Below are 72,089 nucleotides of genomic sequence, written 5' to 3' on the forward strand. Positions count from 1 at the left end.
GGAGTGTTAAAACACCCAAACGTATCTTATTCTAGTAGAGATTAGAGGACAAGGTCTAATGTTGTGAACAAAATTATCAAGTCAAAGTTACTTTATTTATTCTATGTTATGTACCACATTTAATTTAATAATTAATCTTGAATTACTAATAACTTTAAAGAAGGCAACAATTTACAATTTGGATAAGGTGAATACTTATCCTGTGTGTGTGGTGTGTGTGGTGTGTGTGTGTGTGTGTGTGTGTGTGTGTGTGTGTGTGTGTGTGTGTGTGTGTGTGTGTGTGTGTGTGTGGTGTGTGTGTGTGTGTGTGTGTGTGTGTGTGTGTGTGTGTGTGTGTGTGTGTGTGTGTGTGTGTGTGTGTGTGTGTGTGTGTGTGTGTGTGTGTGGTGTGTGTGTGTGTGTGTGGTGTGTGTGTGTGTGGTGTGTGTGTGTGTGTGTGTGTGTGGTGTGTGTGTGTGTGTGTGTGTGTGTGTGTGTGTGTGTGTGTGTGTGTGTGGTGTGTGTGTGTGTGTGTGTGTGTGTGTGTGTGTGTGTGTGTGTGTGTGTGTGTGTTTGTGTGTGTGTGTGTGTGTTGTGTGTGTGTGTGTGTGTGTGTGTGTGTGTGAGTTATATTTGTATTTATTCATGTTAGCAAACTATGGATAAGCTTAAAATGAGAATAATTTGGGTAAAACTGTGAGCTGCATTTGGGGCCTGTTGACATGTGTTTTTGAGGACAAAGGAAGATGGGGGAAGGTGAGAGCATGTCCTGATTTGCATTCAACTTAGAACGAGCTACAGTGGTTGTGATATTAAGAGAGGTCCCTTGGGTTTCTCTGGTGGTTATCAATAGTAGCAGTTAAGTGAATACTGTTCAAACAATACCTGTGTTTGTGTTTTATATTGATTTCTCTGTTTTATCCTTTCGCTCGGGCAGCATGTACCCGAGAAGCACGAGGCCGACAGCAGAGTTCGTCTGGCTGAAAGTCATCAGGACAAAGTGGCTCAACCCCAGGCTCTCCGACCCCGACCGAGTGACCCAGCGGACCTCTTATGCCGTCTGCCTGGGAGAAAAGGGGGACAGCTCGTACCACGGGAGCCAGTGTGCGGCGGGGAAACCACCTACTAGGACCAGGGGACGACATCAGGACGGACGTGGCCCTGGCAGACGTGGACTACTCGGAAGCAGCAGACTGGAGGAGCAGGACCCTGGAGACATCTCTACAGCATCGACCCGGAAGCCGCCATCAGCGGGCCGGAGGACGAGGAGGAGGAAGACATCTCTCTAGCAGGCAGCCCAGAAGCTGCTGTCAGCGGATTGGGGGGACAAAGACACGGCAAGCCAGGACGGCACAGGGGACTTGTCGAGGCAGCAGAGGAGTCTACTTCGCTCTGATCAGTTCTACCCGTGAAGGGAAAGCTGCATCTCCCCCTCCCTATTAGCTGTCCTTGTGGGCTATTCCTCCGAGGGGGGGGGGGGGGGGGGGGGGCTGATGATTCTAGCACTCAGCTACCCCCTCATGGTTCCTTCACTGCCATGGAAAGTGGTGTTCTGTTTCCATGAAGGTTTCAAGTACTCTAAATACCAGCTTCGGATGGATTTACGGACACAGTAGAAAAGAATGACCGTGGGTATATTTCAAAATGCCTTGTCTAAGTTTATCTCTGGAGAAGGAGATAAAAAGGGGGATTTGTAGAGTTATATTTGTATTTATTCATGTTAGCAAACTATGGATAAGCTTAAAATGAGAATAATTTGGGTAAAACTGTGAGCTGCATTTGGGGCCTGTTGACATGTGTTTTTGAGGACAAAGGAAGATGGGGGAAGGTGAGAGCATGTCCTGATTTGCATTCAACTTAGAACGAGCTACAGTGGTTGTGATATTAAGAGAGGTCCCTTGGGTTTCTCTGGTGGTTATCAATAGTAGCAGTTAAGTGAATACTGTTCAAACAATACCTGTGTTTGTGTTTTATATTGATTTCTCTGTTTTATCCTTTCATAAATGTAAGGACTACAAATGGCTATAAACATTCTGGGCTGGTTGGAGTAAACAGGGTTTTATTGCTCTGTGGGGGAGGTGTAGGTATGCAGGCCTTGAGACCTTTTGTTGTAAAGTGAGCCTGTTTGGTTTCCTGCTGGCCAGCGTTGCGTCTCCCAATGAGATGACCTGAAAAGATGACCAGCTGACCTAACACCAAACCCCTCCTTCTTACTCTGGTATATATCCGGTGGATCCCTGGCGTTCGGCCTCTTCTTCACATGCTGCCCCCGAGCGAAAGAATCTCCGCAGCACGCGAACCAGGGCAGGAGTAAGCCGGCATTACTCCTTAAGCATTACAATATAACTGTAATATATCATGTTGTATTGTAATGATTGTATTGCATTGTCATATTGCCATTAAAGTAGATTATTGTTAACGGTTACTTTGTAGATATGGATTCCTTCCTGTATTATAACCAGCTTCATAGGAACGCGCGGAGATTTGAAAAGCGGACCAGTTATCCCTCCAAATCTCCAACAAAATGGTGACCCGACGTCTAGATATAACGAAGCTGGGGAAGAATTCAGACGCTTTCAAACATCTCAGACAATCAGCAGGATTCTGCAACTCTGCAAATAAGGTAAGCAGACGATGAAAATCGCCTGTCTGTAATTGGATACGCTAAAACTTTAGGATTGTCTGTAGGCGTTTCACAGTGTTTTTAAAGTTTAAATGGAATATACAATGCATATTTTACTATGTTAGGAAAGTTATATACAAAACGTAAACGTTGATCGACAGGTAGACGAAAGTCCTGCGTGACGTAAAATAGAGCAGTTTGGCGTGGATCTACAGGTAGTTTATTCCTGAGTGGCGTGGAGATGGTGCAGTTTGTTTGGATGCGAGGTTTGATTCCTGCACGACAAAACCTGGAAACTCGATATATCAGATCGAGTCGCCGTTTAAAACTGGGGTTTAAATAACAGACCAATGCTGAAAGCTTAAAGCCAGGGCTCTGTTATATATTAAATCGAGGGAGAGCGTTTCCCTTTGTCTGTAAACTTCTGCTGCTGCCATCTAGTGGCGGAAAGGGGGTATCACACCCTTGAAACTTCTGCTGCTGCCATCTAGTGGCTGAAAGGGGGTATCACACCCTTGAAACTTCTGCTGCTGCCATCTAGTGGCTGAAAGGGGGGTATCACACCCTTGAAACTTCTGCGAGCTTAGAGTTTAATCATTACATTGCTGGCCGGTATTGAAGACGGGAAGCACGTTCCCAGTATATTAATTATAACTGATTTTGGTAAACTGGTACAAAACAATAAGGGATTGAACATTTTTTACAACGACAGCACCAGGAGATGAGTAAACTCAAGAATCTGTAGAGTGTAAATACATTGTGCAAAACACATTTTACACTCGAACTGTTTGCACATCATAGACAAGGAATTTAGACAATATAAATAAATGTTCAGAAAGAAGACATAGGCCGACACTTGATTCAAATTTCATTACTGTGATCCGATTGGTGTGCTCTGCAGGTTTACTATTGTTCGAAGTAACAGTGGGATTTTAAATGAGAGAAGATATGGAGATGTTCTTTCATAGTGTGTGGAATATGTGATGATGGAAACATGTAAGTATTTCAGAGTTGTGTTGGGTAAATATGTAACAATGGATGAGACAATTTTTGGAGTGAGTTTTTGTAATATCATTAGTAGACATTAATTATGTTGTTTAGATGGCATTTAACAACTAAGACAGATAGTATGATTAGAAAGAGACAGAGTGGAAAGGGTTGGATTTATTTGACATCAGTGTGCAAGACTTCTTATAGGTTAGGTGTCCCGAGACCTGGACTCCCCCTCTGAGTTAGAAAGGCTTTGATCCCGACCCTCCAAGCAGACAAAAAGACCTAACCCAACAGGAGACTCCTCCTTCTCCATCGTACAGACAGAGAACCAGAGCTGAACCAACAACGACCTGAGGCATCCAGAACCATCTCCACCTGAGGCATCCAGAACCAAACCAGCATGCTGACAAAGAGGCAAACTCTCATCGGTCCCTCAAACAGGACATGAAGTTCCAAACTGCGCCGCGAGATTTGGCACAATAGACATGAGAGCAGAATCCGCCCTCCATAAAAACAGCAGAGAGACTGTAAAGGAGGAGTGCAACAACAGTGGCATGATGGGGCTGTAGATGTAACTGGGCCAATGGCTGCCTACAAAAGTTACAGTGGATGGATTCAACAGCTGATGGACTGAAGAGAAGACAGAATCAGAGGAGTTGGCATGGTCGATTAGAAGTGAGGAGGCCGGGGTCACGGCTTGAGAAAACCAGGGGAGGAGAAAAGGAGAACGGGAATGAGTGAGTTACACATAAACACACTTATTCACAAAACGCACATTTAAATAACTTGAATTAACTTCATAAATACGTAAAGACAGAAAGATTTATTAATCATTTGGTAAATTAAAAATAGCAGTAAAGAGGAAACTATTAAAGTGAAATGATAATCATCCTAAAACACACTGACAGAGTAGAACCATATTCTTCAATATTTTCATCATGTTAACAAATCATTCTTTAAGACATTTTTATTCACGTGTGAATAAAGTAGTGATCTCATTGGTTACAATATTGATCACCATTAAAAGGATAGTTTTAGGAACCACTCTATAAGACAAATCTTTATTTGTATTAATAATGTTAAAGAGGGAGCTGGTGCCAAGTCACATATTAAATTCCAATCTAAAGTGTTGATTTCACCATTGTGGCATAGTTATTACCATAGGACTTCGGTTTTAAATCCTTGATAAAGGAGGGAGTAATTGTTGCATGTTCGGACACCCAAGGTTCCACACACTGCTAAAAGACTTTAACATTGTTTTTTAAGTAGACCAGAATTATAATGAGCTATGAAATGCAGAGCGACACAGATCCTAGTAATGTTTTGACTCAAGATAATAGTTATGTACACAAGTTTCTGAAATAGATCATTAGACATTTTAATACTAATTAGGTGTAATTGGATTGCAGTAGTAGTGGTACTCGAAGGAAGTGAGTTTTGTACCAAGTTTCAGGAAAGGTGGGAGGCAGAAGTCCCAATGACAAGTGAGAATCATCTTGAAAATCATAGTTGAAATCGTGACATATTTTTGTAGACAAAGGATACTGGCCTATGCTGAAATGTCAAAGTCTCTGCAGAGCACGACACATGGCCAAAAAAGACGGAGACCAACTGACCTTTGACCCTGACCGACAGTGTAACTTGACAAGGCACTGTGGATGACTGACTCTGGGGTGAACCTGACCAAACTTGACATGACAACCAGACAGTGTGAGTGTGAATGAATGCCGGCATGTGATCAGTGTAACTGCATGATTCTAAAACAATAACTAACCAAGCATGTTTTTGGACTAACATATTATTTTGGAGCTCCAAGGGAAACGAGAGGTTTCCTAAAAATTCCACAAAAAGGGGAAACCGCACATGTGATATTTTCCTCTCACATGAGTTGGCGGTTTGCAAATTTAAAACTAAAATCTGAAGATTCTGTTTCTTTTAGGCCGGAAGGACGGAGAGGAACCCTTCTTTTCACTAAAGTGTTCACTGTGGAAATAATGATAATGATGTCAAATTTAAAATAATGTTCGTTATGTCCCTAACCAATTACCTGACAGTTTTTGTTCCCCTCCCATTACAGGCTTTTGTTACACATGATTTCATGTGTAAAAGGGGGGAGTGAGTATAATGTATAAATGTCAACATGGCTGTAAAATTCACAATTTAAATTTTTCTTTTAAGGATTGACAGAAACCTTCCGCCCCAACCCAGATGTTCAAACTGAGCATTGAATGTAATTAACCTGCTCCATATCTGGGGATAAGATACTGTTTGATGAATGTTGAGATGTTTCTAAATATTGATTTGAATTATAACAGGTAACAAAGAAGTAGTGGCCAAGGGGCTACTGTGAAACCGAAGAAGTTGACCTGTGATAATGAAACAATTTTTTAATATTTTAACAGACATTAGAGTAACTGAGGTTTGAAATGTAGAAAGAACATATTACAGTTAAAGCTAAAACATAGTAGTGTATTGAGACAGAATTTAATTTAGACAACATCATGTAACTAGCCTGGTAAAGGAGTAAAAGCCATAGACTTTATTATTTAGGTCATTATGGGGATATACATTTCATCTAAATTTAGAATAGAAAGACATTTGATGACAGTTTGTTGGAATTCTGTATTCATTTTTTCAGCGTGATAATATCTAAGCACTGACAGGTAAGAGCAGTATCACCAGGAAATCATTCACTTTGTTAGCATCGTGATTTTGGTTGTTTTTGAATCCATAACATTAGTGTGTTTCCTTACCAGAAACATTAGCAGTTCATATTATATTTGGATTTTAAATAGGATTTCATTTAAAAATAAATACGAATGCTTGTCAGAAATTCAGAGCTATTGAAATATGTTATTTAGTTTACCTAAAGATGTTGAGGTTCTTATTTAGTTGGCACAATCCAAGTATTAAGATTCTGAAGCTGCACTGGCAGATAGGAGGTCTACAATTAATTTGGAAAACCTGTTCACAGACGGCTGTTGTTTCAAGACACCCCACCAACAGGCTCCAAGTGGGTCAAAACAGCTGAGCGTAGGCTTGAGGGAGTTGTATCAGATTTCTCCACACAGGTCGCTGGCGCCAAAAGGGGGACCCGAGAAGCACGAGGCCGACAGCAGAGTTCGTCTGGCTGAAAGTCATCAGGACAAAGTGGCTCAACCCCAGGCTCTCCGACCCCGACCGAGTGACCCAGCGGACCTCTTATGCCGTCTGCCTGGGAGAAAAGGGGGACAGCTCGTACCACGGGAGCCAGTGTGCGGCGGGGAAACCACCTACTAGGACCAGGGGACGACATCAGGACGGACGTGGCCCTGGCAGACGTGGACTACTCGGAAGCAGCAGACTGGAGGAGCAGGACCCTGGAGACATCTCTACAGCATCGACCCGGAAGCCGCCATCAGCGGGCCGGAGGACGAGGAGGAGGAAGACATCTCTCTAGCAGGCAGCCCAGAAGCTGCTGTCAGCGGATTGGGGGGACAAAGACACGGCAAGCCAGGACGGCACAGGGGACTTGTCGAGGGCAGCAGAGGAGTCTACTTCGCTCTGATCAGTTCTACCCGTGAAGGGAAAGCTGCATCTCCCCCTCCCTATTAGCTGTCCTTGTGGGCTATTCCTCCGAGGGGGGGGGGGGGGGGGGGGGGGCTGATGATTCTAGCACTCAGCTACCCCCTCATGGTTCCTTCACTGCCATGGAAAGTGGTGTTCTGTCTCCATGAAGGTTTCAAGTACTCTAAATACCAGCTTCGGATGGATTTACGGACACAGTAGAAAAGAATGACCGTGGGTATATTTCAAAATGCCTTGTCTAAGTTTATCTCTGGAGAAGGAGATAAAAAGGGGGATTTGTAGAGTTATATTTGTATTTATTCATGTTAGCAAACTATGGATAAGCTTAAAATGAGAATAATTTGGGTAAAACTGTGAGCTGCATTTGGGGCCTGTTGACATGTGTTTTTGAGGACAAAGGAAGATGGGGGAAGGTGAGAGCATGTCCTGATTTGCATTCAACTTAGAACGAGCTACAGTGGTTGTGATATTAAGAGAGGTCCCTTGGGTTTCTCTGGTGGTTATCAATAGTAGCAGTTAAGTGAATACTGTTCAAACAATACCTGTGTTTGTGTTTTATATTGATTTCTCTGTTTTATCCTTTCATAAATGTAAGGACTACAAATGGCTATAAACATTCTGGGCTGGTTGGAGTAAACAGGGTTTTATTGCTCTGTGGGGGAGGTGTAGGTATGCAGGCCTTGAGACCTTTTGTTGTAAAGTGAGCCTGTTTGGTTTCCTGCTGGCCAGCGTTGCGTCTCCCAATGAGATGACCTGAAAAGATGACCAGCTGACCTAACACCAAACCCCTCCTTCTTACTCTGGTATATATCCGGTGGATCCCTGGCGTTCGGTCTCTCTTCACATGCTGCCCCCGAGCGAAAGAATCTCCGCATCACGCGAACCAGGGCAGGAGTAAGCCGGCATTACTCCTTAAGCATTACAATATAACTGTAATATATCATGTTGTATTGTAATGATTGTATTGCATTGTCATATTGCCATTAAAGTAGATTATTGTTAACGGTTACTTTGTAGATATGGATTCCTTCCTGTATTATAACCAGCTTCATAGGAACGCGCGGAGATTTGAAAAGCGGATCAGATATCCCTCAAATTCTCTAACTGTGTGTGTGTGTGTGTGTGTGTGTGTGTGTGTGTGTGTGTGTGGGTGTGTGTGTGTGTGTGTGTGTGTGTGTGTGTGTGTGTGTGTGTGTGTGTGTGTGTGTGTGTGTGTGTGTGTGTGTGTGTGTGTGTGTGTGTGTGTGTGTGTGTGTGTGTGTGTGTGTGGTGTGTGTGTGTGTGTGTGTGTGTGTGTGTGTGTGTGTGTGTGTGGTGTGTGTGTGATTGTGTGTGTGTGTGTGTGTGTTGTGTTGTGTGTGTGTGTTGTGTGTGTGTGTGTGTGTGTGTGTGTGTGTGTGTGTGTGTGTGTGTGTGTGTGTGTGTGTGTGTGTGTGTGTGTGTGTGTGTGTGTGTGTGTGTGGTTTAAAACATTTGGGACAGCAGTGAAAATGTTATGAGATTAAATCAAAACACGTGCACATTAATTAAATACATTTGACATTTAGCTCGAGCTGGGTTCAATACTTTTCTTTATGGTATTTAAAATTGGGCTCGAGTAGAACCCCTGGATTTGGCTTGCAACACAAAAGTGATACTGAGTTTCTGTAGGACTTGGAAGTCATGATTCAAAGTGTGGGCCTATGAAAGAGAGGCCCTTGGAAAACATCCATTTTTTAACTGTAATTACTTATTTTAAAGAGATTGCAACATTATACTTTTTAAAGAATTGCTCAATAATTTAACACATTTATTATGCACACAATAAAAAAACTTCAAATATATTGATCCTGGCTTAACCAGCGACCTTTACTCTGTTGTTCATAAGCTCGGTTTCAGAAAACTTGTCAGTAGTTTAACAACTATTTTAATTTTAGTATTGTCTATGGAGACCAATTGGTTGATACGAGAAATAATTTGAATCAGTTTAATAAAGAATGCTAAACTATTTTTAAAACTGTAATTGAACTTCAACTTATATTAATTACCTGATTCCAGTGGCCAGTTGGAACAGACAATCAACAAAGTTTCCATTTTGCAGAAACAGCGCAAAAGGTTTCAACAACAATTATTATTATGTCTAATTCTGTTTTATCTGCTTTGTTTCGGAATGTGTTCAATACACTACGTTTTTATTCATTATTACCATACAATATATAGATTTAAGAATAAATTAAACAAATACAACATTGACCAAACAAAAACAGATTTTGCAACCCTGATCTCCTCAGGCAGGTCTTTACGACCAGCAGTGATGCCTCTGAGGATCTCGGGGCGCAGGACGGGGCATAGGGTTTATACAAGGTCACAAACATATCTTAACATACCAGCAATACCATTTAAGAATGGATTCTTAAAGCAATATAATCTTATTTTCTTCTTACACCTAGTGCACACCCTGAACAGTGGGCTTGTTGTTTACATTTTCCCTTGCACACTCAGAGGCAGGACATAAAAACACTCTTTTGCTATTTATTTTCATTTTGCAGCACATTTATACTACCAGAATTTTGCTTTACATCTTTATATTATTTATTTTTCTCAAGTCATTTACTTTTGGTGAGATAACTAAAGTTTAGTTCATTTTACCCTGTCTATGGACTGATTCATTATTAGTTGTGTAGTGCCGAGAGATAGGGAGTCGGAGGCGGTGCAATGGAGGTACAAAGCTTGCTTTAATGAGCAGCAGAAATATAGATGTTGTTGGGTCGCAGCCCGGGTCGACAAGAGAGTGAAGTCAGGAGGGCACACAACATATATAGTAAACACATAACATGTCCGTGTGGGAACAATAGCCCCAACTGTAGTTCCATGTATGAATTATGTCCCAGTGTATTAATAGGTGGTCACCACACAAGCCCCCCCAGAATTGAAACATGGCAACAAAAAACAAAAAATCCCTGCGTCCGGGACGAAGCACCACAGGGGCCGAGGAGGGTGAGGTTGCAGGTGAGGGCCGGGCCATGGAACGGGCCGTCGGAAGGGGGCCGCAGGAGAGGGTAGGGGCCCTAACGAGGGCGAGGGCACCCACACCGGGGGCGGGCCGTCGTAAGGGGGCCGCAGTAAGTGTCGCGGAGAACCCAGCAGGAAAGAGCGCAACCCGGCCGCAGGCAGACGCACAACGGCGGCGGGCACGAAGTCCTCGGCAGGCGTTGAGGTATCCCCGGAAGAGAGGAGCAGTCCCCCCGGGAGGAAGGAGCGCAACCCGGCCGCAGGCAGACGTGCAACGGCGGCGGGCACGAAGTCCTCGGCAGGTGTCGAGGTATCCCCGGGAAGCAGGAGAGCAATCCGGCCGCAGGCAGACGTGCCGCGGCGGCGGGCATGAAGTCCTCAGCAGGCGCTGAGGCATCCCCGGGAAGCAGGAGAGGCCAGACAGGGTCCCGGAGCGCGCCACCCATGAACCGATGGAGCATGGGCGACGTCCGGAACTGTCGAGGCGAGAGGGGGTCCAGGAGTGCGCCACCCAGGCGCCGATGAACGTGAGTGGCGTCTGGATATCCCCGGAAGGCAGGAGAGGCCAGACAGGCTCCGGAGCGCGCCACCCACGGGCCGATGGCAGCATGGGCGACGTCCAAAACCGTCGAGGCGAGACGGGGTCCAGGAGTGCACCACCCAGGCGTCGATGAAAACGTGCGTGGCGTCTGGAACCGCCGTGGAGGTGGTGAAAAATGTGAGAGTGTCCACATGAGGTCAACCGGCTGGTCGAACCTCCTCTCCGGCACCAGAAAAAAACTCAAAAAGGATCGATAGCCGTTAGCAGCTAGCTGGCAGCCATCGGTAGCTGCTAGCCGTAGCCGTTAGCTAACGTGGTTAGCTTCTAGTTGTCGATAGCTAGCGCAGCCTGGACTTGCAGCCGCACGCCCCGAAGAAACAACCCCACGTGGAAGGAGTCTGGTTCTCTCCCCTACCCAGCAGGTCGTGCATCGTCTCCGTGTAGATGGAAGGCCCGCTGTCCTCCAGTGTCGAGACGATGCGGGAATGGCGAGTGACGTCCTCAGCCATTCCGCGGGGGGCGCACCGAGCCTCAGTCCGTGTGCCCATGGCAGCCACGGACGTCTCCAACAATCTCTGGCATAACGAGAAAAACAGCGCTTTTCGCCATGTTCGGGTCCGTCCCGGAAACTTCACGAGACGTTGTCAGGATCACCAATGTAGTGCCGAGAGATAGGGAGTCGGAGGCGGTGCAATGGAGGTACAAAGCTTGCTTTAATGAGCAGCAGAAATGTAGATGTTGTTGGGTCGCAGCCCGGGTCGACAAGAGAGTGAAGTCAGGAGGGCACACAACATATATAGTAAACACATAACATGTCCGTGTGGGAACAATAGCCCCAACTGTAGTTCCATGTATGAATTATGTCCCAGTGTATTAATAGGTGGTCACCACAGTTGTTACAAAACATACACAAGACGGCGGGACAAACCAATATAGACCCCCGTACAAACAATCAGACAAACAAAACATGAACTCGTAATAAACACCAGCGCGACAGCAAAGCTCATCCAGCTCAATTTAGTCCGAATTAGGAGGTTTCAGAAGGGGTGGGGAATTATAGATGGGGCGCCTTGACTCACGCACCCACCCTTGTATACAAGTCATAGGCTGCTTCTCAGGTCGACTATTTTCATTTCCTCGCTCCTCGGTCTCACCGGAAGTTGATTTGTCTGCGCCATCTTGAGTACCGTCCCATGGCTCTTATTTCTGCCGGAGGACCGAGGAGCGATAATGGAGGAGCGATAATCGAGGAACCACCAGACCATCCTCCGATGAAATACTCAGATACTCGCCCCGCCCCCTTACTGTGTATCGTTCACTGATTGGACGATGCAGTGCATGCACTGATCTCATGCTTCTTGACATGAGAGCAGAGTGAAGAAAATACATGAACCTCACGGGAGTGATGTGATATATCTGAACAATAAAGTGGTCAAAAATCATTTTATTCATTTGTTGGAAACATTTTCATGATCGCTTTTTTCGTTTTACATTTTCATTTATTGTCATTTCCATTCAGTCAGTCATTAAGTGCTATTACAATGTTAATGTGCTACATATCCAAACGAACAAACAAACAAAGTGTGCAATCCAATGAATGTTAATCTAACTGGGTTTTGATAGATAACATATCTCTTTTTCTTCTCTCAATTATTTGTATTTATTTTGTGCACTCTAATCAATATTAATCAAACTATTGTTCGTTTATACATTTTAAGAATGGCGTTTATCTTTTTTGAGAATGAGTTCTTATTTTATTTTATTTATTGGGATCTACAACAGATGATACAAATGTTTGTGTCAGTAAATGTGTACTAACAGAGGCGGGGGGGTGTGGAAATAACGGGGACAGAGCTGGCTGCTGTCAGACGATCAGCTGTGCAGCGTCATCACAAACGGACGTCGCTTCACGTGACGCTCCGGAGGAAAGGACGTCCCATTGCTCTTAAAACTCATTTCCCTGCTTCTCGTGGTTTCCTTGCGTCCCTCCATGCTTCCCTGGTGGGAGGGACTAAACGCAGGGAAACGACGCAAGTGAGGGAAGCAAGGATTTCATTTAATCGACCTGAGAAGCAGCCATAGATCGGTGTCCAAAGCCGTCCAAGAGCAATAACTAGCTTATCCTCTTGCGACACCACTACTCTTTTTCTAGTGGCGCTGTGCCCCCCCGATCGGAGCCCACAGACTTTTCCTCTACCCTTTCTCTCAAACAACAGCCCAGTTGACTGTAGTCCGACACGACCAGCTTGCTATCTTGCTATCACTTGCTATCGAGTTCATCACAACGATGAAACACAGTTTGCTCTATGCTTGCTTGCCACTACCCACCTGTGATCAATTAGCCTATAATGTTATGTATGCACCCCTGACCGCCACCTGCTCCTCAATGTGTAGGGAACTGTGGCGCATCGGGTGATGGACGCACCTCGCGCTGGCCCGTCTTACCATGAGAAAGCGGTCGCAAACAACGAGTGCTTTTTAGACCATCTCGTTTTTAATAGAGACGGCGGTGTTGTGAGTTAAAGATTATAGACAAAAGGCTGTGACTTTCTCCCTCTCAGCTGCACTTCTCCAGCCCCACAAACACGGGGAGGTTTTACACACACACACACACACACACACACACACACAAACACACACGGCTGCAGCTGGAGCCGTGTTTTACAGAGAGGCGATAGCAGTAATATCTCCGGTTGCTTATTTTCAACTGCTGTGTTTGGCCGCTAAAACCCCCAGAATTCGGCGATTTGTCCAATACAAATCTTTTACATTGCTTTCACACAGAAGCTCCACTTTACTGATGCCTTTCTTTAAGGTCTCTCTAAACATGAGCTGTATATGTTTGTATGGCACTTCTGTCCCGAGCAGCACACACAGAGGAAATCAGCCAGGACTGAGTCCCCAGACACTGATTCCCTGGGTTTATTATCCCCAAATGTTCATTAACCAAAAACGAAACACAGCTGCTCAGTTTCACAGGTAATTTTTAGGATACCGTCAATCACAGATTCTGGTAAGGCAATATCCAAATGTAGATTTGAAAATCACACTTACCAGCTCTGAAGATTTGTTGGTATCCTGCCGACAACGCCAATTTGTAAGGGAAACTTCTGTGTAGCTATGCAGTGGGAGTCACCGACTCAGGAAAGAGACACGGTAGAGCAGGAGCTTTGATGTCAAACACTGGAGGTTTATTTGGAGTTTCGGCCGGAGGATTCACATCACAAGTCACAGCAGTCACGGTCTGACTGCACGGGTGGGTTGCCACGTCAATTCTGAAGAACTCTACCTCAGACCCATGTATTTAGCTAGTTCTGAGAGCATCATCAACATGCTGCATAACAAGATAAAATCATAACACCTCTATCAGCTGACGTCAACAGGCAGGAACAGGGAGACAGAACACTGAGAGCACAGCAGCCAAGGTTACGAGGTGCGTGTGCTCAGTCAGGACAGTTTGAACTGATAAACTGGGTCAAAGTTATGGGCCTTGGAAAAATATTTCCACAACACTTGGCATAGCAGTGCTCAAAGCAGAGTCCTGCACGGGTCTGATTTTCAAGACCCGCTCCCGCCCCGCACCCGCGACGTGCAATACCGAACCCGCCCCGCTACCCGCACATATTGCCAATTAGTTCCGCAACCCGACCCGACCCGTCGGCACAAGATCCGCAACCCGACCCGAACCCGCATAGCCTATGAGCAGTGAAAACGTGCAATTATTAACACACGCAGTTGCATATTTGTCTCAGAAAGCGTGGGATGTTGGTTATTTCCTCCATCTAGGATGACACCAAAAGCCTCCCAGACGTTGGATTTCGCTCTTGAGGAAGTGTTATTGAAAATGCTGTATTCTCCGCTAGAGAGCTTCACCTCAGCCATTTCGAATGTGGCGCGCACAGCAGCAGATTGATGCGCTGCAGAGGTTATGATTATGCGCGGTCCCGCGGGGGAGAGGTCTGAGGATTTAAACATTAAACTAATTTATTATTATTTTAATATATTTATTATGCAATACCCGCGACCCGACCCGCATCATCTTTGTTTTACCCAGAACCGAACCCGGAAAAAAGCGTTTGAAAAAATACCACCCGCGAATCACCTTTTTTGCGGGTCACCCGTCGGGTACCCGCGGGTACCCGACCCGATGCAGGACTCTGGCTCAAAGTGAAACAAAGTACAATACAATAGCTCAACAGCAATGTCTACAGTTGCAAGAAAAAGTATGTGAACCCTTTGGATTCTCCACACATAGCGTTGTGTGTTCCTTCCAAACAACTCAACTTTGGTTTCATCTGTCCACAGAATATTTTGCCAGTAGTGCTGTGGAACATCCAGGTGCTCTTTTGCAAACTTCAAACGTGCAGCAATGTTTTTTCTGGACAGCAGTGGCTTCCTCCGTGGTGTCCTCCCATGAACTCCATTCTTGTTCAGTGTTTTACGTATCGTAGATTCGTCAACAGAGATGTTAGCATGTGCCAGAGAGTTCTTTAAGTCTCTAGCTGACACTCTGGGATTCTTCTTCACCTCATTGAGCATTCTGCGCTGTGCTCTTGCAGTCATCTTTACAGGACGGCCACTCCTAGGGAGAGTAGCAACAGTGCTGAGCTTTCTCCATTTATAGACAACTTGTCTTACCGTGGACTGATGAACATCAAGGCTTTTAGAGATACTTTTGTAACCCTTTCCAGCTTTATGCAAGTCAACAATTCTTAATCGTAGGTCTTCTGAGAGCACTTTTGTGCGAGGCATGGTTCATCATCAATGCTTCTTAAGAATAGCAAATTCAAAACTGGTGTGTATTTTTTATAGGGCAGGGCAGCTTTAACCAACACCTCCAATCTCGTCTCATTGATTGGACTCCAGGTTGGCTGACTCCTGACTCCAATTAGCTCTTGAAGAAGTCTAGGGGTTCACTTTTTCCACCCTGCACTGTGAATGTTTACATGGTGTGTTCAATAAAAACATGAAAACATATAATTTGTTGTGTGGTATTAGTTTAAGCAGACTGTGTTTGTCTATTGTTGTGACTTAGATGAAGATCAGAACACATTTTATGACCAACTTATGCAGAAATCCAGGTAATTCCAAAGGGTTCACATACTTTTTCTTGCAACTGTATTTCTAGAAATGATGACACAGAGCTTGATCTTCTTTTTTGCACTGACTGAACCACAGGCATCACACGGGAGTGAAAAATACAAAGTACATATATACAGTATACACTAGATATATATATATGTATAGCCTCAGAATACAATAAGGAATATGAAACATCTCTAACACTTAAATATATTTTTGGGATAAGCAAAATTACTACAATAATACATTGGTTAAGAGAATGTTAGATTTTTTTTGTATTCTTTTAAAGCAGATGATTGATGAATTGAGATTGTATGGGCCCAGTAGTAGTGGTGAAATAAAGTTGAATAGCAGTAGAGGCTGCAGCACAAGGTAGTATAGTCAAATAAATAATTGCAGAGGTACTAGTCAAATAGCAGTAGTGTAATATTTGCAGCCGTAGTAATAGTATCAGGAGCAGCAGTATACTATGCAATACAAACGTACATTACCCACAGCATTACTTTGTTTGAATCACATCTATTTTTTAATATTGTAATTGAAATCCTCCTGGAGCTCCGTCAGCTCGCAGGCCGACTGCTCACACTGCTGATCAAATCAAAAATCTTTCTACCGCTGCATGTTCCCCCGCAGAGACCTGCAACACATCCCCCCTCTAGAAGCAGAGATTTAAAAAATACTGAAGGCAGTCTAAACTTCTATACTCAGTGCAAAATATGCGCTGTGAACTGTATTCTTAAACAGACCGACATCACTGCATTGGCAACAGGGTCATCAATCATCTTTTGGAGAGAAACAGTTATTCAAGTACTGCACTTATCAGTAGCTTGTACTTAAAATACAACTTTCCAATAATACTGACGCAGCTATGTTTCTGGTTACTTTGCAGATTTAGAATTTATATTCAAACCTATAATATTTAAATGAATATGCAACTTTGGTTAATACGTGGTCTCACTTTAAACATGTTTCCCCTCCGATTGGAGTTGTTGATACTTTTACTTAATTAAGTACTTTGTGGGATTGCTAACATATCTGAATATCAGGGATGGAGATGTCCATTTATTGAGTTCTGTACTAAAGGAGGCCCACAATTTACTTGAAACGTTGACTTTAATTAAATGTATTATTTCAACAGATTTCACATAAATGTATTAGGTTAGATGAAAACAAAAATGTTAAGTTTAAATAGGTCCAATTATTATTATTGCTTTCAACTAACCTAATACAGTCATTTGAAATCTGTTGACATGATACATTTAATTAAAGTCAAGGTTTCAGTTTTTTCAGTGTTTAATTTCAGGTTGCTTTATTCTTCTACTAAATAATGCAGTGTTGACTTCCACAGATTTTTTGCAGAATTAGTTTAATATTATATTATGAAAAAATATATTAGGATGTATTATCATAGATTAAGTTACCCTGTGGTATATAAATAATAAAAATTAGCTCCACCATTGTAAGCGTCAACATTATGTTATGAACACAATGCATCTCTAAATATAATCCAATAACATAAAATATAGTATATAATATTATATATTAAATAAATGGGCCATTCTGCATGATGAGAACTTTTGGTTGTCAACGCACATTTTGATAAGAATACTTTTTCTACTTTTAATAGGGTAAAAGTTTGAATGTATAACTTTTACTTGCATTAAAGTGTTTTGTTTATTTAAGTAAAATATGTTTGACACATTCAGGTTAAAAAATGAATTTCTCTCTTTGTTTTGGATAAAGACGTAGGTTAAAATACAGATTCTAAATCATTTAATGCACTCAATGTGTAGAATTATTTACATTAAATATGCTCAAGTTGAGTCCTGAGGTATATGCAAATAAAATGTCCATCCCGTTTTATCCAACAGACTGGTGTTTCACCTGCAATTGTACAACTTTAAGCAGTGAATGTGCAGGGTGACTTGGCATACTTTATTCAACACAAATATCATTTTGTTGTGCTGGTCAAAAGGCTGATTCCTGCTGTGACTGTTCAACAAAGCGAGCAGCAGAGCTTCGATAAGAAGATTTGAGCGGATGGATTTAAGCTGTTGCCTTCTGATTCGTCCACTCGGCTAACTTATTCCTCCAGGAGTGGGCTGAGAGGACGGCAGGAAAACTGATCCACGCAATGCTACAGCAGCCTGGCCGCTTCCTTCGAGGTATATTTGAGATAAAGTGTGAAGTGGGTCTGTATAAACAGAGAAAAGCAGGATCTGGATACTGTGCGCACCTTGGCTTCGCGTTTGGAGAGCAGAGCGTAAAATGAGCGTCCCCACAGGAAGAAAACTCACTTGTTACTTAACCTGTACCGCCCTACATGTATCACGGCTGCAGGATACGGCTCATAGATGAAAACTACCCCGGTGAGAGTCGTTCTCTGTCGGACAAGGAGCCCGTCAGGCTGGGACCATGTCGGACATCTCCCCAGATTTTAACAACGACACGCTGCCGGCGGAGCGGATCACTCACTTCAACTTCCCTGCGCTGATATTCGGGATCTTGCTGATAGTGATCATCACTGGCGGAAATGTGCTTGTGTGCCTCAGCGTGTTCCTTGAAAAGGCTTTAAAAACCACAACAAACTACTTCATAGTCAGTTTGGCGTTCTCAGACCTGCTGCTGGCGGTGCTGGTTCTGCCGCTCTTCGTTTACGCAGAGGTAAGCCCCGACCTGCAGGTGGATTACCGGAGGTGCGCAGGGGGCACAAGGGAGAACGGGGTCCTTATTATCAGGATTTGTGTTGATGATATCTGTGTAGTGAGAGTCGAATGTGGTAGGAAGCTTTAGACAGCCTTCACCTTAAGTGGCAAATAAATAAAGTGCAGCCCTAGTTTGTCAACCAACAGCAGCTGAGAGTTCTGCAGAATATCAGTGAAACTACAAAAGACATGCAACTAGACTAGATTAGCTAAAAAGACCAACAAAGCAAAAATGACCATGAAGAGACATCAAAAGGACAACCTAGAATTGCAAAGAGACACACACTGTAAAATGTTTGGCTGTACAATTACAGTAAATTACTAGTTGCATGGATTTCACAGTAATTTACAGTAAATATTTCACAGTAATTGACTTTAAATATTTCACAGTAATTTACTGTAGATATTTTACAGTAAATTAGAATAGAAGTACAACTAAATACTGTGACTTTACAGCTGCCATGCCCATGGAATTACTGTGATATAGCAGTACAGAGCTGTGGTATTATGGTATACCTTGCTGTACATACATTACAGTAATTACCTGTATTTTCACACTATTACTGTAGAAGTAATGCAACACAGTAGCCAGTAATTTACGATAATATATTGTACATTTGACTAACTGGGATTTTACCATAGCTACACAATTCAATCAGCTCAATCAACAAAGAAAAACAAGGAAAATGTCCATTTTAACTTTTTATTACTCCATTGAAGTGCAAAGTACATTTCACAGTGTCTTAGACATGTTGTTACGGCCCCAACCTCTACTCCGCGGTAGTGGCTCGTGCTGAGACCCGCAACATGAAAGAATACACGCAATAACCGGTACTTGGTAACGAGCATTTATTGATAATCAGCCGTTTGCTCACACAAGCGAAACGGGAAACAAAAAGAGGTCTGGAGGACTGGCCAAAAGGAACAAACAGAAGGAGGGAACCAGAGCCAGCCACACCACGGCCGTAGGACTCAGAGCTCCCCCCTAACCAGAAATCAATTATAATCCCTATGGGGAACAAAATAAAGCCGTGAAAACTGGACTACCAGGTCCTCCAGGCGAAACATAAACACATCTGCAAAAATATGGCCTACAGCTCAAAATGGCAAAGAGGTATTCTAAGGACAGTGTCTCCCGGCGTTAGGACAGGCGAGACATCCTTCTCCTCCAGCTTCTCTTTATATATACACACGGCTGAGGCGGAGCCAGGGGCAGACCAGGTGCACCTGGGCAGAGGCGGAGCCAGGGGCAGACCAGGTGCACCTGGGCAGAGGTGGAGCCAGGGGCAGACCAGGTGCACCTGAGCAGAGGTGGAGCCAGGGGAAGACCAGGTGCACCTGGGCAGAGGCGGAGCCAGGGGCAGACCAGGTGCACCTGGGCAGAGGCGGAGCCAGGGGCAGACCAGGTGCACCTGGGCAGAGGCGGAGCCAGGAGCAGACCAGGTGCACCTGGGCAGAGGCGGAGCCAGGGGCAGACCAGGTGCACCTGGGCAGAGGCGGAGTCAGGGGCAGACCAGGTGCACCTGGGCAGAGGCGGAGCCAGGGGCAGACCAGGTGCACGGCAGCAGGGAGACAGAAAAGAAAACAAGGAGGGGAGCACTTAACACATGTCACAGACATCCACTCGAAGTCAACCATTTTTCTGAAGAATGTGCTGACATGAGGGTTTAAATTGCCATGCCTCTTTTTGGCTTGCGAGCCCGTCTCGGGATTAAGGCCCAGGAAGCACCTGAAAGCAATAAGCCAAGACAACAATTTAAATGTTACATAGATTTATATGTTGCATCGTTTATTTGAAGGCAGATGCAGCGGTGCCCCTTTCAATTTAAGTAAAACCTGCACAAAAGAAAGAAATTAGTATTTAAAATATTGAACACCAAAATGTGCAAAAACTACCTCAAATAGCAGCAAAATGATGTGAAAGACACATTTAAAACCACTAGAAGCTGCAATGAGATGCAATATTATGACAAACAGCCACAGAATCACCACAAAGACATGCAAAATAATAACAGAAGCACTCAGAACAAAGTCACGCACAAACAACAAGACACTGACTGTTACTTTGTGTCTCTTTCAGTGTGGATGCGTTTCACTCTAGTGAATGTACTTCATGCTGGTTATTAGGAGAGGCATCCATGAATCATTAGCCCTCATTAAAGTATTAAACACCACCTGCCTGTCTTCCTTAATAGCTGTGTGGCTCAGAGTCACCCCGTTGAGGCTTCCAACTTAAGTCCTCCTTAATTAGCTGTACTTGTGATCATGTTACCTTTGACAGTTAATCTACCGAGTGTCACGGTTTGTCGGCGTGTCTTCACTGGGTTTAGAAGAAGTCAGTGTGAAAGTTTAGACCTTTTTAATGTTCACCTAGAGAAGTCAGGCGAGGGGAACATGTTCCACAGGAGGAATGTTTGTCGCAACACTGAGCTGCGCTGGTGCAAGAGGATTACATATATTTACTCTCAGATTTAGGGCAGCTAATCGGTATGTGTATGCGTTTCTTTCTCTGTGTGTGTGTGTGTGTGTGTGTGTGTGTGTGTGTGTGTGTGTGTGTGTGTGTGTGTGTGTGTGTGTGTGTGTGTGTGTGTGTGTGTGTGTGTGTGTGTGTGTGTGTGTGTGTGTGTGTGTGTGTGTGTGTGTGTGTGTAGTTTCAGGGTGGAGTTTGGTCCTTGAACATGCTGGTGTGTGACAGCCTGATGACCATGGATGTGATGCTGTGCACCGCATCCATTTTCAACCTCTGTGCCATCAGCGTGGACAGGTATGTGTGCGTCTGGTCCGATGAAGTAACCTGCATTTACCTGACAGAGATCTTCAGTTTGTTTAGTGAAATAAGGAAACCACTTAGGGGATGGGGATGATATGTATACATTTAGAAAAAAGACTCAATTTGTATCCCAACCAATCAGACAACACCTTTCATGTTTTCGTGTTGTAAAGACTACAATTTAAAATCATGGAAAGCTGTAGTGAAGTGTTCACGACACTCGATCATAATGGGAGAGAAGTGTTCTGCTCCTACAATGAATTTATATTGCGTGCTTTGAAGAAGGCGTGAGCAGTCCATTAGTTTTAATTAAAATTCACATAAACAATAAAGGTGTAGTGATGGAGGCGATTCTATCATTCATTTCTATTTTTAACAACTTAAGTGCTGCCATTTTCCAGAATCTGTAGAAGGGAACAAACAAACTTTAAGAAAGGATTAATAAAACACTGCTATTAGTGATTACAACAGCTGAGTATGACATGCAGAACAAATGCTGACAAATGCCAGTTTACTGTGGCTCAAACCAGAGAAAATAATGAAGATTTAAGCAAATTCAATGTGTTATATATTGGCCTTATTTTATATACAGATTTGTATAAAAACAGTTGGGAGGAGCCTGAGGTCTAACAATTGTTCTGCCAGTGGCTGCTTCAAATGTGATACTCAAAACGTGTCATCTCTTTTTAAAAGCTTCTCAGAATTATTTTTAGGAAAACCTTGTCTGTCATTTAAAAAAAGGAACCACGTTTTCAAAATGTTAAAGCAGCGACCTTCAGCTCATTGTGTTGGTTTCAGGTGACTGACTCATTTTAAAACTAGCTTGATGATATAGTGGAGCGATTAGCAGCTACACACACAGATACTTCACTCGGCCAAAAACAGAGATAATAGAAAGTTAAGACTTTTAAGGGTCAGGTTGACAGAAACACTCCAAATGTTGCTCAATGCATAGGAAATACTCGCAAACACATTTACCATATCATCTTTATAAAAATGTTTTCTATCGCTTGTTACACTGCCTCAAATTGGCCCCTACATTTCTTTTAGGAATATAAGTTAGAGTATGGTCGAAGCCCATGCAACCATACAGTTTAAATATGGCTCAATTTTTATTTATTTAACAGGGTTACCAATCTTTCCTGATACAGAGTTGCTCATTGAGATTTGATAGCAGCAGAACAAAAAGTAATAAAAACAGGCTGTGCGGAATCTGCATTGTAGTTTATTACACAATTACTGTTTTAGCTGAGTTAGCCTCTAATTCTGAAGATAGAATAAAACTCAGCGTTTACGGATAAGCGGGAGAAGATGCGTGGATGGATGGTTTATAGAAACAAAGCAGATGGGAGCTGCAAAAGGTCTCTGCATGGCATATGGCTAATTTACATTTAACTCATGAAAACCCGTAAAACGCAGGAATTAAAAAAACTGCCTTGATATCTTGAGTTACAGGGATGCCCTTGTGTATCTGTTTCTTATTTCATTTTTTATGTAACTGCTTCGATAAAATGGGGACAGTATGAGTAAATTGGAGGAAATTGATTTGACATTCAGAATTGTTTTGACCTTTTTTGGGGGATATCTGGTCTAAATGGTCTGTTTAGTAAGTAAAAGGAAGTGAGTGAATATGTACATTACACATTAGAAACCCCAGGAATCATGTTATATAATAAAAGAAACATTAGACCTTTGAATGGATTTGTAATTACTGTTTGACTAAGTAATTTAAAGATTGAGAAAGAAAGATTTATTAGGTGTTTAATTAGTCTTGTTTTTGACCCTTCCTCATTTGTTTTATAGGTTCATTGCCGTGTCCATCCCACTAAACTACAACCGTAAACATGTGGACCACCGTCAGATCGTGCTGCTGTCGGCCACGTGGCTGCTGGCCCTGGCTGTGGCCTCGCCCGTCATCTTTGGCATCAACAACGTACCGGACCGCGACCCTAGCGAGTGCAAACTGGAGGACAACAACTATGTGATTTACTCCTCCGTCTGCTCCTTCTTCGTCCCCTGCCCCATCATGGTCCTGCTCTACTTTGGGGTTTTCCGTGGGTTACGACACTGGGAGGTGACTCGTAAGGTCAAGCTCCGCAGCAGCATAGAGGCTTGCAGGAGACTGCAGCATGCGGCCGTGGCCACCGCCCTCCCCCCGCTCACAGGCACCATCCCCGGACCTCTGCCCATGCCTCTGCCCAGGATCACCGAGAGGGACTTGGCCCAGTCTCGGTTGGACGACACCGGCGACTTCATGCAGCAGGAGATCCCTTATCCCCGGCAGTACAGAGAGAACTCAGTGCCCACGGTGACCTACAACCAGGTGCACCGCAAGAAGAGAGCCAAGATCAACTGCAGGGAGAGGAAAGCTATGAAGGTGCTGCCTGTCGTAGTAGGTGAGTGATCACGTTCTCCCTCTCTACCAATCAGAGGCTGGTGTGACAGCACAATCTAAATAAAACACAGCTAAAGAACCATAGCAGTATTTTTAACCTTTAATCACTACTTTCCATTAATGCCAGGTGTAGTTCAAGCTTTGTAGTATGTAGCGCTTTTACAAATAAGATATGATAAGACATCATTCACCTATTCACATTCATTCATACAGAGGCTGCCTTACAAGATGCCATCTGCTTAGGGTGACTGACATTCACACACCTACAAACTGTTGGCCATCAGGAGCAATTAGGTTAAGTGTCTTGCCTAATGCCTTTACAGACATGTTGACTGCAGGGGATGGGGATTGAACCAGCGACCTTCCAATGGGTGGACTACAGGTCTACCTCCTGAACCACAGTACACTAAAGCAATTTGTGAGCACTTCTACGCTTAAGCTAGAATAATTCATCCAAGGCTGAACGGAAGAAAATATACATGGGTGTCTATTGGACCCTTTCGGATTGAGGGCGGGGGTGTTATGTACATGTCGAGGGAGAAGCAGCTTCACGTCAAAGTAAACACAAATAAGGGTGAGACAATGACAAGATGATCAACCATATTAAATGCTTATAAGGCAAATGTATTTTCTCTGCTCTGTTACAAGAGCACTTGTGGATGACAGTGAAAATAGATGGTTTCAGGATGGTTGCTCTTGAATTGCAGATACATTTGCGAGATTTAAATTGCAGCTTGCATGCTACAAATTTGCTTAAGCTGACGCCTTAGCTGCAAAATGATTCAGCAGGTGAGTGAGAAAGTATTAGATGCAGATGACGTCCACCAGCGGGGAATGCGGACCCTCAGTGTCAGTCTCAGTGGGATCCATAAATATAGATGTTTATCCGACCCGAAGTCTCAAAATAGAATCATTATTCGTCTTCAATCTCAGCTTGTATCATATTTTGAGCAGTATTCCGGACAGAAAGCAAACCAGATTCAACTTCTTTCTGATTCTTGCTTCTCCTCAATATTTGTAAGAAATCAAAAATGTCAGACGATGACCTTTATGGTGCTTGTTTACTTGTAGAAGATCTTAGAAGTAGTGTTTTTTCAAGTTGAAATGTTGTTTCCTCAAGGGGCATTGTGCCTTAGATTATACCCATGTGTGTATTTTAGATATCCGTTTATTCACTGAAGCAGGAAATGAGAGGGGAATGGCTCATGACAGAAGGTGAAGTGTTTTAGTGCTGGACAGTCCAATATGTTAATTACGAGCCTGTTTAAAATTGGCACTGCAGCAGCTGTTTGTAGTGCCTCTTAATCAAACAGATCAGAAAATAAACTATTAACACCTTTCCAACAGCATCTCTTCTAAGTGAATAATAATAGTTTTTCTGAAATGTTTACCTGCGGCCCGTTTTGAAAAATGGACTTTGGATGACAGAACAGTCATTTCGCTTTACCTTGTCAACAGTTTAATTATCGTTGTGTTGCAGCTCAGGTACTGGAGGTTTATGCAGGGATAAAAGCCTCACCTCTGACTTTCCGTCTCTTAACGAGGAGCTGCCATCATAGCTTAAAGCCCTCAATCCAGTTATTATGCAGCACATTGTGTCACGCCGTGCCCACGTGCAATAACAGGCTGAGATCTGGCATCATACATTCACTGTTTGGACCAACCCCCCACCAAAGATTACTCAGGTTTATCTGAAAATATTACCCAGCACGTACTGTATTATTGTACAATGTACTACTACTTCTAACTGCAGTGCTCAGCAGGTGTTCAGCCAACATTAGTTTAGTGATGTATGGCAGCACCAAACCGTCCACACTAATCTATGTCAGTAGTAAAGGGTTCAACTGAGCACAGGCTGATTATTTACAATCCCCATCTGTACATCGCCATCAGTGGACTGCAGGGGTAAACATCACATGGGCATAAATAACTAACAACAACTGACAAGAATGTGGACTTTCACTTAAATAAAAATTGTAATTTACTTTCCTATTACAATTAAGAGTGGGGCATATATAAAGCATTGTATTGCCATATTTTGCGTGGCAATATCGTATTGATTCACCATTTTTTATCATTATATAAAACAATTATTTTGCGAATACAAATGTAACTTTTTGGTCACAATTGCTTTTTCTATCTATTAGATCAGTGTTTCTCAAACTTTTTCATACCAAGGACCACTTAACCAATAAAAAAACACTCGCAGACCACCTAACTCCACAAATATCCAAAATCACATCGTTTTTCTAGAACAGATTACAAATCGCTTGAAAATGGGACAAACAAGTGGCAACATGTGTGGTGAAGGTGTTGCTCAGGGCTATATCATGCAATTTAAAGTGAAACTTAAGCTCGCTCCATTGCGGAGATATTCCCGCGAGAGTGCGGAAAAACTCTAATTAATTAATTTATGTAAAATGTGAAATGTTACCAATATACTCACGGACCACTAGGGGGTGCTCACGGACAACCAGTGGTCCGCGGACCACACTTTGAGAAGCACTGTTTCTCAAACTTTTTTCAATAATGTACCCCCTTTCAAAAAAAGATTCAGCCAAGTACCCCCTGATCAGCGCAAAAACTATTTGTTAAGGAAAAAATGCCGATATAAAGAGGTACAGTCCTACAGTGCTGCACCATCATTTATTAAAACAACAACATTGTAACTGAGAAACACTTACATTCTACATTTAAAATGTTTACAATCCATCACTAAATTCATGGCAAACCAATTTTAACATCATGCAATAACACTAAGACGACATTAGTTGCATTGAACTGATCTTTTTAATAAGTTGTACTTACATAGTGAGAAACATGGGCTTGAGCTTCACTGAGGACCTTTGTTATTCTCAGTGACAGGAAGGCCACTGCAGTTATTACACTTCGCGTTTTGAAATATGTGTAACTGTTAATATAAAACCCACACTGCTCAAACTTCGTTACTTTTCCTAAAATTGGTATATCTATTTATTTATTTATTTTGGGGCGTGGGGAATGAAGAGAACAAAATATATGAGCATTTTATGAGCATGGGATTTTGACCCCTCATATGCATAATGCTGCGCTATACTTGCGGCCACACGCCGTTGATAAGCAGGCAGTCATATCATTATCTAGAACTAGCTAGATCTGATAGATTTGGACATAAACGCGAGTGAAGTATAACCGGACACGAGAGAGAGATCAGAGATCAGATGCTGCTGACGGACAACACGCAGCTCTGCACGTTGTGACGGACCGTTGAGTGGAGCAAAATTAAATACACTAAGAGTTAGACCTAACACACTTAGCTAGTTTATCTACTCTGGAACTAGCTAAACTAGTTATAAATATGTGTATTCTTTACTGTCGGGTCACTTATTACAGGTTCAGCGAGCTGCACAAAAGAGAGCACCCCGTTTATTTTTCCCATTTTATTATCCAGAATTACTGTAAAATTGAATAAAGTAGTTAATCTACTATTAGTAGTTTGTTTAAATGCATTCCTTATGTTGATTTTTTCAATAACATAAAATAAATCTCAGTACCCCCTGCAGTACTCCAACGTACCCCTAGGTGTCCGCGTACCCCCATTTGAGAACCACTGTATTAGATGACATGGTGGAGTTTTTTTTTTCTGGGTAAAGTCAGCGGGACAGGCAGGAAGTAGCTCAAAAAGGAGGCCAAAAAAAAGGTAATAAAATACTATATAGAAATATATTTTCGCAATACTCGTACTTAAATGTACTTTAAAAAATGATCTCATTCTATTTGGAATATTTAAAAAAATGCTCGCTTTTGTTCCTCTTTTCTGTCATTAGAAAATACATATTTTCTGCTTCACTGAAAAGTCCATTCTAAGTGTATGGAAACTGCTTTTCACATCACACTTACGCTGCGTTCGGGACGCTGATTGGTTTAACACCGTTTGTGATGTCATAACACCCAAAGATAGGTCAAGGTTATAAACTTAGATTAAAGGTGAGCACAGAGAAACTTCCCTCCTTTACCAAATCAATGTGAACACCACCAACATCATTCTGCAGCGAAGCAAAACAATGAAATACTCATATGTATATTAAGAAAGTTGGCATGACTTACAACAAACTAGGAAAGTAGTGTGAATATTGGAACAAAATATTATAAATATATACAAAATATACAAAATATTGAACGACAGGCGAGACAGATATGATAAACTAAAAGAAAGGGAACTGCATTTCAACCCTACTCAAACCTGTCAAGTGTGTGGTAGTATATAAAAACTGTCAGGTAAAAATCAAGTGTGCTGTTAATTGGAGTTTCTGTCATGTTAGTGTGCCTAAAATGCTACGACAGAACTAGATAACTGACACAGATCCTACTTTAACATAGTTTTATCAGAGCCGGCCTGAATTAATCTCATGAATAAGAAGTGATGCATGATGCCCTACTGACAGTACAGCTGTCGCATATTATGCAAAGTCCCCCAATCTCCTGAAAAGAGACATAAATCTCATCTATCAACCTCTCAGCACTGAGGAACGGCTCGGATCCTTTTTTATCACCAACATATAACGACATCAGAGATAAACAGCCTTAGTGCGATTGACAAAGTTATTTATGGTCCTCCTCACCGATAAAGGTGAGGAAGAGTCAGACCTCTGGTTAGTTTGAGGAGGGTCTGTAAATCAGAGGTCGGAGTGCAAGAGCAAAATAACCTTGAATGAAATCTGCCTGTCTCTGTATGGTCAGCTAAAGTAGCATTCCTTAGGGTTTCAGCCCTGGTTGATTTTGTATTTCTATTTGAGTGAAAACAAAGGAACTGTCTTAAACTTGGACTCCTTTGTTTACTTCTGTAACATGATGACATCACTATGTAATGTTGGGCGGCAGTGGCTCCGTCTGTAGGGTTCTTGGCCTTGGAACCGAAGGGTCACCGGTTCACGTCTCGATCTGAAAATAATACAAAGTGTGGACTGATTGCTGGAGAGGGGCCAGTTCACCTCCTGGGCCCTGCTGAGGTGTCATTGAGCCAGGCACTGAACCCCTAACCGCTCCTTGGCGCCGGACTAACACATCGTACGTGATAGGCTAAGGCACGGGACATCTCTAAGCGATTGACCAATCACAACAGATCCGTCCAGCTAACCAATCAGAGCAGAATGGGCTCTGGTTTCAGACAGAGGGTGAAAAGAGGTGCTGCAGGACTGGCAGTATGAGAGAAATAAAGAGCTTTTTGAACATTAAAGCATGGAGACATGTCCCAGTATGGATTCTTGTTGTGGACACATGAGCTTGTCACAGACACACAGTTAGTTATATAATACTATACAGTAATTCAGTCAGTCGGCCATAGGCTTAATCACCATTTTTTTTTTAACAGCAACAGAACATATTTAACTGGAAATCAACTTTATCTCCAGATTCAAAAGAGTTCTGCCTCTTTATCCACCCTTTAAACGGTTGCACTGAAAAAAACTGTGAGGGGAAAGAAAAAATCAAGAAGTCCAAAATGTATCAAAGTCCCCGGAGCAGTGATGACTTGAATTAAACATATGAGACATCAGAGTCATACATCTGCACTTCACCTCTAATGAAGTCAGTCTGGTGGTGAATCATTCTCAGTCACGCTGTCTGACACCTTTTTCAATAAAGCTGGATTTTAGGGTGGGGAAAAAACATGGACTACTAGAAATGAATGACATCAGTTACGAGGAGAGAGGGACTAATCTTTGAGAAGAGACGGGTGAAGGGATGGGGTTATTAATATAATAAGTTCTAATTTTTGCCTGCAGTTACAGTCTGAGGTCATACATTGGAGTAATATTCTCACATTGAGCTTGACACCTAGTGTGGAATATAAATCATTCTGAAGGACGTGTTTCAGATTAGGGTTTTGCACCTGTAGTGCTAGTCTTACATTTGGCGCTGGTACCTGCCAACCTTGTAATGCAAGCTTGTATATTTAAGTCTGTGCTTGTTTGCCTTTCAACGTTTCACAAGATTGGGGATTACATTTGATGTTCGGAAACTTCCCCGATGGTCAAACTTTGATCTCATCTCTTTTTGGGTAAATACAGATCTATTATTCGGTACAATTTAAAGTGTTAGGGTCATTTCACCTGCTTCAGTAAAGCTCGAATCTCATTTCCAGCGGTCTGTAGCAGCGCTAAAGTCTATTAGTCAGAAGTGAAATACCTTGCCCTCTCTCTCGTGTGGATTATCTGTTTTCTTTACACAGCGCTGAGTACTAAACCTCTCGATGTAGTACATTGGTAAACACTCTGATGTTTTTTAACTCATGATTTCTAAAATATGTCTTTATATGTCGTAGTTGCTACATTGTACTGCCATGTGGTTAATGCTTGTATATGGTTCTCTTGCTCTTTCTGCATCATGTATTTATTTTTGCTATGTATATAAATGTCAAATGTGAGGGACTACGGATGGAAATGTGCTAAAAGCTAAAATCCGGCATATTTACATTTTGAAGCATTAATTGTTAAAAATGTTCATCAATGTGCATTGTCCCTCTTTAAATAAACGATTAAATGAAATAAATGAAAATGAAAACGATCCAGCAGGCATGAAATTGAAAGCACTATGTTGTCAAACATTTTTTACAGGCATAAACCTATGGTATATTTAATTCATTAATATTGCATAGCCTGACACAGCAGATCCACAGATGGCCGTAAATTAGGTTATTTCATGTGACAAATGTGACTGTTTGGTTGATTCGATACGTGTTTATACTCTGGTAGTGATCATCATGTTAATAAAACTGACAGACGTTGAGCTTTTTCCATGTTATGCTCATTGTGAGGCTAATACAAAAAAAATTCTCCACTACATTTTTTTACATAAGTTAAGTTGTTAGTTACTGTAGGAACCATGATTGCTGTTGATTGGTTGGCTTGGGTCACATGGGTATGGGTGGCACTCATTATAATCCTGTTCACCTGTGTGAGGTGTGAGTGAAGAGAGGGTGACACGGGGCCGTTGTACTTTTTTGTTGACCGCAAGATTACAATTGCTTCGATTATAACAATGTATATGTCTGAGAACAGAGTTTTTTCATTAAACTACCATACTACGAAACAGAGCTTTGGATATCAGCAAGTACTTTTTTAGTGTGTCATACAACAGCAAACAGGCCCGGCCTCAGCCTCTCAGCGACTTAGTTTGTTTCCTGCTGTCGCTACATTTTGTCAACAAAAAAAACAACAAGCACAAAAGGCGTAAGGCGATCATCATCAAACAGCGCATGGATTAAGGATCTATTGGATGAGAATGGAGATATGGAAATAATTCACTGAGGTAAGCACTGGCTGTTAATAGAGACTGCAGTTTGGAAGCCGCATTCAACGCGGATCACAGCCAGGTAAGCCTTACCGCTGAATGTGCACATATTCACAGCTGTGTGTCTCCACTGTATAACTCCGCTCTGTTGATGTGGCCATATGGAAATGTGATGCTTTGAAGGAATTGTCTTCCGATCTTTGAGTGTGTTGCAATCAGACGAATGCACTGAGGAAGCTTGAATAAACTGACGGAGAAAATGAGTCAAATAAATGTTGACGTTGAAGGTGTTGAAATGGACTATGGGAAAAGAGAACGCACACTCACTGCGAAGGCATTGGTAAATAACATCGAAAAACTTCAACGGGAACGTAAAACCAGTGTGAACAAAATAAAAGCACTCATACCAGAAATAAAAGGACACATGAGAGAAAGGGGAAATGCCTCACGTGTGCAAACTCATAGAGACTTAGAGAAATTAATTCAACTGGGTGAAAAAGCCATTATTTCACATGAAATGTTGATTCCTTTACTCCCAGAGGATGAACTGAAGAAACAAGAGGAATGGTTTGCCAGTATCTTGGAATACAGTGAAAGCTTTCAGAGAGACATTAAACAGTGGTTAAAAGAGCCACAAGAGGATTTTACCACAATAACTGCTGCTGTGCTGGATATTCCAACAACAGATGACATGCAAGAGGATGTACAACCAAGTGACAGTGTGTCAAACGTGGAAATCGGAAGAAGAGCAGCCCGATCACAAAATTCTGCTTTGGGGAAAAAGTCTGCAACTTCTACTGCTTCGTCTGCATGCCGTAAAACAGAGGCTGAATTGGCAGCTTTAATGGCAAGAAATAAACTATTAAAGGACAAACATGAACTGGAGGAAGAGGAGGAACGAATTAGGAGCAAACTTCAGATGGAGGAGGAACGAATTGGGAGGAGAAAGGAGCAACTTCAGATGGAGGAGGATATTGCAGCACATGTGGCTAAATTAGATGTGTTGCAAACAGGGAGCATCCTAAGTGGGAAAAGTTCAAAAACAAGGCATTCGGATGGAATGAACTCTTACATCGAACAAAGAAACATTAAACCACAAGTCCTCTACACTGCTAAGGACAATATAAATGCTCCACAAATGTTGCTAAACCAAAGGGAGGCTAGCAATGACTTATTGGAGCCAACAACACAGCCTAATAAGAACATTTCACCTTGGTTCCTTTCCTCAGAGCCAGTATCCCAGAAAAAATCCACTTTGAAAACACAAATGAATTATGGAGATAGCTTGAACGCAAGTGAAGATCAAAACGACATACTGGGCATTATGAGAAAACAAAATGAAATAACCACACTGTTAATACAACAGCAATGCCTTTCATCCTTGCCAAAGAGAGAGATTCCAGTTTTTGATGGCGCCCCGTTAAAATATCACACATTTATGAAGGCTTTTGAGAATGGTGTTGAGAAAAACACAAACGGCTCCAGTGACCGACTCTACTTTCTGGAGCAGTACACTCGGGGTCATCCCAAAGGAATTGTTCGAAGTTGCCAGCACATGGATCCAGAGAGGGGATACATCAAGGCTAAAGCTCTAATCCAGGAGCAGTTTGGAAATGAGCAGAAAGTGGCATCTGCTTATTTGCAAAAGGCTCTTTCATGGCCTCCTATAAGAACAGACGATGTTAAGGCTCTGCAAGACTACAGCTTCTTCCTTAGAGCGTGTGCAAACGCAATGGAAGAGGTGCAGTATTTGCATGAGCTTGACATGGCTGCGAATATGATGATCATAATAAGAAAGTTACCTTACCATTTCAGAGACAAGTGGAGAACGTTAGCCGGTGAGCTGCAGGAGAGGAACAGCCGCAGAGCAACATTCTTTGACATCACACACTTCATTGAGAAACAAGTTAAAATCTTAACCGACCCAGTATTTGGAAACATTCAAGATGCTCCCTTCATAACAACAAATGCTGCTTTAAACAGATCACAGCCTCGCTCACATTTCGTAGGAACTAGCTTTGCCACCACTGTAGCTCTTGTAGAAAAGGAAACTCAGACAGATACTGAAGGGAAGGAACACATTCTGACAAAATGGAGGACATGTCTGTGCTGTGGAGGAGGTCACACCTTGGACTCGTGCCATCAGCTTGAAAAAGGAACACACAAAGAGAAGATGGGCTTCTTGATGGAAAAAGGTGTATGGCTGTTTGTGCGTGGGGCACATTAGCAGAAATTGCAATAAGCGAATTTCCTGTTCAAAATGTGGCTTCAAACATCCAACCATACTTCACATCCCTTCCAATGAAGCAAGACACAATCCTGCTCAAGCCAAGAATACATCGGAGCTATCAGTGGACAGCACACTGGTTTCAAGTGGCCTTACAGGGGCTGGTGATGACAATTGTAAACTTCCCATAGTTCCAGTGCAAGTCAAGTCAACAAAGGGCAGCAAGATTGTCACCACCTATGCTTTCTTGGACCCAGGAAGTACAGCAGTGTTTTGTAAAGAGGATTTGATGCACGAGCTCGGCCTAACTGGAAAGAAGGCGCAGATTAGTTTACGAACCATGGGCCAAGAAAGGGTCGTAAATAGCCATATTGTGTTCGGACTAGAAGTGGCTGGCTTAAAAAATGACAATTTCTTTGAACTGCCACAACGCTACACCCAAGAGTGCATGCCTGCCAGCAGTGGGAACATTCCTAGACAAGCGGACCTACAGAGATGGCCTCATCTGAAAAATGTTAATTTGCCTGAAATAAATGCAGGGATTGGACTGTTGATAGGAACCAATGTTGCTAAGGCCTTGGAACCATTGGAAGTCATATGCAGTGTGGATGACGGACCCTATGCAAGCAGGACAATCCTGGGCTGGACAGTGAATGGACCACTTAAAGGAGTGAGTGGGAATGCAATGGACTTTGACAAACCAGAAGTATCTGTGAACAGAATCTCAGTTGTGAATTTGGATGGACCTTGGCAACAGCAGTTCAGCGCAGACTTCCCTGAATGCAGATTGGAGGAACAAGCTGGAATGTCAAGAGAGGATCTCAAGTTTAAGAAGTTTGCAAAGAGTGTTTTTTCAGCAAGAGTCGAAGAGGAAGTGTAAAAATAAAAGTTTTAAAGATGAGAAGAAGCCTCATCTCAAATCCCAACAAAAGCCCTCTCCTTCAACGGCTGCTCAGAAAGGCCCCCGCTGCAAACAAAGAAATGGAGAACAGGATGAAGTGGACCAACGTGCTCTACAAGGCCGAAGGACTCAAAAACGACGAGGACATGCTGAGCTCCTCGTTAAAGGAGTGGGGCGATCAAAGCGAGAATATCGTGGAGAAGATGCAGAAACGGCAGGAATAGACGGAAGAACATCCGACATCAGTGACATCTTTTCCACAGTATTGACTCTTTTCGACTGACGGACTTAAATGACACTAAGGATTATCTTTGACTGAGCCAAGGTGGTGGTACCTTTTGGCCTAACTGACTTGTGACTCGTACACAGAAAAGAAGAAGGAAAACTACACATACATGAACTGCAACTGCATGGACTTGATTACTAAGTTATAATTGTCACATGTCTCCCATTTGAATTGTTAGTAATTATTATGTATACTATCCTAATAATTAGAGGCTGGTGTGTAGGAACCATGATTGCTGTTGATTGGTTGGCTTGGGTCACATGGGTATGGGTGGCACTCATTATAATCCTGTTCACCTGTGTGAGTGTGTGGAAGAGAGGGTGACACGGGGCCGTTGTACTTTTTTGTTGAGCGCAAGATTACAATTGCTTCGATTATAACAATGTATATGTCTGAGAACAGAGTTTTTTCATTAAACTACAATACTACGAAACAGAGCTTTGGATATCAGCAAGTACTTTTTTAGCGTGTCATACAACAGCAAACCGGCCCGGCCTCAGCCTCTCAGCGACTTAGTTTGTTTCCTGCTGTCGCTACAGTTACTTTGCAAATTGAGATTAATATTACAAAATATAAATCACCAAATAAATTAGGCCTGTTATATTTCAATACAAATTAAGCTATTCAACAATATATATATACTGTACATGAGTTAAAATGATGTTTCTCATAATGCCTGTCTTGCAGCACCTCTTTTCAACCTCTGTCTGAAACCAGAGCCCAGTCTGCTCTGATTGGTTAGCTGGCCGACTCTCTTGTGATTGGTCAACCGCTTAGAGATGTCCTGCCCCTTAGCCTATAACATACAATGTGTTGAAGCGCAAACCAATAGAAGCAGAAGTGTTACATAGTGAAACATGTAAATATGAAAAACCTATATAACACACTATAGGAAAGGCATAATAGAGTCCCTTTAAGTTTGCAAGGTCTGAGTAATTCCTGCCCTCTCGACAGTAGTTCACAGTTTGCTGTGATACACGGTACAGTGCTCACAGCTCAATACAGAAAGTTTGGATTAAAACTAACTACAGGAACAGAAGTAACCACGTTGGACTTTTTCCAAATAACTAACTTGGAAAATTACTGTGCCAATATTTTAATTGCTTTGAGCCCTCTGACAGTATACACAATGTTGATTTATGTAATTCTACTGATCCTGCCAACAAAAACGAGAGATGGCAAAAAATAATGTCTTAATTGGTTAACAATCCCCGCATTGTCACAGATTTTGTGACATATTGTCACAATATTTAGTTTTACGCCTGGCACAAAGCTCCATGAAGAAGTTAATCTGTCACATTTGTTACAAACGCCTGCATCTTATTACGTACAATAAATCCTGAATGACCAAGTCTAATCTTCCCATTTCATGCAGGTTGCTTCCTGTTCTGCTGGACTCCGTTCTTCGTGGTGCACACGACGCGAGCCATCTGTCTGACTTGTGACATCCCTCCCGCTCTGATGAGCACCGTCACCTGGCTGGGCTACGTCAACAGCGCTCTAAACCCCATCATCTACACCATCTTTAACACAGAGTTCAAGAAATTCTTTAAGAAGTGTTTCCAAATTTCCCTCCGAAGACGCTAAAGGAAGGAACTGGGAGGTGATAAGGGATTAGAAAGTGCGAGGCTAACAGTTGGACCGTCAACTCATTACTGGGCTGCCAGCTGGACGTGGATTGTCGATTTGGCCGACAGTTTAAAAAAAAAAAACTCTTTAACACCGTTTCTGATGATGTTTATTACATTTTACATTCCATTTTATCATTTGGTAAAGTACTTTCGTGATCCTCTGGGATTACTTCCAAAACTAAATGATGACCTTTGGGGCGTAACGCTGCAGTTAAACATGTGAACCGACTCAGAAAATTGTCTGAGGGGAGCTAATCACCATTTCCAGTCTGTCCGCAAAGCCCTTCTTTATCGTTTATCAGCCCTGGATAAAGTTATGGTCTGCCAGCTCCAGTTAACTACATGGGATTTGTACAGAGCCTGGTCTGCCTGAAGGGATCATCAGGGCGAAAACTGTCCCCAGGAGCCCAAATAAGCTTCAACAGACCAGCTAAAAGCAGCTACACAAGTAAATATCCTTTAAGAACGGCCAATGATTTGTACACTAAAATAAACACTTGGGAAATACGCTTTCTTGCTGAGAGTTGGATGAGATGATCGATAGCTCTCTCATGTCTCTGTAATATGAAGCTACAGTAAGCAGCTGATTGGCTTAGCTTGGCCAAAGGACTGGAGATAAATGAAACAGATTGTGTCAATTGCTTACCAACACCTCTCAGGCCTAACATGTTCAATCTTTAATTGAATCTTTAGTTAAATCATATTAAACTTCTTTTTTTTTTAAATGTGTAGTTTTACAGAGGGTAAAACATTCACATTCGGATTCTTAATACACATTTGAATGCTTTTTTGTACTTTTCTTTGCATATTGATCCTGTTAAAACCCAGTATTTCAACAGGGATTTCATATATAATATATTTAAGATTTGATTCCAGCCGTGCCTCTGTAGGAATGTTTCTAACTTGTGTGATCCAAACTGATCCACACACACAACAACAAAAATTTAAAACGAAAATGTCCAAACATCAATTCAGGCTTAAAATGTAATAAAACACAAGACATGGACTACTTCTTGGGTTGAGGTAGTAACTTAGTAGAAACTAGTGAAGACTCCAGGGTAGCCGTTTCCTAGTCTCCAGTCTTTATGCTTCGCTAAGCTATCTGTCTCCTTGCTGTCGGACAGTGGTATCAAAAGTCTTATCCAGCTCTTGGCAAGACAAAGAAAAAGAGGAATTCTTCAAATGTTCTGTTTCTGAACTAAACATTTACATCAGTTTTCATGGTACTGTCCAAAGTCTGGAGAGAAGAACATTATTTTTGGGAAACGCCCAAAGAAGAAAGCTGGTCAAAGAAATGTGCTAACACTACGCTTCATCAACAAAATATCTACCAGGAATCTGAAGTGTGACATAAAGAGGTATGAGAGAGGTGGAGTTTCCCTTCAGAGGACTTAAAGGTCAGCTTCATCCAGACAACTGACACTTCCCTATCTTGGATCACTGACTGTCTGAGTGTTGAATCGGTAAAATGGTTTATAATGGGGAACATGGCACAGTTTGAACCCGCTCACCATAACTTTTTCTAGTAATTTGAACATTGTGTTTTCATGAAAAGAAACATTCATACAATATTAAGTAGCATCATGCCTTAACATTCATTGAATGATTTTTTTAGTCTTGTCATAACAGAAGAGAAACTCTTCAGAGGAGTTCATGGGATTAATATATCTCCTTTCTGTTTTATATTTAAACTCCTTCTCAGTGAACCTTGAGTTACACTCATCAACACAGAGGCTGAGGAGTCCCTTTGTTTCAACTATTTCCTCACTTAGCAAAAAGGAAAGTTTATCTACCCACTAATTGTTTTACTATGGCAGTTAACTCCTGCCACCATAACACAAAAAAATAAATACTAAAACAGGTTATGGTTCATTATTTTCATGTTCAACATATACTTCTCATTATTGCCACATGTGAAATTGTGATGCAGCTTTCTGTACGTTTAAGACCTTTATCATTGCTACAGAAAATCTACTCAAAACATTTGAATAACATCAAACTTATCTTGCTTAACAACCTGGTCTTATTGTATTGAAATGAAAAGAAAAATGGTGTTGTCATGATAACACTTTTCCTTTTTTAAAAGGAAACATTTATTATGTCTACCAACAGCAATGTTTAATTCAAAACACATTTTTTTCAACAAAATCATTTGGTATGTAGTAATTGCGAGAAATAGATGTCCTTGTAATTTATATATGTTGTGGCAAGGATGTTGGTCAAATAACATACTAAACGAGAAAGTGTTTCAAAATATTTGTTGTCATGGTGACACTAATTTCCAATTTTGAGTCATCTCATTTCCTTTTGCTACGTAAATACATAGCATAATATTACAGTACGTGTGTAAAATCAGCTACACTGTTGACAAATTAATTGTATTTGTTTACTAAGTGATGATGAATATCAGATAGTTTGCTTTCTAATGTTTACATGATAATAAATGAAATGTTTAAGTTGCTATAATGTACAAAACAAAATGTAAGTGAAGCATTTCCAGATTGTGTCTTCATAACACTGCAAATTAGAGTCATTATATCCTTGTGTAAAGTTTTGTAAAAAAAGTGGTTCTGTTTTTAAATGGAAAATATCCCGGGTGGCAGGCTGGCTTAAATTGAAGCCATTGCTGCCTGTCACCACAGTTTGTAGTTTGGTTACTGACTGTGCCTATTGTCTGCCATATCCACGTTTTATGTGGAGACCTTTCAAATAAATGGTGTCATCTTTATAAATGTTCCAGTGGCCTTCGGCTGTAATGTCGTCAGCTCTGTTGGAGGTCGATGTTGTCAAACTATCTTGTCTTTTTATCCGAGATAACTTCATGTGCCAGACGGCATCACGCTGAGCAAACAGACCTTTCATTTAACATTTTGGATGAGCCACATTCCGATGCCAATTTTAAAACTACATTTATCGCATGGACGGACTGAGACAATAAGCCCCTGGACACAAGCAACGGGCCCAACGTTTCTACATACTGTACACAAAACATGACGTGGCTGCATCGTTTTTAACAATGTAGTTGTTTTGGGTCTCATTGTGGTCATTGTGCTTTCTTTTTTAGACCTTTTAGGTCTCATTCTGCTCGTTTTGCATCACTTTTAAGATATTTTGGGTTCAATTCTGGTCATTCTGCGTCTCATTCTGATGGTTTTGTGTGCCTTGGTTGTTATTTTGCTTCTTTTCCTGATCGCTTTATGTATTTGTAGTCTTTTTGTCTCTCTTTGAAGTACTTTTTTGTATCTAACTGTTTAGTGTCTCTTGCAAATGTGATTCCTGCTTTGACCAGTGGATCTCATAGTCAACCCAATTCCAACTGGAGGCACATTCAAAAGCATAAGAAGAAGAAAAAACTAAACTAAAAAAATAAGTGAAATGTACAGATATTAACTTTTGCTTTAGTACTCGAGTCACTTCAAGAAGAACATAGAAAGAGACAAGTTCCCTTGCAGACGATGATATCATGCAGTGATAAAATACACTTTTTCTTATCATGGACGTCAGCAGCAGCAGCAGCAGCGGTGGGGGGAAGAGAGGTGAAAATTGGAGCAAGGTGTGAAAGTTGTCTTGAAAAAAACTGAAGCAGGTGTGGAGTTTAATCAAATCTGTTAAAGTCTGCATGACTACAGAACCCCAAAGAACAGGAGGTGAGTGAAGAAGAGTAAGTGACTTTCTCAACCAGAATAACTCACATTTAATTCATGTCACACTTAGTCATGTCATGTGAGACATCTTGGGAAAAGTTGATGCTATACATAGACATTATTATCCAGGCTTTGATCATATTTGGGATATAGTATGTACATGACACATGAGGCACCTGGGTGACAATATCATAGTGAGGTTAATGATCGTCTGCATCAGAGCATTGTAGTTTGTATTTGAAACGTACACATCCAGCAAATCTGTCATTCGTGTATCGACTCAGCTGACTGGCTGTCTGGATTCCACTTCTCCATCCTATCTTTAGTGAATCTTTTGCTCTAATGTTCAAAAAGATCTTTATTGCTCTCATACTGCCTGTGCTGCAGCACCTCTTTTCACCCTCTGTCTGAAACCAGTGCCCAGTCTGCTCTGATTGGTTAGCTGGCCGGCTCTGTTATGATTCGTCAACCACTTAGAGATGTCCCGCCCCTTAGCCTGGACAATGTTTTGGATCGCTAGCCAATAGAAACGCGAGTGTCACATAGTGATGTCACTATGTTACGGAAGTAAACAAAGGAGTCCAATGGAGTCCAATGGAGGCGTTTCAGGTGGGGGGGTGTGTTGGAGAGAAACTCCCTCTGGCATTGACTTTGGTATTTCAGCCTTTGCAGACCATTTACATGCACACAAACCTATATGACACACTACAGGAAAGGGAAAACCCCTAAGTCTGAGCTAATATAGACTTGTATAATGTAGGCTATCAATGTGCAATCATAAGCATCCAACTAGGCCAACAGGAGGTCACTGTAGCATCCAAGCTGTTGGAAAATAACAGTTTTAGGATGCCACACAATATCTTACAATAAACAGCCAATACTTTATAAATGCAGGTATGACTTTTTTAATTCATGCATTAATAAAGAAGTTTTAGTGTGCAGTACATAATGCAGTGTGTACAGTGATAGGCACTTATCATAATATGATAACCCAACTGACGTCATTTGATCGTTTACAAATGAAAGGTTTTATTTCCGCTGACATTTGTTGCTCTGTTTCAGTTTAATTAAGATATTGTAAACCATACTAGAGATTTACTCACTACAATATCCTCCCCTTTATCAGTATTATAAAACCAACTGCCACTTGAATTCAAATTGAAACAGTGATCTTTGTCACACCAAAGGCAGTCCTCTGGCTCCCTCTGCAGGTTATAATACTATCAAATCCCACGAAAGGACCAACATATATCTTCTATCTCCGTGCTATAGAGCTCCATTCTTGTCCGAAATCCATTAAAAACACCTCAGCACCAAATGTGAATTATTCCAAAAAGTGATTCCAGTTGGATGAATTAACCTTATTCAAACAACGGCCATTAACAAGGTTGTTTCTTACTCAAGAAATGTCGTATTTCTTTCAGCTGCACAGTATATTATATTGCACATATACACCGAGTTTGATATTTCCGTGGTTTGATCATAGCTGCATGTCACTTACCTGTGTTCTGTTATATATCAAATAAGAGAGACATTTTTGCATTTCCATTGAAGCAGTTCCTTATATGAAAGTCTGTGAGTTTCGATTCATATAACCAAACATCAAACAAGTATGAGCACATGAGCCCCAGTAAGAAAATAAGTCTGGGTTTAGTCCTGCAGTGTTGGTGTTTTCGTTACAGCGAGTGCAGATAATAAAGTCAAACCTCCAACTTGATGCGGTGAATTCGTCACTCTTCTGTCTTTGTTGCAGCCTGCAGATAAAAGTACACACAACAACATCAAAGTGGCTCCTGTTTGAAACTTTACAAGTAATCACTCATACTGCAAAAAATGTACCCATAGCTGGTTTGCTTTGGTTACAGTCAAACTATTTCTGTTTTTACTTTTAAAAGGATTGGGCCGCACGCATAACACACAACTAAAGGTACATGGCCAAAGACACTAAATGTTGATAAAGACAGGTAATGTACACTTAGCTCTATGACAGTGTTTAATAAAAAGCTAGTTCTTAGTGATACATTAAATATTGATATAAATATTAAATGAAATTATCCTTTGTAATGTAAAAGAGGTCACAAAGAGATGTATCACTTAACTTATTCAGCTCATTGTTTTTCTTTTTTAAGGCCTCAACTTGAATTGCTATTTGATTTAACATACATGGACCTGAGTGCAGAGCCACAACAACTGGGGACGTAAAAAAGTGTGAGCTTGTAAGCAAAAAATCATAACTCACTTTCTCGGCAGCAGCGGCCATCAGAGCTTCCAGCTCCTGAGTCCAGCCGAGGGCCTGCACCAGGGCTTGCACACCGCTGACCACGTCGCCCAGCTGCACCACATCATGAGGACTGCAGCGCCCGGCGAACGGACCCACCCGGTCCCTGTTGATGAGCAGACGGGGCACAGAGGGACGCACAGTCCCCGCCAGACTGGCAAAGGGCTCCACCTGCAGCGCAGAGAGTCAAACAGCAGCTTTTAAAGCAAGAGGACTTGTTGTTGTAAGATGCCGGACAAATATCATTTTAGGGGGTATTTTTTCTTTATTCATGGTGATGATGCAGACAGAAAAACAGAGTGAAGCAAAGTTATTACAACCAAGAATCTCAACAACATAAAGTACAACTATTTGACTTTTAACATAAAACCCTGTCCCTCTTATCATATAAAAACATATTGCAAAAATGACAACAAAGACCTATTCTTTGATAAAACATTGTTTTACATATTTTGTATACGAAAAGGTTTCCTGGTGGCCCACTGGGATTTATTTATTTTTTAACCTGAACTTTGAAATCTGGACACAAGAAAGAAATGATTTTGCGTGAAGTACAACTGTCAGTTTCAATGTTTGTTCTCCAGTGTTGAACCTGTCCCTCACTTATGTCCCTTCAACATATTGTTTATACTAGGAAAATGTCAGATTACAGAGTACAGATGTAGTTTAAAATCTGTGGCGCTCACCTCCAGTGATGTTCCCATGACGATCAAGAGGTCTGCCAGTGGGAAATCTGTGAGATACTTGAAGAAGTTAAACGGAAGCTCCTCCCCGAAAAACACAATGTCGGGCTTCACCACGCCTTTACAGGTGGGGCACTTCGGCACGACACCTGACATCACATCTGACTGAGGAAACACGGAAACAAGATGGAAAGTGAATAATAATTACATTACAAATCAAAAATCCTAGTAAAACTGCAAAAAAAATAAGGAAAACAAGACATTACTAAGATTTGGAAACACCTCATGTTTGTAACTTAAACTTACAAAACGTGACTGATCTTCAAAACATCATTATAACACCTTATCTGATGTGAAGAACTGGTTAAAGAAAGAAGACTTTATTTATTTTTAAAGGACATCTATGTGAAGATATGATAACATGAGTAGACATCATAGGATCAAACACTTGTTGAACAGTAAATAAACAAATACATGCACAAATGATCAACAGTGTCTGCAGAACTCCCAACAGTTTACCAACAATTCAATTTAACAGAAAGATTTCACTTTGCGCTAAATATTCACGTGGCTAAAATCATTACATTTATTTTAAATATTCTTAAAAATATAAAAGCTAAATGTGTAGAATGAGTGTTTGGGTTTAAACTCACCCGTAACTCGCCTCCTTTGTATTTCCTCAGGCAGACCGTGCAGGTGGCGGTGGCAAAAGTACCGTGAGCCTCCACCAACATCTCAGGAGGAATCCCTGCCACTTGAAACACAGTTAAACAAACATATAGTCTTCAAATGACCAATGATGTGCAGTTATTTCTTTATATGATCAAAAACAAAACAGCAAAATAATTTAAACACATACGCCTCTCCAGCCCGTCGATGTTCTGGGTGTACATCCTGAGGAGCTGACCCTTCTTGTGAAGCAGCCGTACAAAGTGATGGGTCAGATTGGGCTGATAATTCCCTGGGTACAGCTCTTTGGCCAGGGCGAAGAAGGGGTTTGGGTTTTGATGGAAAAAGCCTAACTCGAATATCGCCTCGGCGTAAGGCAGGTCATACTGCTGCAGATTGTTGTAGAGACCGCTGCCTGGAGACCTGTGAGAGGGTTATCTTCTGAATACACCTGATATTAATAGGTTTATCTCAATACTGGAAAACATGTCTAATTGTTTTACCTGAAATCTGGGATGCCACTAGGTGTGCTGATCCCAGCTCCAGCCATCACCACCACCCTCTTGTACTGCTGCTCTCTGATGTTCTGGGCCAGGTCCTCCAGGGTCTGCTGCTCCTCGGAGGCACCTTCACCACCACTACCCCGGGAGAGAAACCCTCGAGTCCCATTCCACCAGAGAGAGTTTGTTTGTCTATGAAGAAGCAAAACAAAGATGAGGAGAGTTGTTGATCAAGAATTTTTAATATGATACACATTAGTAAGAGCAGATGGATCCTGATCGGTTTGCAGCAACCCTGGACCACACTGACCCACTATAATCCCTCTTGTATTCCCACCACTCCAATCATGCTTTTTGGGGTTTTCCCTATCCTGTAGTATGCTATATAGGTTTTTGTGCATGTACATGGTCTGCAAAGGCTAAAATCCCAAAGTTCCCTCCATAGAGAGTTTCTCTGAAAATTAGCATTTTACCCTTTTAGTTTTTGGATCATATCCTTCGTCATTGTGTTTCATTAACCATTATCTCAAGTGTTATACTTGAATTACTTATTTACAAAAAATATGTGTTGCAAATAGGTTGCAACACATATTTATATTTCACAAAGGGCAATGTTTTGTGTTTTTTGTTACTATTATGGAAAAACATGTGCATGAAATACCTGCACAGAGCTGATGATGCACCTGCACCAGGGCACCAACTCCTTTGACACAAAACTACATGAAAAAAAAGCATTGTCACAATTAATAATCATAGAATACTTCCTATTATTTTATCATAAAGTTGTGATACTAACAACTACTAAGGTGTGTACTAAGGTAGTACTCTATGGTTTTCCACCAACCGTGTTTAGAGAGCGTCCTGCTCGTTCTTGAGCACAGGTGCACACAGAAGAGTCTGACAGGTGATATTAATGAGGAGCTCGCTAAAGCCATAACACAAACTTAACAGCTCCCAGAGTGTTACTCCATGACTGCAACTGACTCAAGAGGATACCTACAAACAGAAAAGAGCTGTCAACACAGTGTCTCCACCTAAAACAAAACATTTAACTAATGCTAGCTGCCTACCCAAAATAATGCTTGTTGTCGTCCTTTGACCTCCTTGTGACTCGGACGTGAGTAACCTTAATGTACATGTAGAGTAGCTAACTTTATTTACACAAAACAGCACGGTCGCTTTCTATCAAGCCAAATCACCTACTTCCTTTAACAATTAAAAAAAGAAATAACTGTGCGAAACATGTACAAAGTGTTTTGCTAACAAAAAAATCCCCTTTTAATGTCCAAACAAATCTTAGCTAATGTTAGCTAGCTTTAGAAACGCCTCCTTAATTTCCCATCATCCTTTGCGCCCAGCAGCAGACCCACAACACGACTGGCTACTAACGTTAGCCGAAGATTCAGCAAAACCCATCAGTTCAGATTTTAAATAAATACTTTAGAGTCTTGTTTCCACTATGAGAGATGTTAGCGGGTTCCTCAAACAGCAACAGAGCAACAGCTCCACGCCGGAGATGGCGACGGAGTGGCACACATTGGAGGAGTTTCACAACAAAAGGTAAAACGAGTAATACTGCAGCTAGTCCTGCTAACGCTAGGCTAGCTAACGTTAGCTCCCTCATTCATTGTAAATGCCCGCTGAGTCATGCACAGAGCTAGCAGTAGCTCAGGGTTGGCTTGCTCGCTGAACGTTTCTTCAATAATATCAAAGCTGAAACTCGGTTTTTAATGTTTCATTTGTTTAACACTTCATTCGGTGACGAATATATAACTTAACGGTTAAAAGCTTTAGACCCAAACTATTGATTTAGGCCAGTACTAGATTAAAGTTAATAACATGTTTTTCTTAGCTGTTTGCTAGCGGGGATACTATGGATGAGTCCTTAGTCACTGCTCCATCTGAATATCATAACTTCAATGTAGTGCTGTTTGATCATACATATCACCGTGAAGGTTTGAAAATCATGACGTTTAAAGGAATCGTCTACAGATTTCTGTTTGTCAAATACATTTAAAAAGCTTACTTGGCTTGACAAACAGTCCAGCAACCTGGAAGTTGGAGACACAGATATTAGAAACCTTTCATGTTATACTGTGTCAGAAGAAGTATACAAATCATGTAATGAATTTAAAGACGATTGTAGTATGTGTGTAATTTTAAAAGTGATTCTCAATCAGTTATCTGAACTTTTTTTGACAGATTGTGGCATCAGTTGACTCTCAGGCTGTCAGACTTTGTTAAAGATCCTTGCTTTGATACCGGAGATGGCCTCATACAGGTAACTGCATACTCACATCCTATGATAGACTACCACGAGATATGAGTTGGGATGTACATTACATCAGTATGCACTTGTATGTCAAAGTGTCATAGCATGTATTGTGAAATATTTAAAATCAGTATCATGATAGATTGAAAGGTGCCTACGATATGACAATCAAGTTATGTTTGAATAAGGGTTTTAGACCGAATCGTTCAAGCATTATTGTTTTGTAATTTGATATATTTTTTATTGTTTATTTATTTTCATAAATATCCCATTAGCTGCCGTTTTATGTCTGAGTTGCAAAAGATAAATTCAGAACCCGTATAACTTGAAGCCTTGGCACTGATTAAAATACAGACATACAAGCATGTAAAACATTGGACTATATACACTTTCCTTGTTCCTTCTTCATGATAAACTGTAATGTAAATTATTATTTGTTGCCTCTATAACAAGATGGATATTTTTCTATGATCTGATCGTTCCTTTTTTCCTTTTTAAAGCTCTATGACAACTTCATTAGTGACTTTGAACACAGGTGAGAAAAAGTATATCTAACTCTTATTCTAGTCATTATTACCTTCTAGTTAAATATGCTCCGACATTTGCCTGTTTCGATGCTAATCTGTGTTTTGCTTTCTCATCAGAATCAACCCATTGTCCCTCATGGAGATGATACTGTATGTTATCAGACAGATGAAAGGTACAACATAACGTAACAGGCAAACGGATATATTTCCTAGCAAAAAAATACTTTTCTTTCTTATCTTAGTATTAACAAAAATGTTTTTGTTTCCAGATCCTAATGATGCCATCACCTTTCTCGAAAAGACCCGGGAAAAGGTGAGTTGATAACAACTTCAAACATTTAGAAAAAGGACTGTTAATGGTGGAATTGAACAAAAAACTTAAACATGTCTCTTTCTGTTTCAGGTGAAAAGCAGCGATGAAGCCGCCATTCTCTGCAGGACTTCTATCGGCAGACTTAAGCTGGAGATCAACGATCTTCCTGCCACAAAGGTAAAAGCTCCAAAACTCTGTTCTCTCCCAGATGCAAAACAAATCTCACACCTCATTCACATATAACCCGTTATTGCGCATATTCAACGCCAAGCTGCTGGTAAGGTGCCTGTGTGATGTGTCGGTAACACCGTTAAACAAAGCAACAGCATCAAAGTCACACATCCACAAGTCATTATTTTTCTTACTGAATTAACTTGAGAGAGGTGGCAAACACAGACACTAATAAAGCAGGGAAAAAAACAGATGCAGATTTGATGTGACCCGGGATTAAAAGAATCCTTATGGAATCAGTACTATGAATCCACAGAACCCTGAGTTGAAATAAGAACAAGTCTGATCCTTATTATAAAGGACTTGGTACAAATGACATGCTGGATGATGGTATTATTTCTAAGTAGCCTAACATTTCAAAGGGAAAAATAATACATGGCTTGCAAAACAGAAGCATGTTCTAATCAAAGGGAGTACAAAAGAAACATTTAGTTGAATTCTTCTTTGACACTGTTTAAAACAGAAAGTTTACAAATATTCCGTGGCAGACTTATTAACCCATTGTTTAAACTGCTCCTTAGTCAATCAAATATAAATACAAAATCTCATTGTTGTATGTAGCACTTCAAAGTTTAGCTTATCTGAAGCTTTTTTGCTTTTCAGTATTATAAATAAAGATAAAATAATTAGCTAAATGAAAGTATAAGAAATAGGATCCACAATAAGCACACATTCCCTCTTTGTCGCTGCACGTCCAGAAACTCATTGAAGAGGTCGAGGGAATGTTGAACAACTTGCCCGGGGTGACGTCGGTCCACGGACGGTTTTACGATCTCTCCAGCAAATACTACCGCATCATCGGGAACCACGCCTCCTACTACAAGGACGCTCTGCGCTACCTCGGATGTGTGGAAATTAAAGACCTGCCAGGTGAGCACCATCAAACACCTAGACTTGTTTTAAGGCTGAAGGAGAACAGAAAGTATTTTGTGTGGCTGGCCGATCTAATGCTGCTGTTGTTTGCTCCACAGAGACGGAGAAGCAGGAACGGGCGTTCACACTTGGGCTGGCTGGACTCTTAGGAGAAGGAGTTTACAACTTCGGAGAGCTTGTGGGTTTTAACACAGTATTCATCATGTGGTTTATTAGCGCTGTTGAGCTCTTGTTGACGATTGCTGTTGTGTTCTTGCAGCTGATGCATCCTGTACTGGAGACCCTGAGGAACACAGACAAACAGTGGCTCATCGATACACTGTACGCCTTCAACGGAGGAAATGTGGAGAAGTTCCAGAGCTTCAAGTCTGCCTGGGGCCAACAGGTGATTAACATTATTATAACAGCTCAACAGATTCATTTAGGATCATCAACTCAAATAGATGTCAATCTAGCATTTAAATAAGCCTCTGTTTGAGGGGTGCATGCAGTTTGAAGGTGCAGATGGGTGACGCTTAAAAGCAGACCTTCCCTTGTACGCAGTTTCAGTTGCCTTTTTACAAACATTCTCAAAATCTCTAGAGGGATGTAATGCCAATCTTCCATAAAATGTTCCTGCTTCTTTTTTCTTCAAAAGTACAGTTGGGTGAACATCTGTTGACTGTCAAGCATTTTGTTTTGTATTCTTGATTGGTGAGATAAGCCTGTTTTAGCGCCGTAACTGTGTATGTAGCAGCTCGGATCAAAACCCCTTCAATAAGTAATTGAGCCAAGTTGGACACATGTCAACCTTCATGATACCATCAGTATGAAGGCCGACTCATAGCCCAGGACCGGGTCAAAGGATTATACATGATCCATGGTACTGGGCAACTGTCTGATTTATTTTCTTGTTTTGTTCCCAGCCTGACCTTGCAGCACATGAGGCTAAACTGATGCAGAAGATCCAGCTGCTCTGCGTGATGGAGGTGAGACTGAAAACCAGTTAGACTTTATTTTTAATGGATCAATGCATTCACATGAATTAAACGCATGCAAAGGATTCATCTTGGAAATACAAATGTGTGCCATTGATCAATTACAAACTTTAGAATTTTTTAAAAACAGGACGAGCCCACATTAATAAACATATCCACATTAGACATGGATTGCAATGAGTCGGTGAGAGGGCAATGAACTGACTCGGCTAACTAGTCACACACTACCCCAGGCTCTGTCACCAAGATTTCAGTGATATTTTAAGTGACCCTTATTTGATTTTCGCTGCGCCTCTTCCTGGTCTGACTACGGAATAATCGCTCTCTTAGATAGTCTGATGGTCACACAGATAATAAACACTGACTAACTCAATCTGTAGTTTGTTCAAAGAGTCGTCATGTTTTCGTACATGTCTCATGTGACCGAAGTGATGTCACAGTGAAGGTTGAAAAACAGGAATATTAAATCACTTCAAACGTGTCCTTTCTTTTCCAGATGACATTCACTCGTCCTGCAAACCACAGACAGCTCACCTTCACCGAGATCTCTGAGAGTGCCATAATCCCCATCAATGAGGTGAGTCGGATGACGAGTACATTTAATCAGCCCATCGATATATGTCGATAAGGCCACGATCCAACTTAATACAGTTTGTCAATTTCACCAACCCCGGAGACCCAAGAAGTTTTCACATTTGTTTTTATCGACATGAAAATGTACTTATTTGCGAGTATTGAAGTAAAGTGAACTGATGGGGCGTCTCCTGCAGGTGGAGCTGCTGGTGATGAAGGCTCTGTCTGTGGGCCTGATCAAAGGGAACATTGATGAGGTGGACCAGAAGGTGCAGATGACCTGGGTGCAGCCCCGGGTGCTGGACCTGCAGCAGGTTAGTCCTTCTTCCCCTTTTATTTTGATATTATCATATTATATTTTGCTCTAGATGTGCAATTTCAAAACAACGCTACACAGTCGAAATTCAGACTCTGCGCATGTGTTCACAGGACATGGCAGTGCAGTAAGGGAATTATCAAAAATGGTGACACAGCAGCAGACAGTTTTTACCCTTGCAGCTGCAGGGAAATGATCAGAGAATTTAAAGCAGCTCTAAGACTTATTTTGTTCTAGTAAGGAGTGAGAGCGTTGCTGTGGCTCAGTAATGCCACCTAAAGCTGAGTGGCACAAAGTACAACTGTCAGAAGTTGGAAATGATAAACTAAGGGGATTTGACATTAGGGGGTATCTGTATAAATAGTACAATAAAACACAATTGGATCAGAAGGGGAAGTTAAGCCTGCTGTGTTTTTGTTTTTAGATCAAAGGAATGAAGGAGCGCCTGGACTTCTGGTGCGGAGACGTGAAGAACATGGCCATGCTGGTGGAGCAACAAGCCCACGACATCCTCACCTAGACCCCCTTCTCCCCGTCAGGCCAGGGAGGAAACCTCATCACAAGATTTCTGTTTTGTATTGTTTGTCTTTCTATCAGATGTTGATTCTTCACGCTTTATACCAACCTCTAAAAATACACTGGTATTTTACAAATAAACAACTGGTTTCATCATTATTATCCTCACCATATGGTCTTTAAAAACATTGTCTAAAATATGAATAAAAATGACCAGAAAAAAATCACTTTTGTATTATTTATTTATATGTGTCTTTGTAAGTCTTATTTGCATGCCGTATACATTTATATATACTTATGCATTAATGTACTTAAGTAAACTAAATGAACACTGTTGATTGACAATTTGAAGTATTTGTATATATTTTTTCTTCAACGTATATCTGTCTTAATGTAGTGGTATTTCTTTAAAAGAAAAAATAACTGACGGCTATAGATCCAATTGTACGTTTATGAGTCATTACAGCTCACTTTCATAATATAAATATGTATTTGTATTCTACATTGATCTTGTCTTTGAAGACCACTTGCCGATCAAGTCTGGGAACACTGGGACATTAGTCCAAGAAAACTAAATAATAGGATAAAGTTATTTGCATCAAGTGATTAGAGTTCCATACTTTCTTTGACACTTAACTTTAAGATTAGAGGTTAAATATTACCTGGGTACATAAACTCAAGTACTAGAATATGTTGTTTTAAATAAATAAACTCACCAATCGTTTGTAATGCTGGATCGACAAAACAGTCCTTGTGAAGTTGTCACTATGACGATGAGGCAATTCCCACAGTTTTTCTTATCTATAATGAAAACATTAGTTAAATAATCTACCTCAACAATACAATAATGCTTTTTTATTAAGAAACTGGAAATGATTAGTTTAACATCCTTTAAATATGGAGTTATAAAGCAAATAGTGCCCACAAATTAGAACAAGGGTGCAACTCACAATTATCTTTATTATTGATATACAGTGCCCTCCAGAACTATTGGCACCCCTTTAGAAAAACGAGCGAAACAAGATGCACAAAATGTCTTTATTGTTTTTCCTCATATTTCATTCAAAAATCTAACCTTTAATTGAGGCAACATAATTGAAAGAAACATTAAATTCTTATCATGAAACAAATATTTTTCTCAAAAATACAATTATTGGCACCCCTTCATTTAATATTTGGTGCAGCCTCCTTTTGCCAGGATTACAGCTCTGAGTCTTCTCCTGTAATGCCTGATGAGGTGAACACATGGCACGGATCTGAGACCATTCTTCCATACAGAATCTCTCCAGATCCTTCAGATTCCGAGGTTGACGCTTGTGGACTCTCCTCTTCAGCTCATCCCACAAATGTTCTATGGGATTTAGGTCCGCGGACTGTGGTGGCCATGGCAAAACCTTTATTCTGTGGTCAGTAAACCATTTGTGTGTAGATTTTGAGGTGTGTTTCGGATCATTGTCCTGCTGGAAGGTCCAATCACGGCCCATTTTAAGCTTCCGGGCAGAGGCTGTAAGGTTTTCATTTAATATCTGCTGGTATTTGATAGAGTCCATCATTCCATGTATCCTAACAAGATGTCCAGGGCCTTTGGAATAAAAACAGCCCCACAACATCAAAGCTCCACCACCGTACTTCACAGTGGGTATGAGGTGCTTTTCTGTATGGCTATCTTTCTGTCTACGCCAAACCTACCTTTGACGTTTGTTGCCAAAAAGCTCTATGTTGGTCACATCTGACCATATAACTCTGTCCCATTCAAAGTCCCAGTAACGTTTTGCAAACTGTAGGCGCTTTAGTATGTTTTTAATTGACAGCAATGGCTTTTTTCTGGCAACCCTCCCATACAACTTGTGGTGATGTAGGTGGTGTCTGATGGTCGTTTTGGAGACTTTCTGACCCCAAGACTCAACCAACCTCTGCAATTATCCAGCTGTGATCCTTGGAGATTATTTTGCCAGTCGAACCATCCTCCTCACTTTGTGTGGTGTCAATGTACACACACGTCCTCTTCCAGGCTGATTCTTAACATCTCCTGTTGCTTTAAACTTCTTACTTATTGCCCTGATAGTGGAAATGGGCATTTTCAACAGTTTCAAGATTTTCTCATATCCATTTCCTAATTTGTGCAGCTCAACAACTTTTCGTCGCAGATCATCACTGTGTTCTCTGGTCTTTCCCATAGTGATGAATGACAAAGGGAATTTTGGCCTGTGTCACCTCATTTTAATACCCCAGTGAAACAGGAAGTCATGGTTGACCAATTAAGAGTTCCTAATCAGACAGGTTAACCTACAAATGTAAGATATGACTGGAAATATACTTCAGTTAGATTTTAATCATAGGATATTCTAGGGGTGCCAATAATTGTGGCACACATGTTTTGGAGAAAAATGTTTATTTAAAGTCAACATTTAAAAAAAAAAATGTTTAACTTCAGTGAAAAGGTAAGATTGATTGTCAATATTTTTGAGTGAAATATCATGAGGAAAAACAATAAATAAATGTTTTGCATCTTGTTTTGCTCATTTTTATTAAAGGGGTGCCAATAATTATGTGCCAATACAATACATATGTGCCAAAAAACATATTTGAAAATTGGCTACTAGATGCCAGATCCAATGTTTTCATATAAAAAACGTTAATTAAGGAATCTGAGAACCAGCAGATATTCACATTTTAAAGCAGTAGATTCAGTAAGATAAATGTTCTGTCGCTCAACCAATCGTTTTATTGACGGACCGTTACAGCTTTAACTCTTGTGTTTTTAGAGAGAGCATTTTAGGGCCATGAACAAGACATTGATATTTTGAAAATCAATATCATGACAGACGCTCTGGTCACCACCTCATCCTTAATGAGCTTCTGGGATGGATTTTCCCGGTATGTTTAATGATCACTGGGGCTGAATAATGGCTGTAGAAAGAAGCTCCCTTTGTTTCTGAGGATCTAACACCAGGCCCGGTACTACGGGGGTGCATAAGGGTGCACCCTCAGTTGAGTCGTTATGCACCCTCATTTGAAAAATGAAAAGTGAAAAATATTACATAATAATAATAATAGCCTAATATTAGTAATAATAAGAATAATTTAGTTGAAATAAAATAAATTGTAATTGTGGTTAAATAACATTGTCTGCTGCATTTATTTGGTCAATTTAAACGGTAAGTAACGTTATTATGTCAGGCGCGCGTGACCTGTGCCACTGCATGTTCGTCATCTGCAAGGTGCTTACACAGCAGTCAGTGATGGCCATCAGAAAATGGTTAAAACAACCAGCCCTAATCGCCAGCAGTAACAGTGCAGACACTTCACCTGAACTTGCTCCTGTGGGTATTGTCCACAGTGACCATTGCATGTATAAAAAATATGTGTAATGTGTATTTGTAAAGCGCTTTGAGCATCTGGAAAAAGCGCTATAATAAATGTAAGGAATTATTATTATTATTATTACTGCAGGTAATAACAGTTCAGATGGGGACATTGCGTTACCCGCGGCCACTGTCGTGGACACTAACGTCCTTCCGCCCGACTCGCCGGCTTTGCTCGCCTCGCCCACGGAGGCGGAGCAGCCGCAGCCGTCTTCGTTGCCCCAAACACCGCCACCCCTCGGCGGCCCGCAAGTGCCAGAGGACCTCGGCAAAACAGAGCCTGCCCAGGTATATTTAAAAAAGTACCCAACTCGCCTGTACAGTGGGGTAAGGCGCTCATTTTGCAGCTCATGGTTTCAAAACAGAGATTGGCTGGAATATTCCTGTAAAAAAGATGCCATCTTCTGCTATGCATGTAGACATTTCGGTTCAAGTACGTCAGAGCCTTCACCACAACTGGCTACAACAACTGGCGACATGCTCTTATAGGCTACGTGATAAGGGACTGGGAAGGCATGAATCTGTCAAGATCTGTCTGTGTTGTGTTTTGTCTTGTATAGATCTGTCTTTGGTTTTCTGTCTGCGTTGTGTCTTGTCTAGATCTGTCTTTGGTGTTCTGTCTGCATTGTGTTTTGTCTTGTTTAGATCTGTCTGTGGTTCCCTGTCGTTAGTTTCCCTGGTGTGTCTAATTTACCCGATTGTGTTCACCTGTGGCCCCTGTGTTTTCTCCTCCCTCCTCACCTGTGTCTTGTTTGTATGATTAGTCTTGTGTGTATTTAAGTTCTGGTTTTTCTGTCTGTCTTTGTCGGTTCGTCTTGTGTAATGACTTGGTCTGCGGTGAGTGTTCTGTTCAATCTTTGTTAATAGTTTAGCCTTGAAATAAAGGAGTTATTTTTGTCACTTTAATCTGCATTTGGGTCCTGCTTCCTACACACACCGTAACAGAATCAAGCAAAGAGCAAATAGATCTCTTCATGTGGCTCTCAAAGTGCACCAGATTGATGCTTTTAACTTCAATATTTTAAAAATAAATCTTCCCGGGGGAGCATGTCCCCGGACCCCCCTAGAGGAGGTGAGGACCCCCCTAGAGTGTGTTAGGTCCACTCCCCACTTGTAAAAATCGCACTTTACCACTGCACCCTCTCTAATCTCAGATGCACCCTGAGTCATTTTGTTCTGGAACCGGGCCTGTCTAACACCAAGGTATAATGAGATTGTTTTTTGTTTAGTGGCAGCATTTCAGAAATGCACAGGTGTTGAAATAAGTCCGCTTACTTTCAAACAGAGGTATAATCATTAATGTGTTACAATTATGCACTTTATACTGTTAGGATTTCTTAGCCCTGAGAGCAAGATTAACTGAAAAGAGTCCAAGGAAGTTTATTTCAAAGTTTACAGCATTTAATTAAACAAATGATATGATGATACAATGAAATTTGCAAGAGCGGCTGCTTTCATCAGCTGTCCCGTTCGCGTGGGGTCAGCTGGGTGAAAGAGGTTGATTTTCAAATGGCTTCACTTGCTATCAACTGTAGTCTTCTCCTATTGGCCGGCGTAGATGGGGGCGGGTCCAAGACAATTCCTGTCGTTTTTCTGGTGTTAATTTACAATATTCTAATGTCTGTGGTTATTTAAACATTCCCTAATAATAGTATTGCAGCGTCAATAAGTGAGGGTTAAATACAGTGTGTTTAGTGTGCAACAGCACGTGTCATTTCTCCTTAAATTCATTTTGTCTAAAAACGTAATATTAGCCAAATGCTAACGCTAAATTGAAGCTAACAATATTTACTCGCAAAACCGGAAGTTGTTGTGTGAACTTCCGGTTTTCAACAATAAAAATAGTTTTAAATTAAAACAGTGTATTGTAGTGCCGAGAGATATGGAGTCAGAGGCGGTGCAAGGAAGGTGCAAGAATAGTAATTTATTCACAAGCTGCAAAGGACATGTTGTCGGGTCGCAGCCCGGGTCGACAAGAGAGAGAGCCAAGAGGGCACGCACTATTTATAGGTAACCCATAACATGTCCGTGTGGGAACAATAACCGCAACTGTAGTTCCAAGTTTGAATTATGTCCCAGTGGTTAAATAGGTGGTCACCACAGTATTTCATTTAAATTACGCCATATAAACATTGATTTTATTTCTTACAATACTCCTATAAACTACTAGACCTGTTATATATTTCGTTGAGTTGTGTACTTGTTTTATCCTAAATGTTTTAAAACTATTTTCAAAACCAGAGAATAAATCAAGATAACGGTGCGTTTTTTTTGGTCTCCCTTGAATGGTGTCATCCCTCTTTGCATATGCCTCAGCATTTTGGTTGTCTGCCAGAAGCTGTCATAAATTGACCTGTATACAGTATTAAGCAACATTTTTAAACGTTTTATTTCCTGGTTTTCCTCCTTCGCGTCGAAAGGAGCCAGTTGAGGTGGTTCGGGCACCTAGTTAGGATGCCACCTGGGCGCCTCCCTAGGGAGGTGTTCCAGGCACGTCCAGCTGGGAAGAGACCAAGGGGTAGACCTAGGACCAGGTGGAGGGATTATATCTCTTCGCTGGCCTGGGAGCGCCTTGGGATCCCCCAGTCAGAGCTGGTTGATGTCGCCAGGGAAAAGAAAGTTTGGGGCTCTCTGCTGGAACTGCTACCCCCGCGACCCGACCACGGATAAGCGGAAGAAGATGGATTTCCTGGTTTAACTATATGTTTTTACAAGATAAAGGATTTTAGTCATTGTCCCCGGAACTTCAGTTATCCAAGAAACAGATGGAGCATTCGTTAGCCTTTAGCTCTCTGCTCCATTTGTGTTCACTAAGGAAACACTGGTTTTGAAAGTGAAACTGCTGAGGAGGACACCTCTGTGGATAAATCGGCTCCTAAAAAATAATATGCTGATAAATTAGAAATGAAGTAATCCTAATCAGAAAGGCTTACTGAAATGGCAACAATTCCAGGTGCCGCAATGCTTGGTTTCTCCCAATGCATCACAATAGGTGCTTGTGTGGCAGGAATGAGTTCCAAAATCCCTGAAATGAGTTAGCATTTTACCACTTCTGGTTCCCTTTTCTCAACGTCCACCATTTTTTGAGTGATTTTTTTGGTTCAAAACCTTAAATAAGATGTGCAGTTAAAACAAGCAATTGGATAATTTACCGGAAAGATCAGCCAGGGAGACTGGATGAAGTCAGGGTTGCCAACTTTGGGTAGCTGGCTGGAGTGAGATTTTGATATCATGGGTTTAATTACACATATGCGCACTAAATGACTGCTATCGTGTCAGTAGCAGGACATTATTATATATAGGATAGGCCTATATATACAATATATGCAAATACACAATATTGGACAGACTTTAAAGGGCACAAAGTTCCATTCACTAATGAAAGTCAAACACATGTTTCCACTGTTTTATTGTGTGCATAGGCCTGTCGCGATAAACAATTAAATGAGTTATCGTACGATAAATAAAAATGAACTCGATACATTTACATGAGGATGTACTTGAATTATTATTATATATTATTACGTCAGTGGTCTAAAATGGTCATACAACGGTGCCGACAATATTATCATTTATCGCAATAATTTCCGGGAAAATGTATCCCACACAATTAATTATCGTGAGAGGCCTATACATGAAACACACACACGCAAACAAATCTACAGACTTACTCCAAACTGCCAAATATATTAATTAACGCACTCTCACTCTCATATACTCTTTGGCCTAGTAGAACAATAAGCAGCAGACTTTTACTTTTTATCATTTCTACTGGATCTTAGATCTGCGCATGCGCAATACGGGTAGGGGATTGACCAACCGGCTCCCACTGCTCTGCTGTCTGTTAACGTTGTTAACAGTGGTGGGGGCGGGGAGGGAGCGGATCGACAGCTTCAGCAGCTGTCAACTCAACATTGTAAATAACCAACAAAAACGTTCGCTGATTCATCTTGTTTTTGGCGTGAGAATAGTTTGGGCAGCGTGAGATTGAGAGTGAAAGCGCCAGATGTTTGAGAGTTGGCAACCCTGATGAAGTAGCAGACTCAAAACAGCATTTAGCTAAGTACAGTTACAGCTAGCTACAATTTGGCAGTGTATGCAATCTAGCAAACATTAGCCAGCTAAAACCCAACCCCAAAATGTATTAATATAAGGTTATACAAAGTATCACTGCTACACAGGGGCGGACTGGCCATCTGTAGAATCTGGAGAACCACAGAACGGCCGGTCGTCAAGAGCCGTTGGCGGCCGGCACTTAAAAAAAAAAAAAGGTTTAACGTCATCATTTAAATTGCGCTGACGGCCGACAGAGGGCGACAGCGGCCGATAATGCGGTTGTGTGGTTCTTATGTCAAATAATCACACACGAAGAAGAAAAAATACCGGCCACATGAAGAGAAGGGATTAGACGCCGCCGCAGACAGGGAGAATGAAAAAACATGGTTAAAAAAATAAAAATCAAAGAAAACGAAAAGAAAAAGGTGGGCCGAGAAGGCAAGAGAAAAAAAGTCACTCGCAGGTGGAGCATATAAATGTCGCAAATTGACAGACCTTTTTGGCAGCAGCGCAGCTACAAGCTCTATCATCATCAGCAGCTTAAAACAAGTGCAAGATGATGAAGAGAATGATGTGGGCACGAGTTCAGATATACAGCCAGCATTCATGATGAGGGACAGAGTTGAGCTGCTGGAAGAACCAGCTCAACCGGCACACGTGCAGGGCAAGAGCAAGAGGTGGGTGAGAATTATCCCTTGAACTCAGTGTCGTTTTCTCCTGGAGGCCAAGGGAAGCCAGTCTTCCCCTGTTTTTTTGCATTGTAGTTATAATATTAATAAATAAATGAAAACACTTCGTTTAGTTTCGGTAATTATTCTGTCGGCCCGTCTCTCCCCCATTCTCATTGAGTATTTTACAAAGAGTGAAACAGCGCCCCTCTAGATGTTATGGTGAAACAGTAGATTGCACTCTCTGTTGCGAGAGGAGGCCAGCCGAAATTGGCTTCCGTTGGTGAAAAAAAATTGAGGGATTGACCAATCAGATGAGGCTCACGTCATGCCTCACAATCCAATCAAATCGCATCAACTTCAGTTCGTACTGTAACTGTCATCACTGCCCTTAAAAAGTAGCAAGCAACTGAAGCAAGTGCAATTATGGAGGGTGGAGATTTGGAGTATTTCATCAAAAAGAATTGTACTAAACTTCCGCTACAGCAGCAACTAAAAATGAAATCTGATGACAGGCCAATGATCAAACTGGAGCTGTGTACAGAGAGGAAAAAAGGAGTGAATCAGAAACTTTAAATAATAAACAGCGGATTTCTAACATTTGACATTTCATGTGGCCGGACTGGGTCAGTTTCCAGGGCTGAATTTTAGTCCCAGTCCGCCCCTGCTGCTACAGTAGCTTGGAAACTAGTAATACAGGGAATTAATTTGATACATTAATTTCTAGTTTGTCAGACCACAAATATGACAAGGGCTAGCTAGCGGCTTGCGGCTAGCTGAAGAGAGGCAAAGCACAGGAACACTAGGTACGTTCCATCTTTTGGATTTTGACAAGAAAAATAGGCCTGAGTCATTACATAGATATCTAACCCAGTCTCACAGCATTTCGTGTTATAGTCACAAAATAAATGTAATCTATTGATTGTTTGCCGTCTGTGAGGAAAATAAATGGGGCTCAGAGCCTCAGAATACTGAAATCTGTATTTTTTTAAATCTCTTTTTCCTTCTAATTTGTTATTATCTACATTGCTTTTAAACTCGTTCTGTGTGACTCGAAAAAAATGAGGAAATCGTGTTGGTGAACACGAATCAATAGATTCATTTCGTGACTATAACACGAAATGCTGTGAGACTGTGTTGAGATATCAGTTCACAGACTGTTAGGCAAACGAGAAGGTGAAAGTTACCTTAATTCACCCATTGGCAATACAAAAATATATTAATACATGTAAAACATTACCCATTGAACATTTAAAGGGGACCTATCATGCAAAATGCACTTTTGTACGTCTCTTATACATGAATGTGTGTCAGGGAACTCACCAAGTGTCAGAAAACACAACCCTCTCTCTTTTCCTCCATACCCAAATCTCTAAAAACGGGGCTGCAACGGAGCTGATTATTATTTGAATTTTTCTGACGTCAGAAAAGGGGTGCTCCGCCTTTATGGGTAACTCTCCACCTATCAGGGGAATGAGAGACCGCTGGAGGTGCTGTAGTACATATGCCAGGCCTGTAAGTGGCGCTGTAGTCTGCCACAAAAGCAGAATCAGCCCTTGCAAAAACAGGGCTGGAAAAGAGCAAATAGAGCGAAATGAGGTATGGCTAAAACGCATGATCTGTTTGGTATTTTGGACAAAAAAACTTCACAGACATGTTTTATATAGGTATGGCCCTACAATATATGTTTCAAATATAGCATGATAGGTCCACTTTAAGTTACCGATCTGAATAATTCTTCCATCACCGTGAACATGTCATTTTGTCAGCCTGCAAGTAAAAGAAAAGCAGGAGGAGAAGGAACAAAGATGGTGACATATGCAGTGCAGACAGCATCTCATTAATCTGCTTCACGGCTTTCATTGTTATCACATAAACTCTGATTCACTGCAAGGTGCAACATGACTGATGACGTCTTCACATGTACAGAGGTGCAAGAGTTACTATGATCTCCATAGTGGTGGAAGGTAAGTATATATACTCAAGAACCATAATTAATTACAACTTTGAAATAATTGCACTTGTACTGGTTTTTTCCGCTGTGCACTTTTAGATGACTACTTTTTGCAGACAGTTTTAATTACATTGCAGATCCAGATGAATAATGCAGAATATAAATTGAGTGATACATTTTGATATATAATTCAAAATTAAGTCATGTTATTGACAATGCATTTAAAAATTAAATATGAACACTTCAATAAATAAATAATAGATTAAAAACTAAAAAATATATTTTTGGATATATTGATCAATATTAGTATAAGTATAAGTATTTTCTTTAATAATAATTGAAGTACTGTATATGATATGTATCTATCTACAGACTATTATGTTGAACATAATATACATATTAAACTAATGTGATATTTATTATTATTTAATAAAAAAAATTAATGTACATACATACATTTAAATAAATGTAATTTGCTTGTAATGTGATCAATGCTTGATTTGTTGTAATTACCTGACTCTATTACCAGTTGTAAAAAGGTTTGATTGTGACAACCATTGAGGAATTGTTTGTAAACTTTTGCATTGCAACACAATAAAGATAACTCAGATGTGAACTTTAAAAAGACAATTTTACCAGTTTAACCAGATTAACACTGACACAGCCAGTGTCAATGACACACATTTCTGGTCACCATCAATCCAGCGGTGGATGTGTTCTATAACAGATAGATTTCCAATACCATCATGCCCCAGTTATTGATTAGAAAAATGTTTACCATGTGACTACTCTGAAAGTAAAGATTGCTGTGAAGCTCCCATATATATTATAATGACCGGCAGATTAATGATATGTTTAAATGTCAGTCTGAGTCGAATAAAGCTTATTTAAGTGACAGCTAACGTTCATTGGTTTGCTTACAAGATAATGGTGAAAAAGAGCAACAACAATTAGCTTTGGGAGAGCGTGGAACAGGATCAATGAGCTCACAAACCTCCAGTTATTAGGGAAACAGATTGCTGACTGACCAGATTTCAGTCTCGGAGGAGGAGAGAGTGAAATTAGGCTGGATCATTAGGAAAAGCAGGCTGTATCCCCAAAGGGGAAGAGCAGCGAGCTCCGTGCATGCAGCTATTCGCACCATCCCTCCGTCTCTATCTCTTTAAGAGCTGAGAGAAGGAGTGTGTGTTCAGTGTGTGGGGGAGGGGTATTGGCTGGGGTGGAACAGTCCTGTAATGAGCAGATTTTAGAGAGAGCGAGAGAGAGTGAGGGTGAAAAAACAAGAGGACAGATGACTTGGTGGAATTGGGATACAACAACAATCCAGGTTATGGGCGATCGCTGAAATGGAGAGGACAAAGGGAAAGGGAGAGGAATAATTTATTTTGTTCTGCTGCACATCCTCATCTCCAGGGGAGGCTCATCTTGAGACCACAGTAGAGCAGAGGGGAGGAAGAGGAGATATTCACTCTCCGTTATGTCTGTGTGTGTGCGAGGCTGAGGCTGTGTGTGGTTATGTATGTGTGTCTCTGAGCCTTGTTTCCAGGCCATGCTATAAAGCTCCTACTTCTCAGATTATTTTTTTGAATGGCGTACCAGTGCAGCAGCATCCCTGTCCTGTCTCCCTCTCTGTGAGCTGGTGCAGCGGGGCTCGTGTGGATGCTGTAATGTCTGATTGAGCTGAGCCCGGTCACTGCTGCTGTCACCACCGCTCTGTGGGCCTCTGGGACTGCTGGAAAAGCCTAGGCCTCGCTTGTCTGGAGCACCCCGCTGCACCGGCTGAGGCGACGGGGCGGCGAGCTTCCCGGCTGCAAGGCTGTGTGTAGCAGGAAGGTGGAGGAGGAAGTGGAGGAGGAGGATGAGAAGCACTCTGAGCCTGCATGCCCATGGGAAGCAGCATGCACAGCAGCTGCGTTCGTCACTCCAGACCCGTCGCTGAGGCTTAGACTGCTTCTCCATCGTAAGGCGATGCTCTTCGGGGCAACGTCCTGCTGCTTTTAAAGCGACGAGCCGGTGTTTTACATCCTAAACTTACAGGAGAGGGAGAGCCGAGGCCCTCCATGCTACCAGATTCAAGCGAGGCCTCCTCCCTCTTTGCTCCTTCTGAGTAAACCAGGCCCTTGTTTTTTATTTTTCTTGACGTTCTAAGGATTTGCCTAAACCTGTTTCATGCATGTCCACTGGAGGCAGGTTTGACTTTGATGACGGGGGGTCGTACTGCGGGGGGTGGGAGCAGGGTAAGGCCCATGGACGAGGGGTCTGCACGGGGCCCCAGGGTCAGGGCGAGTATGCGGGCGCCTGGAGCCATGGCTTCGAGGTCCTGGGTGTGTACACGTGGCCCAGCGGGAACAACTACCAAGGCACCTGGGCGCAGGGCAAGCGGCATGGCATCGGAGTGGAGAGCAAGGGCCGCTGGGAGTACAGAGGGGAGTGGACGCAGGGGTTCAAGGGTCGCTACGGGCAGCTGGAGAGCACGGCGAGTGGGGCCCGGTACGAGGGGACATGGAGCAACGGGTTGCAGGATGGATACGGCACAGAAACATACTCTGATGGAGGTAAGGCTGCTAAAACTAATTTCCTGCTCACATGTAAAAAAGAAATGGTTCAGAGTTCATATAGACCTGTGACTTTTCTGGATAAAACACCTGTACTCTTGGACTGATTTCCATGCTGGAAGTGGAGCGACTAGCTTACTTAGCCTGCTGCTAAATTCCACTGTAACACAACTCCAATATAGGCTACATAAATAACATGTAGGTCACATCCACATGCATGCATGCATGGATTACTGAGCAGGCCTACAGAGCCCAGGCTCGAGGGTTCAGCGGACCCATATAATGTATGGTGTGCTGTAGTATGTAGTTTAACATCAGAGTGACAGTGTGGATCTGCTGTGGCAGGAAGCTAGAAACAGGAGTCAGACAGACTCTTAATTAGCATAGACAACATATTCAGTATAAAGTTCAGATTTTTCAATCAAAAGCACCTGAAAGTTCATCTACGTCTCCAGAATGAAAGAAATTACTACATGCAAAATGACTATAAAGAGATAGAAAAAAGTCAAAGATATTTACGAGCCAAAAGATACACAAAAGGAATACAAATATATGCACACAAGAACTACCAAGACACACAAAACAACTACTGGAAGACACCAAAGAACTACAATGAGACACAATTCAAGTAGATAAGATGTGACTCCAATTAAGGAGACTAAACAGAAAAACAACAAAGCAAGATGACTTTGAATAGTCATCTTGTAATAGTAAAAATAGATCAAAACAACTACTTAGAGATAGAAAAGAAGACATGACTATAAAGACACACATAACGACTATAGAAGATGCAAAATAAAAACTTAAAACCCAAGCACATCTCTTTTAGTCTAGGTGTTGCACCCTAGCTTATGAGGGTTTTGGGACCTTCTTCATGGGCTCTAGCCTCATAATCTGGCCATGACCACATGAAAACATGAGGAGGTCTGTGGGACGGACCAGCCTTCATAATCATTTGATTCTTTTTTTTATAGATGTTAAAAAAAGATGTGGATTTCTAATATTAGAAATCTCAGCATTTGCTATGTTTAGTGTTTAGAGACGCACAGATGCTTAAAAACACACCTTCACCCCTCTGCATCACACCCTGTCGCCATGGTAACTCGGAGACAGCAGGTCAGCGTGTCACTAGAGACCAGCTCGAGGCTCCTCTGCTCTCTGATTGGCTCTCAGCCACTGTCAGTACACTTAGTAAAACTAGGCCGCACGGCCCGCCTCCGAGATTCGCTGAAGGACCCGGATAATGAAAGCCAGGTCAATAAGTGATGCAGGTGGAATAAAAACACGGTGTGGGTGTACTGCACTGAAGGTGGAGGTGTTGTTTAGCGAGAGGTGGAGGATTCAAGCAAGTGCTACTGTTTAAGTAAGATATTAAAATATGAAACAAAGAGGCTGAGTATTAAAAAAGAAGACTGCGTCACGCGACATCTCTGCTTCCCTCTTCCGCTCACGTGGAATACCGCCGACAGATGAATGTAGCACGCACCAGCTGACACATTTTCCACAACCCAATAAATGTGCAGGTCGCTGTTTCCACACGCACAATCACTTTAAGTCCTCTTTACTCAGCGAGCCCTTATTAAAAAATGATAATGAAACCATAAAATAGAACACATGCAGACACAGACAATCCAGGGCTGGCTTCAGCACCGCGGACAGCTCCTGGTCTAAACAGCATTACAAATACTTTATACACTTTAAAAAGGAATGTCGTTAAATGAGAAAATGTGAATTACTCAAATGATTGTTTACAAGTACTAACTCACAGTATTCACACAGTGGATAGATAAACAGTAGATATTCCCTATGTGTTAACATACTACATCTATACAGCTGACATAGGCCTACCAATGTTAGCATATTGTTTCTACTTTTCATTTTATACTTCTACTAAACTGCATTTCAGAGGGATATATTACCATTTATACTAAACATTTGATAACTTTAGTGAGTTTGCAGAGTCAAACATATAACTATAGAAAATAATAACCCAGCAGTATATCAAGTCATTAAAAGGAGAATTGTATTAGCTGCAACACTGTGATGAAAACAGTAATGCTTTGTTTTCTCTGGTCTTTTTGTGGCTGCTTAACCGATATCCACAGTTTCTCTTCATCATGTGCAGCTAAGCGGCTCCTCTATTTCCTTTATTGCATGGCATTGTGGGAGATTATAGTCTAGCATATACAAACAAGAAACGTTGTATTTATTTGGCATACTGACTGTTTGGACTTTACTTAAATTAAACAAAACTAATATTTAGTATCAAGTTAGGACACAGCATACGGGATGCGACCCTAATTCCTGACTTCAGGATAAACTGGACGAATATATAATAATAAAATGAAGGCATCAATTAATTAACATTTGACACTGCTTTATAAGTACCTTAATCTCTTAGTTGATATTGTTTCTATATGTGGAAATACCAACAAACAACATAAATAACACAAGCAGCTGGGCTTTAGCCTCGCACACTGGAAAACTGCCAACATTAACTTCACTCAAAAACGGATGGATTTTTGTGTGTGCTATTGATGGATACTATTTTCCCAGAATGCAATGCACAAAGGAAAGAAATGTGTATGGCGTTAAAACATAGTAACAGAAAGCTTATGAAGTTTGATTATAACAACTGCAGTATGTTTTTTAAATACTTACAATACTTATTGTTTATTATTATACATGTTCAAAAACTGTGATAGTCGACAAATTATTTTTATTTTCCCAAAAATATAGAGAACAGAATGGTTCATCGTAATCTTTTATATCTCTAATTATTTCAGCACCATGAACAGCTCCAGTCCCCGCCACAAACCACACAGTATCTGATATGAAAATCACTGAGACACACTAAAACATTTGTTCTTTTTTTTTTAAATCATAGTTTAAGTTTGAGCTGAAACAAGTGGTAAATTAACAACTAAGTCAATCTAAAAATGTATCTGCAACTATGATAATCAATGAATCGTTAAAGTAACTTTTCAAACAAATCCAATAAAGTGTTTCTCAAAGCTGGGAATCTTTTGCTAGTCCTGTTTTATATCTCTGTACACTGAATATGTTTGAATATAGGAAACTAAGCATTTCATTGATTCATTGAGAACATAATCGTTAGACACAGCCCTAGATTCAGTCTGTGCACGATTTCCTGAGGCTCAGCACAGGTTGGATAAAGACAGTGTAGACAGCTGTTCAAATACCTTTCATGGCATAAAACTCTCGTAGCTTTGTCAGCAGGGGCTGCTGCTGTCGGGCGCTCCTGTAAATGAAACTGACGTGTTGAACAGGAGACAGTAGAGTGTCCTGCCCAGTAATATGAACATGTGGATCCTCTTGACCTCTGACCCTCTCAGGGACTTGAGGAGAGGATGGTGTAATTGTGTTCTTTCCCCACAGCAGACCTGATCTTTGTTTGACTTTATCTGGGTACCTTCGTCCAGGAGGTCTGGGTGTCATTGGCAGTTTATGAGATGTTTATAATTGTGTTTATGTTTATTTGTGAGGAGATTGGAGAAGGACATTATTTAGAAATGTGTGTAGATCAAAAGGTGTTATTGTATATTTTGATCATTTTCAGAAGTTTGGAAGAAATTCACAAGGAAGATTTCATCCCAACTCTCTACTCTTGTGTTGTGCAGAATTCTTCCACCATTCACACATCACACACACAGTCATCCCTTTTCCCTGTTGTAGTATGTTGGTTAGTCTCTGCAATCTGCCAAATCTTAAGAAGCTCAGGGACAAAGATTTCCGATTCACTGGGTAAAAATTGGCACTGGCATTTCCAGTTTTTTCAAAAGTGCGTACGTGCTTTCCTGCAGTGTAGGAAATGCTATATCTCTGGTGTTTTTCTGGGTGTTTTGGAAGCTTAAAGGTGGGGTAGGTAATTTTGGAGAAACCAGCTCGAGTGCGCTAGCATTTGAAAATACACAGCCGGAAAAATCTGCCACTTCCTTACAGAGCCCCTCCTCCAACACACGAACGCGCACATGACCAATGAGGGCACAAGATAAGTTTGTGCACAGATGGAAGGCTGACAGGCAGGTAGGCCATCCAGTTACTTTAGCTGGGCCGGCTAAAATGATTGGTCGTGCTTTTTACAGCGCCACGGCTTCCACAGATGACGTTTTTTTATGGATTTTTTGTCAAAGCACTTTAGATATTCATTGCTATCGGATGTTAAGAGCATTCCATGGAATATAACAAAAAGTGTTTCTCGAGCCGGTTTCTCAAACTTACCCCACCTTTAAATGTGGTGCTCACATGTCTCAGTTTGTCAGTGAAATATTTCAAAGGTTTTATCCCTGGTGCCGGTAGCAACAACATAAACCTTCAAACAAATGAAGGATAAACGCAAAATAATTATAACTTGTCAAAATGCTTCTTCTTTACACTGGAATACTATACGTGGCATAGCAAATACTCATCTATAACACGTTGGAAAGTCCACATCAGGGGAGTTGCCCATTTCTGTCTGACTTTAGTTCTCCTTCGCCAAGCTAGCAGCAAGTTGGTCTGTCTTTCGGTCCACAACTTTGGTTCAGACTGAACAATCTCTACAACTACCAAATGTATTTCCATGAATGGGTGTAAAAACAATAGCCAGAGAAAGAATGCTGCTGACATGACTGCTGGTGATCTACTCATTCAGTTTAACACCTTTGCATTTAGTGAAATGTCTTTACAACAGTTGGATGGATTATCATTACATTTTGTACAGACATTCAGGAGCAAGGTTTGTTTTGCAGGTATTTAATTGTAAATATATATATATTGTAAATATTGAACCAATGTATGTTTTTAACTGACAATTGCACAAGATGTTATCCCCAGGGGAACACGAATGCCTGAACCACATTTCATTGCAATACATGTTGACACGTCTCGCTGGAAATTACAAATGTCAACCTCATGGTGGTGTAATAATGGAGAATCACTGAAGTAAGAATGATTAATCCTCTGGCTACTATGAATATCCATACAAGTTTCAGTCCATCAAATAGCTGTCAAATTAAAGAGTTTTGTGCTAATATTTGATGGGTTACAGATCAGATATATAATAGTTACCCTGTTTCAAACTTCGGTTTGACATTACCTTCACTCCTTCTGATTTCCATGGGGTGTCAATCGTTAGAGACCAACGTATGCTCCTGAATCGAATGGCTTGTTTAGTAAACATTCATGCAAATCACTACCAACTGGTTTTGCCAAGGTTTAATGATTGGGGTTGCCTGGGTTGAGGGCTGTGTTCATTGGCTCAAACGCTTGTTAACGAGCAACTCAACTCAATGGTAACCCTAACCCTTCTGGGAAACATGGATTTGAGTTTCTTGCCAATAGTTGTGGAGAAATGTCAGTTTGGACCAAAGTGTAGATCAAAACTGACTGTCACTGTGTCTGCTTGTATTTCAGGAACCTACCAAGGCCAGTGGCTGGCCGGGATGCGTCATGGCTATGGCGTGCGGCAGAGTGTGCCGTACGGCATGGCGGCTGTCATCCTTTTCCCTCTGCGAACATCCATAAACTCCCTCCGCTCCGAGCACAGCCATGGCCCCTCCGGCTGTGCTGGAGGACGGCAATGCCACCACGCCAACAGATGGGGTGGTGGCCGGCCTGGCAGGGAGCCCCGTGGGCCGAGGGGGGTTTGCTCTGATGGCTCCGAGTGAAGCTGAGCGCCAGAGGAAGAGGAAAGGCCGCTTCCGTCAGTCCATCCTGAGTGGACTAAAGCTGCGACGCTCAGAGTCCAAAAGCTCGCTGGCAAGTCAGCTCAGCAAACAGAGCTCCTTCTGCAGCGAGGGTGGCATGAGCACCGTCAGCTCTGCTGCATCGGACATCCACTCCAACGCCAGTGAGAGTGAACAAGGAGCCCCTGTGGACGCCACTGTCACTGAAATGTATGCTGGCGAGTGGCGGAGCGACCAGAGGGCCGGCTGGGGCGTGAGCCGGCGCTCAGACGGCCTGCATTATGAGGGGGAATGGGCGGGAAACAAGAGGCATGGGTACGGATGCACCACCTTCCCGGATGGCACCAAAGAGGAAGGGAAGTATAAGCAGAACACGTTGGTGAGCGGAAAACGCAAGAACCTGATCCCACTGAGGGCCAGTAAGATCAGAGAGAAGGTGGACCGGGCTGTGGAGGCTGCGGAGAAGGCTGCGGACATCTCGAAGCAGAAAGCAGAGATCGCCATGTCAAGGTAACGTGCTCACCTTTTGGCAGTGGTGGAAGAAGTATTCAGAGGCTTTGCTTAGGTGAAAGTAGCTAACACTGTGAAAAGCCCTGTAATCAAGATAAAAGTATGTGAAATGTCCATAAATCATGACATGGTTACTCAAGATTATCCACAGACCTTGATGTGAGCAGTTTCATGTAGAAACAATTTACTTTTTCATGTATCAAAGCTTAAATAGAAGTCCACATTTACTTTTTTTACTACTTTGTTTAATAAAACTTCTAACAACAAGGTGTTCATATTATCTTGAGTATATTGCTGTTAATTTTTTTTCAAATGTCTTTTACAGCACCACCTTGTATTTTACAACCCTTCTGAGCATAACAAAATAAAATCAGGTCAAATGTTAATTTGAAAACTAACACTTTTAAATTTGATTTTGTGGAGTTCAATATTTGCCTCTGAGATCTAGTAAAATAGGCAAGGCAAGTTTATTTATATAGCACTTTTCAACACAAGGCAATTCAAAGTGCTTTACAAAAAATGAGGCAAATAGAGGAATAAAGTTGCATAAATTGTGAAAACTGATACTATTCAAATACCTTAAAGTTGTACAGAACATGAATCAAATATACTTTAGATTCCACCTCTGTTTTCAGCAACACATGTGGGAGATGGGCACCAAATATGGATTTGTTTCTGTACCAAAATGATAAACAAATGTAAACAGAATATGTAAAAACAGATTAAGAGGATGTGACTTAAAAAATAGTCAGGTGCTTATTTAAAGCAGAGAGAATATTTGGCATAAACAAGTCTAAAAAAAGAAACTCAGAGTGGATAATAAGCATTATAGCTGCAGCCTGTTTGACGGCAGTGTTTCTACCTGTGTGTTCAGGATGAGCCACGCTCGTGGGAAGGCAGAGGCGGCGGAAGGAGTGGCGCAGAAGGCCATGGAGGAGTGTCGACTGGCCCGGATCGCTGCCAAAGAGCTCTCTCCCTCTTTTCACATCTATGGGAACGGTGAGTGGACCACACAGAAGAGTGTCCAGTTTGAAGCTAATGTGCGCTTTCTCACATGCTGCTCTATTTCATTTAGGTGTCTGAAGTGCAGAATGACATGTAACATTTTATCAGACAAATTGATATGTATTATTTATTTATTTATTTATATATATATATATATTATTTTATATTACCACTAGTTCTTATGTAAAATATATAATAATAATAATAATAATAATAATAATAATAATATTATGTTTTATTATGTTTGTGCATCTTAGATTTTTTGATACATTGTATTCAAAATTATACAGTATTTGTTTTTCTTTTGGAGTTTCTCGCATCCTTTAAGTTGTATTGCCAGATTTCTGCCCACTTTTTATGTGGCTCCGAGAGACCAGGATTGTAACAATTAGTCATAAGTCGTGGCTAAATAGTTTTTTTTAAAAATAGAATAAGACTCATTATCTTCATTTAAAACCTAGATAATAGCGTGTATAAGTAATGCCTGAATTATTTTTTTTAAATTATCGTATATGTGGATTTACTGTAGGCTCAGTGTGTACTTACATAGGTTGATCTCATAATAGACTACAGAGGATTAAAGCCTTTGAGAATTCAACTAAATCAAGTGTTTTCACTTAGTTAATCCCCTCTAAGCCAACAGTGACTGCCAGCACCAGATCCAGTTTGTATGCAGCTTTTCTCTCTTTTTGCTACCCTGCATGCTAATAACACTCACAAACACCAGCACAACACACTCACACCATACACACTGATGGACTTGGCGTGGATTGGTGCCAAATCACTTCACTGGTGTTATTCTCCAACTGTTTTCGCAGGGCTCGAATGTCAGAGGCCCAAGCACCAGGATGCCAAGGACAAAGACCATGAGGTGATCTCCACGGGAACAGACAGTCCGGAGCTGTGCACGCCGGACACCACGCCACCTGTAATAACACCTGATCTCAGCCCCGTGCTGAGCGTGCCCACCTCGCCCCCCCACAGCCCTGGCAAACACGCCCATCGCCCCAGAAATGCTTGCTTTATGCGCCAGAGCGCCGTGGACGATCAGGGCGGGGCTGAGATCCAGGTGCTGGTGGAGGGGCGGGGCATGGATCTGCCAAGGGGCGGGGCTAACAATTGGACTGATGACATGTATCCAGATCGTGGAGGCAGCAGCCGCTCCACCACACCCTCCCTCCTGGAGGAGCAGGAGGGCCAAATCAACGGCCATGAGCAAGCCCCAATGTCCAACCACAAACCACGGGAGAAATCCAATCACAAGTCTCGGGAGCATGCCTCCTCCTACAGAGCGTGGGAGCACTCCAACCAAAAGCCCTCCAAGCAAGCCTCTTCCAATCACAAGTCGAGGGAGTACTCGTCGTCCAATCATAAAACATGGGATCATTCTTCCACCAATCACAAGGCCTGCGAGCATGCCTCTTCCAACTACAAGCCGCAGGTGCACATTTTATCCAATCACAAGGCCTTGGAACATAACATTTCCAATCACAAGACTTCTGAGCATGCTTCTTCCAATCACAAGTCCCAAGATTATATCTCCTCAAATCACAATGCAAAGGACCACGTCTCTTCTAGTTACAACCCTCGAGAGCATGTCTACTCCAACCACCATCCAAAGCAGCACAACCCTTCCAACCACAAGCTTAGCGAGCATGCTGTAATCGACCAAAGGCTAGATGGCCTCACCGGGGGCTGGACTGCTGAAAGCACTCTTAGGTGGAGCCCGGCCCACTCGCGCCTTACAGAACAAGACGAGGAGAGGATCAATGACTATACGGTTGACATGAGGCTCCAGTGCCCGGACTCGCAGAAGTCTCGGGGGCTGGGAGCAGAGTCCCCGGCCTCAAAACACAACAGGTTGCGTTCCCGGGGCCTTCGGCCGGTCAGAGAGGGATCCATGGACTCTGTACAGATGCTGGACAACCTGAATGTGGGGGCAGAGCTGGAGGAGTGG

The 72,089-nt window shown here is 41.6% G+C and overlaps 4 protein-coding genes across 5 annotated transcripts in view; 3 read left to right on the forward strand and 1 right to left on the reverse strand.

The window, feature by feature from the left end:
- The first annotated feature begins 18,063 nt into the window (after positions 1–18,063).
- Positions 18,064–38,579, forward strand: drd4b (dopamine receptor D4b). The gene is made up of 4 exons (XM_034197527.1): positions 18,064–18,440; positions 21,133–21,245; positions 23,055–23,647; positions 35,705–38,579. Exons 1-4 carry the CDS (start codon positions 18,192–18,194, stop codon positions 35,914–35,916), a joined length of 1,167 nt encoding a protein of 388 aa, XP_034053418.1. The 5' UTR covers positions 18,064–18,191; the 3' UTR covers positions 35,917–38,579.
- Positions 38,580–40,493: 1,914 nt separating this feature from the next.
- sirt3 (sirtuin 3) lies at positions 40,494–45,061 on the reverse strand. 2 transcript variants are annotated; one of them, XM_034197529.1, is made up of 9 exons: positions 44,805–45,061; positions 44,579–44,730; positions 44,396–44,450; positions 43,738–43,926; positions 43,425–43,657; positions 43,219–43,319; positions 42,569–42,730; positions 41,844–42,053; positions 40,494–41,358 (listed from the first exon to the last, which is right to left on the reverse strand). In XM_034197529.1, the coding sequence occupies exons 2-9, from the start codon at positions 44,667–44,669 to the stop codon at positions 41,335–41,337; spliced, it is 1,065 nt and encodes a 354-aa protein (XP_034053420.1). In that variant the 5' UTR covers positions 44,670–44,730; positions 44,805–45,061; the 3' UTR covers positions 40,494–41,334. The 2 variants fall into 2 exon arrangements, with proteins under 2 accessions (XP_034053420.1, XP_034053421.1); XM_034197530.1 differs by lacking the exons at positions 44,396–44,450; positions 44,579–44,730 and having other exon boundaries at positions 44,805–45,053.
- psmd13 (proteasome 26S subunit, non-ATPase 13) lies at positions 45,002–50,559 on the forward strand. Its single transcript, XM_034197528.1, has 13 exons — positions 45,002–45,294; positions 45,937–46,015; positions 46,507–46,541; positions 46,651–46,706; positions 46,803–46,846; positions 46,937–47,023; positions 47,776–47,947; positions 48,049–48,128; positions 48,210–48,335; positions 48,856–48,918; positions 49,424–49,504; positions 49,698–49,814; positions 50,241–50,559. The coding sequence occupies exons 1-13, from the start codon at positions 45,194–45,196 to the stop codon at positions 50,334–50,336; spliced, it is 1,137 nt and encodes a 378-aa protein (XP_034053419.1). The 5' UTR covers positions 45,002–45,193; the 3' UTR covers positions 50,337–50,559.
- Positions 50,560–61,582: 11,023 nt separating this feature from the next.
- Positions 61,583–72,089, forward strand: part of si:ch211-146m13.3 (junctophilin-3) — a 12,962-nt gene continuing 2,455 nt past the window's right edge. Inside the window, 5 exon segments of the mRNA XM_034197578.1 lie at positions 61,583–62,930; positions 68,346–68,490; positions 68,492–69,127; positions 70,002–70,126; positions 70,951–72,089. The exon segment at positions 70,951–72,089 is cut by the window's right edge and continues 96 nt beyond it. Coding sequence (XP_034053469.1) covers positions 62,549–62,930; positions 68,346–68,490; positions 68,492–69,127; positions 70,002–70,126; positions 70,951–72,089 — 2,427 coding nt within the window. The 5' untranslated portion in view covers positions 61,583–62,548.

This window comes from Gymnodraco acuticeps, unplaced genomic scaffold (assembly GCF_902827175.1).
Source record: "Gymnodraco acuticeps unplaced genomic scaffold, fGymAcu1.1, whole genome shotgun sequence".
NCBI lineage: Eukaryota > Metazoa > Chordata > Actinopteri > Perciformes > Bathydraconidae > Gymnodraco > Gymnodraco acuticeps.

Excerpts from the sequence above, each read along its gene's own strand:
- psmd13 (XM_034197528.1), top strand. The coding sequence starts at position 45,194 with ATGAGAGATGTTAGCGGGTTCCTCAAACAGCAACAGAGCAACAGCTCC. Across the intron at positions 46,016-46,506 it reads CCGGAGATGGCCTCATACAG|CTCTATGACAACTTCATTAG; the intron begins GTAACTGCATAC and ends TCCTTTTTAAAG. Across the intron at positions 46,847-46,936 it reads TCGAAAAGACCCGGGAAAAG|GTGAAAAGCAGCGATGAAGC; the intron begins GTGAGTTGATAA and ends TTTCTGTTTCAG.
- sirt3 (XM_034197529.1), bottom strand. The coding sequence starts at position 44,669 with ATGGCTTTAGCGAGCTCCTCATTAATATCACCTGTCAGACTCTTCTGT. Across the intron at positions 44,451-44,578 it reads CAGGACGCTCTCTAAACACG|TTTTGTGTCAAAGGAGTTGG; the intron begins GTTGGTGGAAAA and ends TTTTTCATGTAG. Across the intron at positions 43,927-44,395 it reads GCATCATCAGCTCTGTGCAG|ACAAACAAACTCTCTCTGGT; the intron begins GTATTTCATGCA and ends GCTTCTTCATAG.
- drd4b (XM_034197527.1), top strand. The coding sequence starts at position 18,192 with ATGTCGGACATCTCCCCAGATTTTAACAACGACACGCTGCCGGCGGAG. Across the intron at positions 18,441-21,132 it reads CGCTCTTCGTTTACGCAGAG|TTTCAGGGTGGAGTTTGGTC; the intron begins GTAAGCCCCGAC and ends GTGTGTGTGTAG. Across the intron at positions 23,648-35,704 it reads GGTGCTGCCTGTCGTAGTAG|GTTGCTTCCTGTTCTGCTGG; the intron begins GTGAGTGATCAC and ends CATTTCATGCAG.